The sequence below is a fragment of the Pseudorca crassidens genome, chromosome 1 (genome assembly GCF_039906515.1).
Source record: "Pseudorca crassidens isolate mPseCra1 chromosome 1, mPseCra1.hap1, whole genome shotgun sequence".
In the NCBI taxonomy this organism is placed as follows: domain Eukaryota; kingdom Metazoa; phylum Chordata; class Mammalia; order Artiodactyla; family Delphinidae; genus Pseudorca; species Pseudorca crassidens.
The window spans coordinates 47,568,861-47,640,949 of record NC_090296.1 but is presented as its reverse complement, the minus strand read 5'-3'; positions in this window follow the sequence as shown (position 1 = coordinate 47,640,949).

Genomic DNA, 72,089 nt, shown 5'->3' with positions numbered 1-72,089 from the left:
GATGATGAAAGGGTCCTATACCTGTGCTGTTCAGTGAGATAGCCACATGTGGCTACTGAGCCCTTGAAAGGCAGCTAATATGACTGAGGAACTAAATGTCAATCCTAGTTAACTTAAATGTAAATAGACACATGTATTTAGTGGTTACTGTATTGGACCAACAAGGATTATTCTGTAACTCAGTGAGGACATAGACCAGGTTGGTCTTGATTGTGATATGCCCAGTACTTGGGTTGGTTTCCTACCTTCGTTGTAAACACTCAATAGATATTTGTTGCATGAGAACGTATATCTGATCATGCTGCATCGTCCCTTAATAGTCTTTGGTGCTTCTCCCAGCCAGAGAGCTCTTAAGTCCCGGCAGGCCCTCAACTCCATCTACCTCTGCTCCAGCATATACAATTTTTTAATCCATCCTTTGACTTGCCCTCATTTTCCTGTCCCTCTGTTTTTGTATGTGTAATTTCCTTGGCCTGGAATACTCTTCTTCCCACTCGTCCACCTCGGCAGATCTCTCTGCTTATCTTTCAAGACCGGAAATATGACTTTCTTTGTAAAATTTTTGCCAACTGCCTCAAACTGAGTTAATCACCCTCTTCTTTGGGTTCCCATAGTGGCGTAGTATAAATATCAGAGCAGGGGTGTCTTAGGGCAGATTCTCAGATCTGTGAGCAAATATTTGTAAGGAAATTCCCAAGGGAAACTAGGAAAGTAGTGGGTGGGGGCAGAGGGCAGGGAGGGGAGGAAGCCAAGTAAGTGTGCAATCACAAAGTCACACAGAGGGTGGTTTTTGCCCGATCTGCAGGCAAACTTATTAACTCTATAAATCAAGCCTTACAGTTGTCCTGAATGAAGGCAAAGAAACTAGAGCTTTCAGACTCTCACATCCATCAGTAACTAGTTAAGGACCACCCAGGGGCCGTGTGTGCGCTCCCAGGCACTTTGGTCTCTCCATCTGCGTGTGCCAAGGAGACTCAAAGGATAGCTCTCCAAGATAGAGGGCAGGTTCTGGCTGTGGGAAGTGAAGCCATTAGATATTCAACATTATCCACTACGAGGGGTATTAGAATTGAGTCTATCTGGTTGCAAACCCAGATATATCTTTTCCTAGAGAATTGTGACAATTGTTTTCAGTCTCAGTTTCCTCCTCTGTAAGATTTAGAAAATAATTGTATCTAACTCTTGGGTTTAAGGTGAAGTTTAAATAGGATAATGTGTGGAAAGTATTTAGCATAGTGTGGGGTAACTCATAAAAAAGTAAAAAAATGTTACATTATTATAACACAGCATTCTATCATGATTGCATATCACTCCTCCACAAGCGTTGAGATTTTCTAGGGCAGTAACTGGCCTCATTGGTCTTTAAATCACTTGAACCTAAGCCAATGCCTGATCTTGAGTAGATGTCAGATCAATCAATATTTCTTGAGTAAATGAGTGATACTCACTTTTGAACTAATCTCTCTTATCATCTGTGATGATACATTGAAATTCTCTCTTCATGTGTCTATTTTGCCCATTAGACCATATTGGTAAGGTTTCTTATTCTCTTTTGATTCCCTGAAATATGGTACAAACTGATACATGACAGTTGCTAAATAATTGTTGAACTGACGTTTGTTGGTTAAGTGTCCAGAATCCTCTAAGGGTAAGACCATTATAATCTGAAGGGTTGTTTTCTCTACTTCAGAAGAGTTTGTTTGCAGACAGTGATCTCAGGTCACTTACGGTTCAGTACAGGAAAACAGAAACTCCTCTAGGTTTTCAAGCAGGATATGATTTAATAGAGGGAATTAGGTGCTATAGCAGGCTGAGTTTCTAAAATGATCCCCTAAAGAAGTTCCCTCACTAATCCCAGAAGCTCTGAATGTGCTCATATATCATTCCTGTGATTATATTGTGTTATACGGCATAGTTTATCTTAAGAAAGAGATGACTTGGGTGGCCTGATCTAATCACAAGAGCCCTTAAAAGCAGGGCATGTTCTCAGCTGAGAACAGAAAAGAGAGTCAGAGCAGAAGTGTGAGGGCATTTGACCTGAGGGTCCTATTGCCGGCCACGATGTTCTAAGAAAGACTTGATGTGCAGCTGCTAGTTTGAAGGTAGAGGAGGCCATGTTGGGGGGGGGGGGATGTGGGTGGCTTTTAGGAGCTGGAGAGGCCTCTGGCTGACAGCAAGCAAGGAATTGTGGACCTCAGTCCTAAAACCATAAAGAGGTGAATTCTGCCAACAGAATGAACCTGGGAGGAGATCCTTTCCAGAGCCTCCAGTTAAGATCCCAATCTGTCTGACACCTTGGTTTCAGCCTTGTGAGACCCTGGGCATAGAAGCCAGCTGAGCCTGAACTTCTGACCTATAGAGCTGTGAGGTAATAAATGGGGGTTACCTCAGGCTGCTAAGTTTGCAATAGCTTGCTACTCCGTGATAGGAGACAAAGGCAGTGCTTACCAGATTGTGGAAAAACCTGGAGTCAGGAAAGCAAGGTGGGCTACTCCCAGCTTTCAGGTTATATCCCCACAGGCTGCCACCCGAGATCAGGAGCTGCAGGAAATTACAACTGACTCACAGCCCTGAAGTGGGGGCCTGGCAGTGAAGGAGACCAGCCAGCTGCCTCACTGGCCACATTTACTGACAGTCACGCTCAGTTACCCACACTGCTGCTGACAGAGGAAGAGGGGCCCTTGCTGTCTCCCACCTTACAAATAAACTCACAAATGAATTTTATTGTTAAACGTGTCATATCCAGAACCTTGGTGGAGAGGAAGTCTGGGATATGTGGTTCCCCTGAGATAAAGGGGAACCTATAGGTAGGGGTTGGGGACAACGCTACTGACAATGAATGGTACCCAATATGGCTCTTCAAACTTTTAAAATCCTTTCAAGTCAGCCTTCTTGTAGGAATTATTATTTTTATTTTACAGATCAGAAAACTGGGGTTCAGTTGGGTTAAATATCTTGCCTAAAATCTCATAAATAGGAAGTAGCAAAACCAGGATTAGAACCCAGATCTGTTTCTTCCCAAGCCTACATTTTTCAGCCTCCGCAGCTGCTGCCGGCCTTGGGATGGAATTTATATGATTGCCTGACAGTTGGACCCTCTGGGCCCAACTGAGGGGGCAATAGAAGTGGTGGCAATTCCATTTTCTTAAAGAGCTCCTTTGGTTCCTGGTCTGAGGCTGCTGTTAGTCTCATGTTGGGGGCCTCTCTCCTCCCCTCCCCTCCCCTCATTGCAGCTTCCTCCTTGGCCTGCAGTCTCTGACTTTGGACACAGCCCTGGCAATGTGTGCTCTGACTTCTGGGTTTATTTGGGGGCATTCCCTGCTGTCCTTCTGTCTTATGAACACATAGGATTGGCCCTTCTCTGGGCTCAAGGTCTCTCTGCCTTTCCCCCATGGGGGCTGGTGCTGGGCTAGCAGCAGCGTCAGAAGGAACGTTCCCTGAAGAGAGGGGTCATGGAGCATTTCCCCCAGACAGCTCTATCTTCGCTGCATACCAATCCAATTACAAACAAATTGGCCCACGGGCTCAAGCACGAGAGTGATTTGGCCTTCTCTCTTCTCTTGCAGACAGTTTTAAACCTGCTTTCTTTAAAAACCCAACTCAGTGAGATTTTAGCACCCAAGCCTAAGAGAGGTGGGATGCAATTATCCCCAATACTGGGGTGCAGTGAAGCTCAGGGGAGAAGCTCTGCATAATATTTTTCAGGGAAAATGAAAGAGAAAGAGACAGGTTCTCTGGGATTTCCCATGACTGCAGATTAGAGGCTGGGGAGCTGGTCTTTCCAGATCTGCCTCGACCAGCTCTCTGGGTTCTCTTTTCCCCCTCGCTGGCTCCTTTTCTCTTTTGGACTTTTCCTCAATGGTGAGGAATTCATCCCTGGGTTTCTACAAGAAAGAAGGAATGCTTCAACAGTCTTTAGTATGCCTTAAAGGACATTTTTTTAAAACATATGCTCACAGTTTGATACACCTGAACTCAAATAAAGGCAGGGCATCTACGTCAGAGATAAGTGCCGAGCCCACCTATTTAGAAAGTCGAGGATCAGCCAGGATTTCTTCACTTGGATCCCATGGGAAAAGTTTTTGGAGGGAGACACATGAAAGAATGAGCTCCTTCTGCTTTGTTAAAAGTCTATTTAAAAACACTTTAAGTGGAAGACCCAACTTCACTAGAAAGAAAAGCAGATATAAAGTAAGGTTGTACATGTAGTTGGTTTTTTTGATTAAAAATTCCTCAGTCCAGGTTTTCCTCAGTGGTATTATTCTGGGTTGCATACTGACATTGCTGGAGTAGTCTGCTCCATTTGCTTCCTTCCATCCCCTTGTCTCTTTGGGAAAGATCACTTGTCACTTTCGATCATCACACCACTCACACTTCTCACGTGAGGACCTGCATGGAGTTTCTGGTGCAAATCTAGTTCACTTGGGCTGAGGTACCTGGCTGGCAGGGAGCTGAGACAACTCCCTCATCGCAGGACCAATCAGGAGAGCCTCTTCCACACCACTCTTCTTCTCACAGAGATGTCTCAGATGATTTCCAGGGTGACCCAGAAGATCTTACTGAGATGCTTAAAAAGACAAAATCAAACGATGGATCTAGAGATGGGCATGTTCTCGGCTACGCACTGGGGGATATGCCAGTGACTTGGGTAGGTGCATTCACTGTTCCCATGGAGTCCAGTGGGGGAAACAAACAAGTGCAGGCACTTACCAGTGAGAGCCATGCTATGATGGGGAGAAGGATATCGTGGGAGCACAAAAAAATGGATGTGTAACCCTGATGTAGCAAGAAGATGTCCTAGAAGAGGTGGAGATTGGGGATAAGGATGCTAATGATATTGCAGAGTCTCTGTGATGAGGCCTCAGAAACTGACCTGAGCAGAGAAGACACCTGTGTGTCACTGACGGACATTTGCCGAGGAGTACCACTTGGATTGATTGCAACGCTACCCTGGCCGAGCCGATGGATTTCGCAGCTGCACTTTGATGGCTTTTGACTTCTCCATCACTAAGTCAGTCAACGAGCCAGAGCTCCTCCTTATTTATTTCCTGCCTCTCTTAAACAACAGCTGTGTAACGCAGTGCTCTTAAAGTGGACATGTTGAAAAGTATATAGGAATCCCAAAAGGAATGTGTGGTGAGGGGAGTGGGAGACCAGTTTGACAGTTGTCAAACTGTCAAATTTGGGGGTGAATGAAATATCCACGAAGGATCTCCAAGAAGACAGAATATTCATATTTACTTTCGACCAGGGAGCATTGGAACCTATGTCTCCAGATTTGGAAGTCTAGGATATTAATTCATTGTGACATCTGGTCCTTCTCTTTGATATTTTAAAAATAGGCTAGAAACAGAATTGTGAATCCATGCTCTAAAGCACTACTCTCAGATTCTGGGAAAGAATGCAACTTTGAGTTTATCTTGTTTATCCAACTCGTCTCTGGTCATTTGTGTAACATGATATTCATCCATTGGATGCTCTAAGCCAATTTCTAGCACAAGGTTTCCATTTTGTTATAATCATCCATGAAAGAAAAGAATGTGGAAATATCTGTCTTGCCATTTTCAAGGACTGTGGTGGTACCAGTAGCTGGCTGCTTCTAGTCTTTGCTGCAGCTACTCGAGAATGTGAGATTCTCTAAGAATCCTAGAATTTTGGAACTAGAAAGAAAAATCAGCAACATGTCACAAGGACCATAAAGATGCTCATACCCTTTGTTCCAGTCAATACACTCCAAGGAACTGCGAAGAAATGTCACTCAACAGACCCACAAATATACATTATCAAAGATGTTCACTCTAGTAATTTTTTTTTTTTTTTGGTAAGAGTAAAAAATGAGAGACCACCAAGATGTTCAACATTATGGATCTTGTTTTGAAAGTTGAGACACATTCACTTGAAGGACTATTATGCAGTCCTAAAATAATTATGGCATCTATAATTATGAAAGCAATTATTCACAAATGTTGAATGAATGCCTACCATGTATCTCTACTCTGGTACAATAAAGGAATATGCAGTTTTCAAATCTATGTATGCTATGATGTTAGCTATGTGCAAGATGCATGCCTATGGAATAAAATGTGTAGAAATGTTATTCGTTGGCAGGGTAATGAATAATATATAAGTGTCTTGGAAAATTTTTGTTACATTGTCTTAGATGCCAATTAATATACGTGAAAATTATGATAGGAGTACAGAAGAAGGTGCTGCTAGCTTTGGGGAAGACTTCTGAGAATGTAAGAGTGACCATCCATTCATTCTTGGTTCATATATTTATTGAGCAACTACTATGTGCTAAAAATACAGCAGTGGTTAAGACAGAGTCACAATCTTCACAATTTTTAGTCAGATCTGTGTTTTACTTTACTTAATTTTAATTTAATGAATACTTGAATTTTAAAAGTCACCTTTAAAATAATCTATGCTAATTTCCATCTTTCCTATCTCCTCCTTCCAAAAACACTTGTTGTTAGAGGTACAATTTCAGTTACAGAGACGGTAATTTCCCCGAGCTCACACCGCTTACTTACAGCAAACCTGGTACTTGAATCTGACTCTCAGTTTACCTGCTACTTCACTCCCCTCATTTCTCTCATGGTCCTCTCATCTCTTTTAGAAATAAGTTGTTAGAACAACAATGGAGGATCAGACAAGCCCTATCTAGAACCATGTTTTAACAAATTGGACAGGAAGTGAGAATGGTCTAGACCAGTGCTTCCCAAGATATACAGTACATTGGGATCACCCTAGGGTCTTGTCTAAGTGCAGATTTTGATTCTGGAGTGTCGAGTGGGCCTTGAGAGTCTCCATTTCTCACAAGTTCCCAGGTGAGGCTGATAGTACCTGTTCTTGAGTAGCAAGGTTCTAAAGGATGGAAACTGTCTAAGGGCAGAGGAGATTCAAGTTTAATGTGTAGCCAGTGCTCTTTCTAGTTTTATCCCAGGGAAGTAAAGATGTCAATTATTTACAAAGTCTATTCTTTCTGTTACTAACTGCTGACATGCTTTCTTCCCCTCTCGGCTCACAATATGACCATGAAAGGCAGCAAAATAGTCTAGAACTATACCCCTAAGAGATAATGGAACAGGAGTTCACATCTGGCTCATCTGACACCCAAGCCCCTTCTCTTAACTACTGTGATGTGTAGCACTCACCCTGTGTTCCCCACCCTGGCCCAAGTGGTCAAGGGCCAGATTTTTGGATTCAAGACCAAAACTTGGCTGAAACCCAACTAAGCACTTAATACTGGCGACAAGTTACTGCCTTTATTTGTGTTTCTATTTCTTCAGCTATGTGTGTGGACAATAATAACATCCATCTCATTGGACGGTTGTATAATTAAGTGAGATAATGTATACTAGTCACTTACCTCAGTGTCTGGCGTGGAGCAAGTGCTCAGTAAAAGTGGATATGATTATCATGGTTAGTTGAGTCTCAATCTCATTCTGCATTGTTATTCTAGGGGAATTCACACGAGCCTGGTGCTTGAGGCAGACAGGCTATTAAATCATTATATTTATTTCAAATTTAATATTAATTGAACATACTCTAAATATAAATAATAAATAAAATGCTAAATAAAATATATACATTATGAATACATGCATATTTAGATGACCATATATATTTAAATAAAATTTAATATATCTAATTAATGAAAATATTGATACAATAACTATATATGGACAAAATATAAATCAGAGAAATAAGTATTTAAAGTTTAAATAAAAATAAAGCTATAATATAATGTAAATAAATTTAAATAATATATTAAAATCATTTAAATACATTGTATATCATTTTTATATGTGCTATGTATGTATGTATATATATATATATATGTACACGAATGCAACAATTGTTAATGCACAAATTTTTGAATACTATGAGAATACAGAAGATGGTGTAACTGACTTTAGGGCATGGTGGGAGAGAGAACTTTTGAGCTGAGTCTTGAAGGATTAATTTGAGGTTGGGAAAAAGCGTTTTGGGCTGAGGGTTTGGGGTGAGGAGGGCGGTAGGCAATAGGCTGTAATGAAAATTGGTGCTAGTTTGTGAAGAGCCCCTAAATCATGACCTTTATCTCTGGGAAGGTGGTTTTGAGCAAGCCAGGCATGTGATGAGATGTGTGTTGTAGTAAGTAAGTCTGTAGGGTGGATAACTTGGTAGAAGAGCTTTGGTCTGCTTCCTTCAGAAGTCTATCATCCAACCCTGCGATCGTCTTTCAAAACTACCCTCCCCAGTGAAGAGGAAAGGGGGAAGCAACCACTGTAATTGGGTATTTTCTAGTCTGTGTGTCTCTGGGTACTAAAATTTCCCATTCAGTGGTAAGGTTTGAGGCGTTTTCCCTGAAGAGGAAAAAAGAATTGTTGATGCAAAAAATGTATGAAAGGAGGAAAAAGTGAACACAGAGAAATGCCTTATTCATGTTCCTTTTCTCAATACTAATTTCTTATGCTTAGAGACCCTTCCCTTTAACCTGACCTTGAAAAGAATGAACTTTGAATGTCTCAGGAGTGTTTATGATTGAGGTGAAGACTGAAGGTAGGGTGCTCTGATGATGGAGGGAAATTTTAATTCTCTTCCTTCATCACTGGCTACATCATGCAGTTGGAGAAGGAAAGGAAACATTTCCTTAAAAAGAAAACATTCTAAAATTGGAATCTGATAAAACCCTTCATATCATCTCCAAAGGGAATCACTTTATAGGGTGTTTCTTGGGAATCAGATGCAGAGATCTGCATATCTTTATTGGTCGTGCTCACAGGAATAGCATCTTAAAGTCTTGTTCCGTAACATATCATGCAAAAATAAATGATAATTATACTTGACTGTTCCTTTCATTTAAGGATCGTAATCTTCCAAATGTTAATCAATAACGACTCATAACACCCTGTGAGGAAGGTAAATGTTATTGTGCTATTTTATGGATGAGGAAGATGATTAATAACATTATTAAGCAATTTGCCCATAACAAGGTGAGTTAGTAGATATGGGAATCAAATTTCCACCCTCTGAGACAAACACGGTAATTGCTAAACCAAGATAAAAGCCTTTACTCTTCCTTTTAAAATGATTGTGCAAAATTGAATCATGGCTTTTTGCTTCCAAGTTACCCAAGAATCTAGAGATCATCCAAAATAAAAATATGATGATACATTTTTCAAAAAGGGAGAGTCTCATATTGACCATGTGTGAATTTGTTTCCTCATTGGTTAATAGAACCTCAGGACTGCAGTGATCTTTTTTTTAGGATTATCTATTTTATTTTTATTGAAATTCAGTTGATGTACACTATTATATATTACAGGTGTACAGTATAGTGATTCACAATTTTTAAAGGTTATACTCTCCAAAAACTAAAAACAGAATTACCATATGACCCAGCAATACCACACCTGGGTTATCTATCCCCCCAAAAAACCAAAACACTAATTTGAAAAGACATGCAGTGTTCATAACAGCATTATTTACATCAACAGATGAATGGATAAAGAATGTGATATATATACGCAATTACACAATGGAATACTGCTCAGCCATAACAAAGAATGAAATTTTCCCATTTACAGTAACATGGATGGACTTGGAGGACTGTAGTGTTTTGCTGCTTAACCAATTTGTAGCTGCATCACAATCTTTACAAAGAAGGAATGAAGTTTGTTATTACTTGGAATACCCACTAGTTTCTAAATCTGTCCTATATTTAGATCTATGTCTTGTAGGATGCACCTGACACAGTACTTGGGGCTTTAAATGAGAATAATTTCATACCACTTATTGGGATGTAGAGTTCTAGTGTGTTTTCTCTAATAATACCAGCTATACTTTCTTAAGCACTTATTATGTGACACACACTTTGCTAAAGGCTCAACATAATTCACATTATTCTGTAAACACTGTGAAGAAGGTTCTATCTGCATTTGACAGATGAGAAGTCTGAAGCGTCAATAGGTTAGAAAACGTGCTCAGTCAGGATAGCATAGCTAACAAGTGCTAAAGCCTGGAATCTCCCAAGATTGTCTGATCCTAAAACTCAACTATTCTGAATGTCAGATTGCAAGCCAAAACATCAGATCATTAGAACTCCTTCCTAAAGAATAATAGAAGTTTAATACATGTCTTTTTCTGTGCTTTAGCGTTCATTAAAATGAGATTAAACATTTGACATACTTCTTTACCTGACCAAAATGGCAGTGGAAATTTGTAGGTGGATCCTGCTATAGGCTCAGATACAGAATTCGTAGGAAACAACTATAGCAAAACATTAGTCTTTAGATAAAGTTTCTCCAATCCCTGGAGTTCTCATTTTTCTTCACAGACTGAAGTAAGTAAGTATACACTGCTACTTTCTGTCTCCCTGATCATACCAAGCATCTCCCCCAGGACACATACTTAGTAGTTGTCAAAAATTCATTTTGTTGTTTCAAAGGCTTTTTCTTGTTTAATATTCAATTTTAGTTCCCTTTGCTTTTTTGACTTCTCTATAAAATGTTGGCAACATCTGAAGTTCCATTCTCTTCTGATCATGATGACATTCCAACTCTGTTACTGTTTACCTCGTTGGTTCCATGGGGGACTTTTCTAAAGGTTGTTTGTTTTGCTGAAGGACTGGTAAATGATGTGTTTCAGAAGTGACATTTTGACTTGTAGGGGCCAGGCAATCTGGACATGGAGAGACTTTCTATAAATCCCACATGTTTTTCCGTATTTCAATGCTGTCATCTTAAATGCAGCATCTGTGGCGTAAAACTGCCAAAGAGGGTCATATTTTTATTTTTTACCAATAATTCTAGGCGACCTGCTTTTGCCCAGATCCAACAACTTAGATTATTTACTGACTTTTCTATTAAATTGGGCCCTTTTTTTCTGAACACTAAAGATGTGATGTAGTATAAAATATCTCTTTGGCACTGCCACTTAAAAATGTATACACATGCTACTTCCAGCAAACAGTTTTCTTGAAAAACAAGATGAACATTTAATGGAAGCTTTAATTCTAACTTAAGACACTTACAATATTACACTAGCAAAAAAGAATTCACCAACAGCTGCATGTCTGAGAGACCAAGGGACTGATTAAATCTGTCACATGGACAACATCTAACTCTTTGAATGGTAGGTGTGCACCACAGCTTGGAGTAAGTCTGTTACCAGATGAGCCAACTTCAAAGATAGTGGTGGGCCGCGCAGCCGATAGTAGGAGGTGGGGAAGCATCAAAGCTTCAAAGAAAGTTGAGGTTAGTTTAAGAAAATAAAACTTTAAATTCACTGAACACAAAGATATTCTGAGGTATGTTGATAATGACCTGACATTTATTTCCAGTTTTTGTGCCATTAGTATGCAAAGACAGATTAAATAAATAATGAAAATTAATTGCATTTATATTTTAAACAGAAGAGTACTTCAAATGCAAATAGGAGACATCCTGTCTACAAGGATATTTAGCCAATTCCTTGATGCGTGTGGTTGCGAAGCGTACTGAATGTTGTCCAAGAGGCACAGATGGGATGATTTAGGCACAAACAACTTTTATTTTGTTACTTCTGTGCAAACTCTTGGACATACCTGCCTTTATAAAAATTATATTCTTGATGTGCATATGAAAAGCCTTAAATGTACATCAAGAAATTATATAGAGAGCAGTTTCTTGGCTAATATCTAGGGTTATTAAACTTTAATATATTACAGATCCATGTTCCTTACAGATTTGTTATAATTTAGGAGCTAAATGTTGACAGTTCCTCGTTACGGAACTTTTATTTAAGATTTCTATCAAAATAACATCTCCCACCTGATTTGAAGCAGCAATTTCTGGGATTGTTTCCTTTTTAATGCACACATATTGTGAATGCCCTAGATGATACAGTCAGACTTAAGTACTTTTGATACTAGGAAACTTATGCCTGAGATGTTGTGAAAACCTTTTCCTGAGCCCCCCAACTCCCCACCAAAGTATTTGTTTGCTTCTTCTAGTTGGATACTAGGAGGCTTAGAACCATGTTTGTGGCCCACCCCCAATAATGTATAGGATTTCATGTCAGGCATGTTTCTATACTAGTTTCACTCCTGGTTTGAAATTATTTTCCTACTCCTGTTTTCTTTTTAAATTTTCTTTAAAATTTTGTTAATATTAAATCTTATAATTTCAAATAGTTTTCTTTTAAATTTTACTTAACCTTATCACAGTATATAAGCCACTTAAAAAAGCTTTCTGAAACTGAATAGCGCAGCAATGAATGAAACAAAAAATACAGATGTTTTGACACCTAGAGCTAACTCATGATACAAATGCCAAAGCTTTAACTGCCTTTTTGCATGGATGGTACATGGTTGCCTAGATTTCCAAGGGCAAAGTGGAATTAGAAAGAATATTATTATAAATGATTAACTCATCCAGGTCGTAATGAGGATAATTATTTTTGTGTATCTTTATCCCTCTGGGATATGGAATAATTGCATCAGCGCTTTGCCAAGTAATATTTAAACATTGTTATTGGTTGAAACAAAATGCAAGTCTTTGTCTGGCCTGATCCAATATGTCCAAGTGCAAAGAACGATACAGAAAAGGTAACGCCCAGATTCACATTTACTAAGGGATTCCGAATAATGCCCTAAATGACTATTTGGAGCTCAGTTACATGCAGGTGCTAGGAGGATTTATGCTGTGAATGCCTGAAATACTTTCTCCACGGAGGGGAGATTATTAAGTACTAGTGAGCCTGAGTGTTTGGTGCCAATACTAACCATTAACTTTTGGCTCTGAGCCATGACTGTCTACTCTGCAGTGGATTCTGCCACCAAGGGGAAGGTCATTAAGGGCTGTTCTTTATTCTCGTTAGTATGTTCCAACGTAATTAACAGAAGTTGTTCACCAGATGGTTTCCTTCCTGTCAGCAAGTACCTCCAGCTTAATGGGCTATGCAGGATTCTTTACTTTAAGTGGGTGAGGCGGGAAGCAAATTTAAAATATACCATCTTTGATCCTCCCACTTCTAATTAGATCTAAAGGCTTTAGATAATAATGTAAAGGGGGAAGGGAAATGAAATCATTCTAGAAATCAAAGAGTCACAGAAGGCCAACAGGAGTTTTATACATATCATGGAGTGTTTCTTCCTCTGTGCTAGGACTCTGCCCGGCACCAAGAAAAGTGCAGAGACCATTGTCAGCTTCCTGCTGAAGCATGTTCATAGAGCCTTAGAGCTGAAATGGATTTAAAATATGATAATAAAATTCAATAAATGCTTACTTGGTTCCCACTGGGTCTCAGAAATTGTACTGGGTGCTGGGGATATAAAGCAAGACCTTGCCCTTGTTGCTCCAGAGGTTGGAAAGTAATGGGAGGTCAGACACATAAACTGACGATTTACAAAAGTTTGGTAAATATGGAATTGGAAACTAATGGTTTCTAATCCCAGTGCCATCCCCCCTCTTTGTGTGATAAACCTTGATCTTGTTCAGGTATGCCCTCTCTTGCACATAGCACTGGGTGAAAGTGGGGCTGCTCTAAGCCAGTCTTCAACTGTTCCGTTCCCCTTGCCAGTGTATGGTTTAAGAATTGCACATGGAAGCCACCTCTGGCCAAGAATCATGAAAGGAGGCTTGATTGGGAGCTTCTGGGACAGGCTTTCTTGCTCCTAAGAAAGCACTGGAAGACATGGCCTCCTTTTCTTCCATTGTTGAGGTTGTAATACTAGAAATCATCTAGCCATATGGTATAAAGCATAGTAAACTACATTCTATTAGCTCAAACTAAGTAATTTTTCTCTAAACTTGTTACATTTAGGAAATGGTTTTATTATAAGGAAAATAATTTAAAATATCCCATTCTTATTCATTCCTCAAATGACTATTATAACAACCTTGTAAATCACGTGAGACAGAAACCATCCTCTTTGTAGCAGATGGGGAAACTGAGACTCAGAGAGACTATAATGTGATGTGCCTAGACAAAGCTGTGGGCTTCTGAAGTTAAGTACCCCTACTACCCAACCATACCACAGAGCAGAAAACTCAATCCCACAGGCCAAGGAAACAATGAAATTACAAAACTTTTCTTTTCGTTTTTTGGCCTGAAAAGTACTAACTCTGTTTTCTCTTGAACTGGAATTCTAAACTCTAAATTCACTTGCATTTCCCCTATATTTTTACATGGAGAAATATTTGAATTGAAGTAAGGTGAAAAGGGCTTTCTAATGGGGGTAAAATACCATTAAAAGTCAGTCTAGACTACTAATGATCAGACATGGTTTCAAAAGATTTTGAGACACAACAAAGGCCTTCCAGTTTCACGCACTGCATGCCATCACTCCACCTAGGAGGGATTGCAACAGTGATGCATGGGCTGGAAGGCTGAGCTATAAAAACTCTGTCCAGGGTAGTTACAGGCTTAATAATCATGTGTTGTCACTCAGTTGTGAAGATAATTTCATTCACTTGCTGTAGCTGTTAGAACTTCTTTGTTTACAAGTGACAGTAAGCCCAACTCAATTGGTTGAAGCAAAACAGGGACTATATTGGCTCATGTAATTGAAAAATATTCAATAGTTGTCTCTGACTTCAGGTGCAGCTTGATTTAGGGCTCAACTTCCATCATTAGCCTCCATCTGTAGGTTCTCCTTTCTCTGGGGGAGCTCAATTTTCGCTCTGAGTGGTAGTCCCAAACTGTAGGCTCATTTCACCATAGCACCACCGGAAATGGGGTTTGCTTCTTGTAGAGCTCAAATGAAAGTCCAGGAATTGAACTTCATTGGCCTTGACTATATCATTGTGGTATATTGAGTTATTTCTTGGTCATAATTCTTCACTCTCTTGTAGCTGTTTTATACATCTACCTCCCTACCATGGTCTCATGGTAGGCAAAATATACTCCTCTTCCCTTGGCCATGGGCTTGGCCATGACTTGTTTGCTGTATGTTATGCTGTGTGTCTTTGGCAGGTAACATTCCCTCTCAGTGTCTGCTGCTTCATCTGTAAAATGGGGATGCTTCAATGTAAGAATAGCTGTTGGAGAGCGTCAGAAATAATACATGTAGGGGACTTCCCTGGTGGTGCAGTGGTTGAGAATCTGCCTGCCAATGCAGGGGACATGGGTTCGAGCCCTGGTCCAGGGAGATCCCACATGCCGCAGAGCAACTAAGCCTGTGAGCCACAACTACTGAGCCCATGTGCCACAACTACTGAAGCCCCCTAGAGGCCATGCTCTGTGATAAGAGAGGCCACCGCAATGAGAAGACTGTGCACAGCAACGAAGACCCAACGCAGTCAAAAATAAATAAATTTTTTAAAAAGAAATAATACATGTAAAACCTGGCCCTTTGTAGGTGCTCAATAAATGTTGGCTATCCTAATATTGGTGATGTCATTATTATTAGAATTACAGCTGATCCTTAAACAACACAGGTTTGAATTGCATGAGTCTACTTATGCACAGATATTTTTCAATAAATATATAAGTACTATAAATGTATTTTCTCCACCTTATGATTTTCCTAATAACAGTTCCTTTTCTCTAGCTTATTTTATTGTAAGAATACATATATGATACATAAAATATACAAAATATATGTTAATCGACTCTTTATGGTATTGTAAGACTCCTGGTCAACAGTAGGCTGTTAGTAGTTAAGTTTTTAGGGAGTCAAAAAAATTGTTTTTTCTTTTTAAAAATTTTTTTCTATGCACACCACCCACCCCCAACTTCCCCCAGTGGAACATCTTAGCAAAGTTTTAAATATTTCGTTTGACATCTTTATCTAATATAACCTAGGCTAAATGCTCACTTTTTAAATTAGCTAGTAAGGTGATAATATAGAAATCATAGACCTCACAATATTGTTCGGAAGTTAATTTTTAAAAAGTTATTTTTATCGAGGTATAGTTGTTTCACAATGTTGTGTTAGTTTCTACTGTACAGCGAAGTGAGGTAGAGTTCCCTGTGCTATACAGCAGGTTCTCATTAGTTATCTATTTTATACATATTAGTGTATATATGTCAATCCCAATCTCCCAGTTCATCTGGGAAGTCAAAAATTATATGTGAATTTTCAACTGTGCAGAGGGTCAGCACCCCTAACCCCCATGTTGTTTAAGGGTCAACTGTATATTAGAAAAAATGTGTGGAGTTTACAGGAAAGCCACTCTTAGCTTTCGAAGAACACTTAGCACTGTCCAAAAATAGAATGGGCTTCTTAATGTCATAGTGAGTCCCCTGTCCCTGGGAACTGTTCCAATAGAGGCTGCACTTGGGGAATGGAATATATAGGACTTTCTAGGAGTGCCAGGAGGCTACTTTATATGATTTCTAGGGTACCCTCTAACCCTGAGACCCTAAATTCGATGAACTGTGAGCCAGCTTTATTAACAGAAGTTTATTAACTGAGCAAACACTAAAAGGCATTACAAGTGGGGAGAACAAACATCTGGATGTACTTGGAATAATCTGGGTTTAGACGTATTGTCCTGGTGCAGTTATGAAAGCATCCCCTTTCCTTCTCAACAGTGTCCCAGTTTGGATGATAAAATGCTATAGTCACCCTAATTATACCTAATTCAGTGAACAGAAGCCAAGCATATTCTTGTTATTTTCTAAGTAAGTTATTCCCCGTTAGTGCCAGAATTACTGTTCTTCCTGGGTTCCCCTTCCTGGTGTAATGGTATTATTATCCTCCTATTAACTCAGCCTCATGCCTATGGAAACCACTTGAGCATTTCTGCCATCCTCTCCCTGCACCTTCAATCAGTTGCCATACCCTTTTTTTTTTTTTTTTTTTTTTTTTGCGGTACGCGGGCCTCTCACTGTTGTAGCCTCTCCCGTTGCGGAGCACAGGCTCCGGACGCGCAGGCTCAGCGGTCATGGCTCACGGGCCCAGCCGCTCCGAGGCATGTGGGATCTTCCCAGACCGGGGCACGAACCCGTGTCCCCTGCATCGGCAGGCGGACTCCCAACCACTGCGCCACCAGGGAAGCCCTGCCATACCCTTTTGATCCTATCTCCAAAACGTCTCCCGTATCTGCCCCTTCTTTTAAGTCTCACTGCTTTAATTCAGGTCTTGTTACCTCTTGCCTGGAGCACTGTAAAACCCTCCTAACAGCCCGACCCATTCTATTATCCATTAACCCCGCTGCCACTAGAGTGTGCCTTTTAAAGTGTACCACCAATCTCGCTGATACTTTTTATTAACCTAGATAAATAAAATTAAGTGTCTGTTGTCTGAGTCTTCCTGCATCACAAAAAAAAAAAACAGTTGGAAGGATTTTCATTAAATGTGGAGAATGTGTTTAGGATGGTATGATTTAAAATGTAGAGTTACGTGGACTACACAGATTTCCCCCAGAGGCACTCAGGAGGGTATCTCAATGGTATAGGTCATTAACCGTCAGAACAGCTGGACCCTGCAGCTGAACCAACCCACATGGCTCCTGCATGGAAGAGGCAAAGCTAATAAAATCAGCCATGGACAAAGAAAACAAAGAATGGCTTCCAGTCTGAGCCCAGATTGAATGTTTAAGGACAGGTCTTCTGGATTGCAGATGCTGATTTGGAATAGGTATTGATTTTCCCTGGAGTTCCTTCTCTCGTGGGCAATTTGCGCTAGTATCTTTCTGGGGTTATTTATACAATGTTAGTGAATGATTCCCTTGAGCAACACCAGAGAGATCATCTAGGACAGAAAAAACTGCCCCCTTCTCAGATGGGCATTCGAAGTTCTCTCACATGTCCTCGGAGTCTCCACTAGCACCGTGTTTCCCGGTACACTGTGCAGACCATGCTCCGTCTCTCACCTGTGTCCACATTCCCCCTTCTCCCTTAACCAGGGCTCAGGGGTGCTCTTCAGGTGAAACACTCTCCCATCGCGTCTAATGATGGGAGTGATCCCCATTAGTCAGAGCTCAGCTCAGACTTCACTTCTATAAGGCTTTGCCAGATTCTCCTGGGGTCATTCATTTCCTCCTTGATGACTTTTCACTCTATGCTTTTTTTATGTAGCTGTTTGCCTATATATATGTCTTTTAACCTGTAAGCCCAGAGAGGAGAAATAATGTCGTATTCATCTTGGTATTGTCTTTAGTGCTTGGCACATAAGGGTTTTCAATAAATATTTACGGAATTAAATGATATTTGAGAAGAGTATCTTAATTGGGTTGGACAACTTTCTCCCCATGTGGAATTGAAGTATCTCCTAGAAAGGGGATCATAAATGCAGTAGTATACCATTATTTGATCAGGACAGGAGCGTACCCCTTCTGCTGGAGCAATCTATTTGCTTTGCCGTTAACAAATGATAAGAGGTCTATAATCAACTTTTTGAATTGAGGGTTCAGAAATTTTTGAAAAGCTATGGAATGCTAGAAAATACAAAGTATAAAACTAATCCTAATACTTAATTCCTTGTTATCCTAATACTTAAATTCTTCGTTTATCTTAATACTTAAATTCTTAAATTTGGCCTGTAACGTGTGAAATATGCTAAAATGCATGACTGGTGGAGCAACTTGTTACTTTACTCACCTATTTTGGGCAATAATCTCTGGAGAGTATCAAATCTTCTGCAAAGTTGTTGGCCTCAATCTAAGCAATTTTGAATTACCTTATGGATTCCAGTCTGTGGGATATCAGATTGCTTCCTGTGAATGCCGGTTTAAACTAACAACCACAAGGGCCTATCTTTGAAGCATAAAACACTTGGACATTAAAACTTCTTTTTGGCACCATGCCTGAGGTCAGAAATCTGCATTTTCAGCACACATCACCTGGGATTTCTCAGCACACATGGCCTGAGTTCCACATTCTCTCTCAACTTCCAAGCATGCAGCTCTGTTGGAGAGAGCCCTGTTTTGGAGTCTATAAGGAAAGGAGAGACCAAAAAAATGGGACCTCAACCTGGGTGACCAGTGAGAAAAATATCTTCTTGAAATGAAAGACTGTGGAGACCATGACAGGGTTATTAAGAAGCCATTGGAACTGCTCAAGTTGAAACTAAGAAAGGTACTTGCATTTAGATGGACACAGAGGAGTCGTCTCCATGAAGATAGTGAAGGTCAGACATTGGGAGAATGTTACAGGGAGAGAGTAGAAAGGGTTCTTACTAGATTTTTAAATTCCAACCTAGAATCCCAAGGCACAAAGTCCTAAAGCAAGAAGGGACCCCTAATTTGGAACTAATAGAATGAAAGAGAAGAAATAATTAGGTAAACACTCAGCCCTTAAAGAACTGTGGAAGTATATGATCGAACATGATACTTGGTCAATTTAAAGGGGATGGTCAAGGCACTACCATGTGCCTCTTGAAGGAGTGTGAAATAGGGTGGCAGAGAGTGCAGGACATTGTGGGGCTGGTGGCCGAGGACCCAGAACCTGTAGGAAGTACTCAAAGGGGCCATCAGAGGAGCTGAGTGTGGATGAAATCACATCCACCTGTGATCCTTGCCAGCCGTGCCCACAGTTCTCAATTTTTCCTCCTAAAAACCTGAGACGCAGAAGGGACCTTAGAGGTTATTTCATTCGACACTGTCAGTTACAGAGAAGGAGGCTGCCCACAGAGACGATGAGTGGGGTGCTGTTTCATCCAGCTTACAGAGCTGGGTCTTGAATTTAATCGTGAGATTCCTCACCTGTGTTTCTTCCCTTGGGGAATGTCCCCTCAAATCAGATGGTACCCTAGCGCCAAGCCTCACTTCCTCCCTGTGTGAGCACTCCCCTGAGTGCTTTCAGATTTCACACAAAGAAAAAGAGGGCCAAGGGTTCACACAGGAGCCGCAAAAGAAGGTGTGTGCCAGGTGCTTTGTCACTGTTTTTCCCTCAAAACAACCCCAAGAGGCAGCAATCATTGCTCCATTCTACACAAAGCTCAGAGAAGTTAAGGATCTTGTCAAAAGCAACAAAGCTAGAAAATCTGGGAGGTGACAAGTGAATTCGGTCAGTTCGACTTCAGAATCAATGCTCCACACCCTCATGGTGAAGCCACCCACGATTCCAGCCCCAGAGCCAGTTCCTGCTTCTTGAAATCACCAAAAGTCTGCTCTTTCCTGTCCTTCTGCTGACTCCCAGTTCCAGACCCTCAGCTCTGTAGGGCTCAGTATAATACTCACGCCGCTGCTTAGCACATAGTTTCGGTCACACTGGATCCATTGTATTGTGAGGAGTCTCCCTTTGGGAGCTCAGCTCTGGACACCTGTTGTCTCTTTTGGGTTGGTCTTGGGAAACCATCAAATCAGGGACACCTGGACACAGGGAAGCTTAGGGAGTAGGTGTGTGTACTCTGGAGACTGGAAAGCTCAAAGTCAGTGAAAATCACTGTGTAGGATTGGAAAGTGACCCCAGGGAAGACAGTGCCTTCCTCTCCCTTCCCCCTAAAGACAAAATACCTGGAGGAAGCCTTAACATGCAACAAGAGGGATATAGTCAGGGCTAAAATTTAGAAAGCGCGTAACAGGTCGACTACCCCCAACATAACCCTGACCCTGGAAGTGCCTGGGCCAACCTCACACAGAAGATTGTATAAATGAGCATGGATCCCTTCATAAATCTGGATATTTAGTGGCTCGAACCATGGCTGTTGGATGGTACCAGGAGAAAGCTGCTGAGGAGAGCATGGGGTTGGCAATGAAGAGTCTGCATCCTGGGCTGCTGGGGTAGTGAATAGCAGGTCCTGCCTGGGTGGAATGAAGACTGGAAAGGAGGTTCTGGAATGCAGAAGCAGGTTCCTTTTGCATGTGAGCTTAGTTCTTTCTGTGTCCTTTTGCATTAGAATGTTTTCAGCTGTAAGCAATAGGAACGCCAACTGAAACTAGCTTATACAATAAGGTTGTTCTTCAGCTCACATATGTGAGGAAAATCGGAAGGAGGGGTGGGCTTCAGCTTCAGTAGATCAAGAAGTTCAATGATGTCATCAAAGACTCAGCATCTTTTCATCTTCCACATTGCCGTCCACAGTGTCAGTTTAATCCTAAGGCAGTTCCTCTTGGGGCTGTGGGATGGCTGCCAGTAGCAATCATCAGGGGAGCGTCTGCTTCCCCGTTGCTCTCTCTTAAGAGTGAGAAAGCACTTCCTCGGTGGCCTCCAGAAAATCTCTCTTTGGTCACATGCCCATTCCTAAACCAGTCACTGTCATGGGGGATAGGATAACTCTCTAGACCAGCCAGATCTACACTTTGAGCTGCTGGAAATTCCACAAACTGCTTGATACCATCCATGAGGGGAGGGATGGGATGGATGTTTCCTCTCAAGCACAGTGTCCACCATACCCTCCTGACACCTAGACAGTAGATTGCACATAGCAATATCAACAAGTCTTTGCTGATGGAATAGGATTGATTGTGAAGTGAATTTCCTGTGGACAGAAGTGGGTCCAGAAAGTCACCAAAGAAGAGCTAAGGCTGAGAAAGACCATTGGGCTGGGAGCTGGAGACACCGCATTCTCTTCTTGACCATTTTTGACACTAACTTTTTGTGCAAGCTTTGGGTATTCCATATGCGAAATAGATTTAATCCCCTCTTTCTCATAGTTCCAAAGGGTTGTTTTAAGATTTAAAAAGATGTATGTCAAAGTACTTCAGCTTCCTAGGAAGAAAGAAAATGTGCTATCTATTGTTATTTCATAATATTTTGTCACGAGACGGGAATTTTCCAAGTACATGAAAATCATCTCTTGTTAAGATAAAAATCTCCTGCTTATGACAGGTGACCAGAGTACTACTTTTAAAACTGAGCCAAAATATAATGGAACTCTAAGCAGTATGGGAGAACCACCCATGTCTCTGAGTCGATACTTGGCCTGTCTTTCCTGGGCTTGGACTTCTCATTTGATTTAATGAGGGCTCGCCTAGAATCTCATTCTTTAGCTTCTCTGTCTGCTCTTGGGGGATTTGAGCTCGCTGGAGCAGTGGTATTAGAAAACATAACCCTTTTATTAAGTTCATCAAACGGCCGACTCTCAGTCCTGGGCGCCAGATTGTGCTGGTCTGTTATCATGACTCTGTTCCAGTACTTCCCATAGCAGCTGCTTTCAAACACATTCTTGGGCTCATACTTAAAGTATGATGTTAATCCGTTTGTTCATTCAACTATCTGTTGCTGTGTAATCTTGATCACTATCAAACCCCAACATATTTAGTAGGCCTAGATCCAAGAATAGCACTGAGCTATGTTGTTCAGAAGGAATTACTCAGATATGTTGCCTCTGGGTGTGATCCTCAGTGGCCTCAGGGAGCTCTCTCTGTACTTCATTCTTTCATGACTACATAGACCACCTGCAACTCTTATTTTTTGAAAGCCCTTCTTTACACTCATGATGATCATGTTAGTATAGATCACCATGTTGGGCTTCCAAGCCTCCAGCTGCCCCATGAGTCCATAGGAGAGGTTAATTTATAAGCCCTATAGGTCCTTCACAGGAGAGGTTAATTTATAAGCCCTATAGGTCCTTCACCTAAGCCTGACAGTAAGAAAGCCAGTGCTTGGGCCAGTATCCACTTGCTACCCACCTATCCTTCACCATGGGTCCTCAGCTCCTATATTCAGCAACAAGTCTAAAATTTCTAGATCATGTCTTTCCTCCTGTTCTATTATGATCCTGGCTATATATCCCATAACCTGTAAACTACCAGGTTAACTACCACCAGTACACTCTATACAAACTAAAAGGGGGGAAAGAGAGGAAGAGAAAAATTATTTTCAAAATAGAAATTATATATATATGGAAAAAATACAGGTCCACATATCTGTAGTTGGTTAAAAACTATAGTTAGTGTTTATGATTTGCCTATTTCATATTCTCTTTGCTTTCAGGCAGTTTTCTCTTAAGTGGATGAAATTATATCTTCATACCTGAAAGTTCTGAGACCTTGATGGTCTTGCTTATTCAGAGTTACTATAATCTTCCATTAAATTTTCTAATCTTTGGAAACTGATGCTATTTCTTCTCTAAATGTTAGAAGAATTCACTAGGGATGACATCTGGGCCTGGAGTTTTCTTTCTGGAAAGTTTTACATTACACATTCGTTTATTGAATACATATAGAGCCATTCAGATTTTTTTTGTTGTTGTTGTTATTCTTGAGTTTATTTTGGTAACTTTTTTCTTGGAAATTGTGTGCTTATTCAGAATACTAACATTGTTGTATTTTTTAATGTTGTAGGATGTAGAGGATGGGCCTATATGAGGATCACAAATTGCATTTAGTTGTTATGATACCACAAGTTTTGATATGCTGTATTTTCACTATCATTTAGTTCAAAATATTTTCTAATTTCCACTAAGAATTCTCTCATCCATAGATTATTTGTAAGTGTATTGCTTAATTTCCAAACATTTACTTATTTCTAGTTATTCAGTTGTTACTGATTTCTAACTTAATTCCAATATGGCCAGAGAATATATTCTGTTGATTTCAATCTTTCAAAATGTATTAAGACTTGTTTCATGGTCCAGAATGGACCAAAATGAACATTTTAGTAAATGTCCTGTGTGCTTTTGAAAAGAATTTGTATCTGCATCTGTTGGATGTAGTGTTCTATATATATCAACAAGGTCAAATTTCTTTCAGACCGTCTATATCTTTACTAATTTTTCCTCTCTATTCTTTCAGTTACTGAGAGCGGTATCGCACTATGATTCTGGATTCTGTGTCTATCTTTTTTTTTTTTTTTTTTTTGCAGTACACGGGCCTCTCACTGTTGTGGCCTCTCCCGTTGCGGAGCACAGGCTCCGGACGCGCAGGCTCAGCGGCCATGGCTCACGGGCCCAGCCGCTCCGCAGCATGTGGGATCTTCCCGGACGGGGGCACGAACCCATGTCCCCTGCATCGGCAGGCGGACTCTCAACCACCGCGCCACCAGGGAAGCCCCTGTGTCTATCTTTTTAATCTTATGAAATTTTGCTTTATATGTCTTGAGGCTATGCTCTTAGGTACAAACAAATTTAGAATTGTTGTAACTTCCTTGTGGATGAATCCTTTTCTATATATGAGTTTTCCCTCTTTGTCCCTTTTATCTTTAGTCACGTTTCTTGGCCAATTCTACTTTGTAAATATTATAGCAACAGCAGCTTTCTTTTGGATAATGTCAACATTATATCTGTATTTTCTCATTCTTTCACTATCGATGTTTAACTTTCCTTATGCTTAAGATGGCTTTTTTTTAAGTAATGTGTACTTGGGTTTTGTTGTTTTAATTCAGTTTTAAAATCTTTGGTTTTTTTTTTTTTTTTTTTTTTTTTTTTTTTTTCCGCGGGCCTCTCACTGTTGTGGCCTCTCCCGTTGCGGAGCACAGGCTCCGGACGCGCAGGCTCAGCGGCCATGGCTCACGGGCCTAGCCGCTCCGCGGCATGTGGGATCTTCCCGGACCGGGGCACAAACCTGTGTCCCCTGCATCGGCAGGCAGACTCTCAACCACTGCGCCACCAGGGAAGCCGCAGTTTTAAAATCTTTGTATTTTAATTGGATTATTGAGTTATTTTAAATTTAATATAATTACTCACATATTTGGGTTTATAACTATTTTACTATTTTTTTTGTATTTGTTCTATCTACTCTACAATCTTTTTTCTGCCTGCTTGCAGTTTTTTTTTTTTTTTTGATTAATGAAGCATTTTTTACTATTTTATTTTTCTCTCTTTTAGTTTATTGTTTATGGTTTGAAAGAGTCAATATTCAATTAGATTTGACAACATAATTACTCCATTCCTTGATCTTTGTTTTTTCTTACATTTCCATGCTTTTTTTCTGATATTAACTTTCTTTTGCTTAAAAATTCATTTAATTATTTTTTTGACTGCAAGTCTGCTGGTGATGAATTCTCACAGCTTCTGTTTTCTGGAACTGCCTTTATTTCACCTTCAATTTTTTTAAAATTTTAATTTTAATTAATTAATTTTATTTTTTAAGACTTTATTTTTTTTTTAGAGTAGTTTTAGGTTCTCAGCATAATTGAGGAAAGGATACAGAGATTTCCCATATACCCCTGTCCCCACACATGCATAGCCTCCCTCGTTATCAACATTCCCGCCATTTGTTACAATTGATAAACCTACACTGACACATCATAATCACCCAAAGTCCACAGCTTACATTATGATTCATTCTCGGTGTACATTCTATAGGTTTGGACAATGTATAATGACATGTATCCATCCTATGTTATCATCCAGAGTATTTTCACTGTCCTAAAGATCCTCTGTGCTCTGCTTATTCATTCCTTCCCCTCCCTCCCAACCTCTGGCAACCATTGATCTTTCAGTAAAAAGATCTCCATAAATTTGCCTTTTCCAGAATGTCATCTAGTTGGATTCCACTACATATTGCCTTTTCAGATTGGCTTCTTTCACTTAGCAATCTGCATTTAAGGTTCCTCCATATCTTTTCATGGCTTGATAGCTCCTTTCTTTTTAGTGCTAAATAATCCACATGTGAGTTCACCACAATTTATTTGTCCATTTGCCCAATGAAGGTCATCTTGGTTGCTTCCAAGTTTTGGCAATTATGAATAAAGTTTCTATAAGCAGCCGTGTGCAGTGTTTGTGTGTATGGACGTAAGTTTTCTACTTCTTTGGGCAAATACCAAGGAGCAGGATTGCTGGATTGTATGGTAAGACTATGTTTGGTTTTATAAGAAACTGCCAAACTGTCTTCCAAAATGGCTGCACCATTTCATATTCCCACCAGCAATGAATGAGAGCTGCTGTCACTCCACAACACTGCCAGCATTTGGTGGTGTCAATGTTCTGGATTTTGGCCCTTCTAATAGGTTTGTAGTAGTATCTCATTGTTATTTTAATTTACATTTACCCAATGACAGGTAATGTGGAGCATCTTTTCATATGTCTATTTGCCATCTGTATTTCTCCTTTGGAGAGGTGTCTCTTAAGGTCTTTGGCTCATTTACTTTCAATTTCAGGGGACATTTTCATTATGTGTAGGATTCTTGGATGGTGGTTCTTACTTCAACACTTTAAAAGATGTCATTCTTTGGTCTTCTGGTTTCTCTCCTTTTTGTTACTTTAGGTTCTTTGAAAGTACTACAGCCCCCCTTGACTGCTTTGAAGATTTTCTTGTATTTGTATTTAGCTGTTTTTTAGCAATTTTGCTATGATTTACCTGGGTGTGGTTTTCTTTGTATTTATCCTACTTGAATTTTCAGGCATTCTTGAATCTGTAGCTGTTGTCCGTTTTAGAAAATTCTCTACTTCTATCTAATTAAATATTTCTTCTGCTACATTTTCTCTTTCTTCTCCCATGACTCCAATTGTACAAGTGTTAGATCATTTTACCCTATCCCATATTGCCCATTCTTTCTCCTACTCTGTTTTAATATGGATAATTTTTACTGATCTATCTACCAAATAACTGCTTTTCCTTTATTTAATCTGCTTTTATACCCATCTATTGTATTCTTAATTTCACTTGTTATATCTGTTAATTCCATTTGATTCTTCTTTTTAAATAGATACAGTTTTCCAGTAAAAGTTTGTATTTTGCCTTTAATCTTATAGACTATGGTTTATTTAGTGTCTATGTCTCCCAACTTTAATACCTGGATCTGCTGTGCATCTATTTCTATTTATTTCCTGCTTGATTCTGTTTCTTGATAATTTTTATCGAATGTTGGATAGTGTGTCAAGTATGTTGTAGAAGATCTGTATGATGTTATCGTTCTTTAAAGAGGCTTTTCTTTAGCTTTTTGGCAGGCAGTTACAATAGGAGCAAATCACTTAATCCAATCAGGGACTGATCTTATTCAAGGCTGCCTTTCAGTCACTGTAAGGTTTGATTTGTTTCTAGTGTTTCCTTATTTCTAGGGTGTAGTTCTTTGGGAGATCCCAAAGCTTTTGGTGTTTATCACAGAGCTCTGTCTTGTGGGTCCTGAACTCCAACTTCAATCTCCTCAGTTTTATGAAACTACTGATAGTTCTGGTTAATGTCTCAGCCTCTTAGCCTCCACTTACTGCTTATAATCTCCATCTCTAGGCTTGTGCTACTTATGAATGCCTCCAGGAAAAAAGCAGAAGAATGCCTGGCTCACTTTAATGTGTTTTCCTTTCCTCTAATGTGCTGTAGTAGTTTGATCTCCAATATCTGACTTCCCATCCCTGTGAGACAATTGAAGGTCTGCTCAGTTCTCTGACTCTTCACAGCTACTTTTTACTCAGTTTCTTAACCTCTCCAGCCCATTGCTTATCCTTCAGCAAATGCATTCAGAGAAAAAGAGCACAGAATTTCTTGACTCACCTCAATAGGCTTCCCTTCCCCCACATCTTAGCTGCTTTGGTAGCTCTCTGATGCCTTAAAACCACTTTAAAAATGTTCAAGCTTTTCTAATGGCCAGTGGAGGGGATTAATCTTCTATAAGATAGGCTCCCTAACTAGACATGGAATTCTCTCATTAACTTTCCTGGGCATGACAATACTAAGAGATGATCCAGATGCTTTCCTTCTACACTCCCTTGCCACTGTTATGTGGTGACAGTCTTCACTAGGCAGGCTCAACTACCTCCGCTAAGACTCAGACTCTACCTTTTCTTTAGAATGTTTTTCCCTCTAAAAAATGGAGCACGAATAACCAGGTGGTGACCTTGGTTTCTAACCCAATGAAACAACTGTTTTGTGTCCTTGTGGAATAATTCCTTCCTTTGGTACCAAATCTCTAACACAGCAGAGTCCATTGTTGTGGGGATGGTAGAGAAAAAATTTGTAAATGAATTATTACATATAATAATGATAGATGATACCCACCTTTCATACTTTGGTTCCCAGACCAATGTATTCTGGCTATGGGAGAATCATCATCCTTACTGGCTATAGATTCAGAGAATAAACCACATCATAAAAAACACCACTCCAGCCCAGCAAGGTTGTGTATTGTGTCCCAGCTGATGCTGTAACTGACTCTAAAATAGACCATCCAACTGTTCTGTAAAGTCAGCTCTTCTTTGTGTGAGGTTTATAGAACATTGTCTTAAATCATTTGCTCTCAAGTGGGGTGATTTGCCCTGTAGGGAACATTTGGTAATGTCTGGAGACATTTTTTATTGTCAGGACTTGTGGGGTGGGGGAGCATTACTGACTGGCATCTAGTGAGTAGAGAACAGAGAAGATACCAAGCATTCTACTATGCACGGGACAGCCTTCTGCAACAAAGAATTATCTTGCCCAAAATGTCAACGATGCTGCTGTTAAGACACTCTGCTTTAAAACGTTCACTGTAAAATGAGGTCCTTGGTCAGAAGCAGTGTTGTGCAGGTTAAAGTGACTGAGGATAGAGTATTCAGTGAATCTTGGAATGGTGGTCCTCTCAGAGGGGACCAGAAAAAGCAAATAAAAATTTAATAATTACTCAAGTGAGGACAGATTTGTATTTCCCCCAAATGGAAAAGATTCGATGTAATTAACTTGCCCTGAGAAGATATTTGGACCATCCCAGATGATGGAATTCTGTAAAAGTCTCAGAATTGATTTTTTTTTTTTTTTTGCTGCTGCTGCAAGTAAGTTGGGCATCCAGCTGGAGTGCAGTTACCCATGGCGAGAAGTCTGTACTGTTGAACCTAAGTGTTCCTTGTATTCCTATCACCATGGGCATTATATATATGATCCCACTAAGCAAATATTAGGGTGACTAAAAGGAAGGGCTAAAATAAATCCACTGGATGGGTCACTTTGTCCAACTGGTTATTAAAAAGATTCTTTTACAGTGGGAACTTTTACTGATTATTCATATGGAACACAAATATTGACAAACTCTGGGACCATTCTAAAAGATTCATCCCTCAACTTTCTTGTCATTAATCCCCAAATTAATTCCTTCTACTGCCTGCCATCTGACTAGGCTCCATAAATGAGCTTAGAGCCCAACATTAGGCTATGTCTCTTACCAAGCAAAGAGAACAAGGTACATAGCTAAAAAACTTCCTTCTTTGGGATGATTTTTTTTCTCCATTGTCTTTTGGGGCCATTTCCATGTGGAAATAAAACACTTAACAGTTCATTTCAAACACAAAGTGAATACGAATCCTTGCTTACTGGTACAAAGCCACTTTTAATCTTCATGTCCCCTGATTCCTCCAGCATCCTCTACCCTAACGTCAGCTGCTTTAAGGAAATAGATGCTTAGGGATAGGGCCGAAGTTCCCCTGTCCCCAAGGGACATCAAAGGCTATACAAATCTATCTGAGTATGCTGGAAAACTTAGGGAAGGGGAGATCCTCAAACTTGGATGCAGACACTCCAAATCTCTATTCTACCCTGTCCTATAGGGTCAGGGGCACCCAAATTCAGCTAATGGGAGGCTGGATCTATTGGAGCCTAGATTCACAGAGTTATCCCTAAATGCCTTGGCCTGATCAACTGACAGTTTGGTTAAGTCGTAACCTGATGCTGTCCTCTGGGTTGCTGTAGCTGTTCAACCTGTTTCAGCTTTACAGAACTGAAAATAGATGTGGTTAGTCTGCTCAGAGGGAAAAATTCAAGGCCATATTCATACCTTTGGCCAATATCCTCCTTGATGAACTTTTTAATGTTTTTACTGACTCTTGGGTTGTTGCCAATGATCTAGCTGTTTGGTCTACCATTTGGAAAACTACAGAATGGCATATTAAAGACTCCCTTCTTTGGTATTGCAAACTGTGGGGGAAAAAATCACAACTTCTGATCAGACTGTGTCACTTATGTAGATGCCCGTGGTAAGGACCTGTTCTCTGAGGAGGCAGCTGATTGAGCCTGTACTACCCATATTCCCACCATTGGAAATCCACCATCACACTGGATGTAGCAACTCATCTATTGCCCTAGGCTAAGAAAAACTAAAGTACTCTAGATTGTCAGAATTATGACACACATCTATCTAGTTGTCCCATGCCTACTCCTGGCAGATTGACTACATTGAACCTTTGACCTATTCTTGGGTGTTATTGGTGGTGCCTTACCCCTCTTGACAAGTTTTCAGGGTACAGTATTGCTGTCTGATGTGATCAGCCAATTCCCAACATACCATTGTGGCTCTCAAAACCAATCTGTGTCACATTCGCAGCCTGACAATGGTGTACCTTTTGTTGAAGAAGCCACTCATCAATGTGTTTCTGGTCAAGATATTTAATGGGCCTTCCCATCCACCCTACTCTCTGCAGGTATCTGATACTGACAACGTTGAAACAGCCTCTTAAAAAATCTACTTTGAAAAGATTTCTGATTCTGTCTCCCTCACCTTCTCCTTGCCCACATACTTTAGTAAGACAATTTAATCATTGAATGCAGCCTTTAGCAGAAAGAAATCATTTTCTCCCAGTTGCTTCCTAAGAAGTAATTGGGACAAAGGGTGGGGGAGATTATATCAACCTCTCTGGAAGGAATTTTGGAGTTTTCACACTGACCTGTGCTGGAATGATACCTCTTTCTGTCTCTCGGGGACAACTCTAAGCCTGGCTAGTTGGTATATTCTCCTGGTGGTGGCCAATCAAAAGGTAGTCTGGAGAATTTAAGCTTAATTCTGATTCGGCCACCTGGATTCCCTTATTGGACTAATTTGATCTTATATCATAATGACCACTTCGTTGAGTACAGTGTTTGCTGAATAACCCTAAGGTGGTCTATGTAGGGGTCTATAAGCTTAATAAAAATGTTCTTGTTTATCTGAATCTCACGCTTCTAGTTGGAGAGTCTGGGTGCAAGTAGGTGATAATGGAAAAACGTTGTAATCATAGCTACTGAAAAGAGACACAATTTTGTGGTAGTGAAGGGAGAGCAACGATCATGGCACCTAGAAAAGAAACACCTGCTAGGTATAGGAGAAGGATGCACCTTAATGATTCTGTCAGAATCACTGGGACTCCTCATCACAAAGGAAGTCAACCTGTACCCTAAAATGATATAGGTCCCATTTGCAAGGGACACCACACTGAACACAAAACTTTCTTTCTGGAAGCACCATATGTGTCCTGGTAGTATTCCTGTGTAAAAGTTAGGCGTTGCTTTGCCTCCTTCTCCAAAACAAAATGACTCTGAGGTATTTTGAGAGACCTTCAAGCATTTAAGGAAATACCATCAGGCAGACCTAAGATAAGTGTAAAAATCTGCAAGATGAGGCTACCCTTGTTCATCCAGGGGAGCTTCCCATAGGGGTAACTTATTTATGCACATGTTGTGGGCAGGTATCCCTATGAAAAGAATCATCCAATTATAAAAGGTGACACAAAATTTGTTCCTGGCTTTAGCTGAAATGATCAGTGACACAGTTGGCTACGGAAGGCATTCAGAGCAGCACCCACTCCCTGGCCAGGGCTGTTTTGGATGATAGAATTGTCCTAGATTTCCTGTTTGTGGGCTACCGAGACAAAGTCTATACAGTGGCTAATACATCCTGCTGTACCTGGATCAATTCCTCAAGCCTAGCAGAAAGATCAATACAGAAACATAAGGAGAAAGCCACCTGGCTTTCTTCGGTGAACGCTGATGGTTGATGGGATTTCTTCAGCAGGTTGGGTCTGGGATCCTGAAGAGCAGGGTTGAGATCAATACTGTGGGTTGGCCTCATCCTGCTGCTTGGAGTCCTGTTGATAGTAGCCGCAAATTGAATGCTGTATGAGGCAACTTGAATGGATTTGGTTCCAGCCCCTGCCATTCAGATTAATCAGAGTGGCCAATAGAGTGGCATATTAATGGAGAAATTTACCAGAAGCTAAGACAGTGTAGAAACTGCAGGTGGGTATCGTTGGGTGATAATACTCCATGGGTCGCTTGCACTTCTGCGTGTCTTGTGAGCAAGGCACTGACTGCCTTTGCTCCATATCGTCTCATCTGTTTGTGCAGCAAACAGCCTTGGAAGCTAGCGATAGTGTCTCCCGATCAAAGGGCAGGCATGCTTACTGCTCATTATTAAAGATTTGGGTTCTCTCATGTCAGCATTCCTCTCTTATAATGCAACCCACTGCATGTGCACATATCCACCTGCGCTCATCTGCATCACCCCTGAGGAACCTGGAGGCAGGGGGAACTGCTGCAAATATACTCATGCTGCTTGATGTACCGTGAATAAAAAAAGTCCCTTGTCTTTAACTCGGAAGTCTCATGTCTTCTGCCATCATCCATGAAATTTTAGCAAGCTAACTTGGAAGTAGGCTAAAATCTCAGACTATACAGAGTTCTTGATACCTACTGAAATCAGGAACCCATTTTTATTGCAATATCTCCCACCAGCCTTTTCGGCCTATAAGCCACAATGACACTTTTCAAAGATGCTGGTGCTCTCTCTACCAATATATTTCTCAATGTCTTGGTGAAAGTGTTATCTCCTAAGCTATCTCAGAGGACATATTTAAAAGAGGGTGAGAAAATAGCTCATAGTAAGTCCCATCCCTAAGTCTTTCTTTTTACATTTATTTATTTAATTTATTTACTTTTGGCTGCATTGGGTCTTCGTTACTGCTCACAGCCTTTCTCTAGTTGAGGAGAGTGGGGGCTACTCTATGTTGTGGTGCACGGGCTTCTCATTGCGGTGGCTTCTCTTGTTGCGGAGCACAGGGTCTAGGCGTATGGGCTTCAGTAGTTGTGGCATGCGGGCTCAGAAGTTGTGGCTCATGGGCTCTAGAGCGCAGGCTCAGTAGTTGTGGCACACAGGCTTAGTTAATCCACGGCATGTGGGATCTTCCTGGACCAGGGCTCGAACCCATGTCCCCTACATTGGCAGGCGGATTCTTAACCACTGTGCCACCAGGGAAGCCCTGTCCCTAAGTCTTTAGACTCCTTTCTCTACATTATTGTGAGGTATTAGTGGCATTTTAGCCTCTTGTATCATGGGTCATAGCTGAGTCCAGGTTTCAGTCCTCCAACCATGCAGACAATTACACCACACCAAGTTGTTCTAACCAGCCCATTGCATCTCTGATCAGAATCTCCATATCTATACATTCAGCCCATTTGAAACTTACATTTTACCATCCTTGGTCCAACACCTCAAAAGTGATTCCCTCACACATTTCTACATTTTTGTCTATATGCATGAGCAATATCTTTCAGATCTCTCTCTGGATTTGAGTTGTAATTGCCCTTCTGCCTCCAATCTCAGAACCCTACCAGGTCCCAGAGGAAAAGCAGCTCCCTTCTCCCTTCTGTGTATGTGTTGGGTTTTAGCTTACTTGGCTCTGATTAGTCACAAAGTAAAAAGCCTGTTTACTTTCTGTTTTCTGGAAGTTTGTCAAAGTTTTTGATGACTTCTCCCTATTTTCAGTATTGTTATGGAGTTAAACTCTTGTAATTCTTCTAGTTATCTCAGTAGACTGACAAGGGAGGTAGACTGTGTCCTCAGTCTGCCATTTTGAATTGGGAGTCCCTCATTCAGTTCCCAACCCAATACTCCACTAGAAATATTCTGGTAAAATGTACCTTCGCCCTATGGATTGCCAAATCTAACTGGCCGATTCTTGGCTTATTTTACTCGATCTTTCTGGAATTTAACATTGTTGATCATTTTCCTTCTTGGAAAACTCTCAACCTTTTCCTTCAAATACTTAACACTTTCTTGATCCTTTGACTTCTTTTCCTCAGACTGTTTTATAAGATTCTTTTTCTAAACTCCTAAAATGCTGGTGTTACCAAGTTTCAAGTGGGAATTGGGTGCCTCATCAACAAGCCTGTATACTAGAAGGTGAATCAATACTTAAAACTCATAAAAGAAAATAATTTCTAGTTAGAATCCTATGCCCAACCAAATTACTGGTGCAAAATAAGGTTGTATTCAAGCATGCAAAGACAGCCACAGGCATTAATGTAATCTGTATGCTTATGGCTTCCAAATCTATGTAATTAGCCCAGACCTTGATACTTAGTTCCTGACTTGTTCAATTACCTATTAAATTGTTCCATCTGGATATCTCAAAAACTCCCTAAACTTAGTATGTTCAAAAGTGAACTAAATAACCTGCCTGATAAAAGCGATTCCCTGTATTATACTCTTCATCTCAGCAAATTATACCATTGTGCACCCATCCGACTTTCACTCATCACCAAATTCTTCCTCTCTCCTATCACCAACACTAGTAAGTAATCAAGTCTTCTCAGTGCTACATACTAAGTATTTCTCACAGCTATTCTCTCCTTTTGTTCACTGTTGCTCCCTTAATTCACATTCACATCATTTCCTGTCTATCCTCCCTACTTCCAGTCTTGACCTACTTAAGTCCATCCCCTACACTATGGCAAGAACGGTCTCTCTACAGGGTAAATATGGTCATATCTCTCACTTTATTCAAAGACTCAATAGTTTTCCAGTTCTTGATTCCATGATCTCTCTCCTGACCCTCTTTGTCTTCCTATTCCCCACGTCACTTTCTTCGCTCCGACTATACTAAATCATACCGTATGTGTCGCTCTCTAATGCTGTTTCATGCCCCCATCTCTTTCCTCCCATTGTTCCCATTGCCAAAAAAGCTCTGTTCTGCTGTTGATGACAGCCTAATCATCCTCCGAAACTTAATGGAAGCATCAGCTTTTCTAAGAAAACTTTTCTGAATCCCCATGCAATCATGCCATTCTGTAGAGATATCCATTTACATTTTGCATGTCCCTAGTGTGCCCTGGAAATACTTACTAATGTGCTTCCTCTCTACTGGACTGGGAATTCCTTAAAATCATGGACCATGTCTTGCTTATACTTATATAATGAGCACAGTATTTAGTATAGTCAATATTTATAAATGAATGGATAAATAGATAAGTGAATGAATAAAACCTTTTTCATTATCCTCTACTCTGGATAATCTTTCTCCAAACCCAACTATTATCCTTAATCTATTACCTAATTTTCTCCATCCTTTCATAGATCAACACCCTGGGCTAGGGGCAGAAAGATAATTCCCAGATAAGTTTGGAAGGAATCTGAAAACATCAGGACACATGCTAGGTTTTTTTTTGTAAGCCCACAAATCACTCAGAGAAATCCAAACCATGGGATTGGAAAAGTAAAATAGAAAGCTCTCAGGGAGATGCCCTGGAGGTAGGTCTGGGTAGCCTTCCAGACCCCACACACTATATAGTGGTACAGAGAAAGCTGCTGAGAATTCTCAGGCCCATAAGGAAGGCAGGGATATAGAAGGACAAGCAAACTAGTGGATTAGAAAGGGTCTGGATCATGATAGGAGGCAAGAGGACCATGACAGGCCAGAGGTAATAGAGAAATCTATGGATTCCAGCCAGACACTCCAAAGGCCAGGCAGAAGCCATACCACAATGGGCAAGGCAAGGAGAGAGGCCGATGCTTGGATGCCAGGTGAGATGAGAAACCCAGACCAGGGACCACTCAGGGCTAGACATTCCTTCTCAGTGCCAGGACAATGTGAAAGTCAATCAGAAAATCAGATTACCTGCAAGGTAAAAGACAGAAGAAAAGAAAGGGGTAGAAGCCCTGGGTGATTGACCTATAAACCAGATTTGGCAATTAGTTAGTGGCTGCGATAATATTCCTCAGATTTGGCTGCAAATCATTACGTCAGACTACATATACCTGAAAAGAACAGGATAAGCTGTCTGTCTCAGGAAGACAGAGGAGACGAAAAGTTGCCGGTCATAGAAAAGAAAAGTTCTCTTTCTCCACATATGAGCCCTAATGTGTATATTTGGGTGTCCCTGCTTCTACCGTCAGCTATCCATGGAAATCACATACCCCAAACATTCTAGGGAAGCCCTAACGTCAAATAGTCTTGTTTTTTATGATTGCATCAGTTCTGCAGTGCCATGCGCTCCATGTTTTGGTTTAGAAAGTACTACATCCTGAGTTCCATTATTGACTTGTCCCCCACTGCCCCATCCAGACACCAGGGAAAAGAGTAGGTGGTAAGTTACATTTTGCTTTAAAGACTCTAGTTTCATTCTCAGAAATTTTGTATGGAACATGTTGTACCGATTTATATACTTCAATGTTGGAGAGCTGAGACACATTTAAATTTGCACATGGGCCCTTTGGGAGTGACAGCTTGTACTGTTTCTCCATTTGTTTCATCATTTCATTAGTAATTATGCATAACAAATGTGATCCTCAAGTGAAAAAATGATGATACGGGTAGAAACATATTATTAACCCTTGAGGGAAGCTTTTAGAAAAGTCAAGGTTAGTTACAGTCTTCAGACAAATTAGCTTCTGGAAGTTTACATATAAATAAAAAGAAAGACGGAATCTCAAGGACCTCTTGGGTGGTTGGAAGGGGGAGGGGAGGAAAGCTGTAATTAACTTTCCTTTGTCATCAACCATTTCTCAGATAAATGATCATAAATTACTAGAATGTGTCTTAACTCTCAGCACTGCAAAGCCACAAAAAGCTCTATCTCTTGACTTGTTTTAGAAATTTGGTGTAAGTAATTGGAAAAGTAGGAGATGCTTAGGTTCAAATCTCTGGCTTTCTTAAACTTATTAATAAAATCTCTAAATTAATCAGAGTAGAAGATGCCTAAACTGAACCACATTCTGGCTTAACTGTCTTCTGTGACATTTTTGCTGCAAGGAGAAAATAAATTTTCCAACATCATATTTAATTTCATTAGCTACTGTTACTTTTTGGAAATCTACTTATAACACATGAAGATAAACATTCTCCCTGTGATAAGGCTGTGTTTATAAACTGGGTTTAGGATGAAAGAAAACCCTAAACTGATGTGTTTTCATTGTGGGGTTAATGGTGCTTTACTAATCCCCTTTCTGTGGGCCAGCGAGGCGCCGGCATTTTGGGAGGATTTTGGGTGACTCTCATATATTTGCCTTTTTAAGCACTGTCATAGGAGGAAGCCCTTACCCCTGCTGAGGAATGCCAAGACATGACGTTCCTCCTCTTCTTGGAAGGGAACTTCTGTGCAGCAAAAATAAAAATATACAGACTTTTTAAAGCTTACTAGCGAAGGTTGAATGTAAGATTATTTGTCCCTTTAATAACCCTTTGTGCAGGGGTCCCCTCTCATCTTTTTTTGTCTCCCTACCTGGAAATGGGACTCCTCTACACTGAGGGCAGGAGGAAAGTAAATCTACCTCTATGTTGTGAAGTGTGAGCTTCCACCCTTCTTCCCAGGAAAGAGCTGAAGACTTAATGAAAATGTATTGTTAAATATTTCATAGCTACAGAAAGGTGTAAGGAATTATGTAATGAACACACATGTACACACTACCCAGCAAAAGAAATGACTCATTATAAACATAGTTGAAGCCCCTTTGTACACCCCATTGTATTTTCCTATACCTCATCCTTCCTCTCCTTTCCAGGTCCAAGTCTTTAGATTTTCTCATACATTGATGTGTCCCTAAACTAAACACAGTGTTCTTTTCACATTTTAGACTACATAAATAAAATCTTGATATATATATATATATATATATATATATATATATATATGTATATACATATTCTTTTGCAACTTGCCTATTTTATTTTTGAGTTTTATGCATGTGGATAAAGTTTTCATATATATATATATATATATATATATATATATATATATTTTTGTGGTACGTAAGCCTCTCACTGCTGTGGCCTCTCCCGTTGCGGAGCACAGGCTCCGGACACGCAGGCTCAGCGGCCATGGCTTACGGGCCTAGCCGCTCCACAGCATGTGGGATCTTCCCGGACTGGGGCACGAACCCGTGTCCCCTGTATCGGCAGGCGGACTCTCAACCACTGCGCCACCAGGGAAGCCCTTCATATATTTTTAAAATTTATTTTTATTGAGATATAGTTGAGATATAACATTGTATACATTTAAGGTGTACAACATGTTGGTTGGTTTGATACATTTATATGTATCAAAATATATAATTACCGCTGTAGTATTAGCTGACACCTCTATCACATCACAAAATTATCATTTATTTTTTTGTAATGGATAAAGTTTTATCATGCGCATTGTTCTACTTCATCATTTCCACCCTACGTCATGGCTATACCACAATTTATCCCTTCATGGAAGTCCTTCTTTCCTCCTGAACAGATATAGGAATACTGGGAGCATTAATGAGACCCTCAGATGGCAGAATCCACAGCAAATGAAACATCCCCACCTAAAAGAAATTCTCACGAAGAGAAAATGTGAAGAAAACGCGTAACGGATGATGCTTTAATAGTTCCACTTTCTGCTTTAACTCTATTGCACTTTCTTTTTTATGTGTGCTGGGGTAAATTTCTACAGCTGGGTGAGTTAACTCTTTCTATACATCACACTGACTATTTTAAATGCTGAAATAAGAAACTGAGATCTGTTGTCACCTGCTAATGTTGTTCATGGACCCAAATCTTCCAGCAAGTGAAGGCATTCCTGAGTGTTGTCTCAGGATGGTCTTAGCCTCAGAGGAGACATACTCAGGTAAGGAGAGCTTGGCAAGGTCAGAAGAATCCTGCCTTGTGAAGTGACAGTTCCAGAAAGTTCCAAAAAGGCTGCTGATGACAAGAAGTCGGGTATCTTTTCTCTTTGCATCTTAAACATTAAGGCAGCATGCAAGAGGCTCACACGTGCCTGTAATGGTGAGGCTGCCTCCTGATTTTCAGGAATGAATTAACAAGTACATTGGGCAAGGTCATGGGTTCTGACTCCCAGGCCTGGTTTCTATTTCTTAGGCCTTCTATCTTTTGCTCCTTCTACACTGTTAGTCTGTAGTCTGTTCTTATCTCTTCTGTTGCAGACTCAGTAAGCCCCGTGATTTTGATCTCCTGAAAAGTGTTTATTAAATCCTGCTGAGTCTTCCTTTGAAATGCCACTTATCCATACCCCTTCCCTTCCATCACCTCCCCCGCCCCCAGCCATCACTTCACACCTGGATAGCTAGCATGGGCTCAGAGCTGGACGAGGTGAGGCCTCCTCTTCTTCCTAACTCGTCCTATAAGCCAAGGCTATTCATCTTCCTCAGACACTCTTGCTCCACAGTTCACTGGTCCCAAACTTTCAAAGACTTCCCATTTTCTAGGACATCAAACCTAAGCTTCTTTTCTGGGTTTTCCAGAAAAGACCCATAATTTTGTATCCTGGTGATCCTTACTTCCTGCTACCTAACTTCAGCTCTAGTGTGGCTAATCTCTCTCACTTCCATTAATATGTCATTCTCATGTCTCTCTTCTTCTCCTGGAATACTTTTATTTATCTCTTCAAGCTACTCATCCATTCATAACATATATATTGAGGTCCTCCTATGTGCTAAATCCTAGAGTTCTAAGATCAAGATGTTTCAATGGAACTTTCTACTACCTCATCTCTATTAACATCTTTCTTTTATTAGTCTTAACCACTTTACTATATATCTATACCTAGTACAGTGCATAAAGGTAAAAGCAAGTGAAGGACGTGGACCTATCTCTTCAAGTAGCAACCATTTAATCAGTAAGAGGAATGAAGAGAATTTTGAACCCTAGAGAAGTATTTAAGTAAGGGAAGATGTGAGAATTAAATGAAATGAAATGTGATTAATGGAGCAGTGATTTAGCAGTAAATTATGTGTAACTTTATTTTGTTCACTCTTGTTTCAAATGGGTTTCCTTATCTTCTTGTTGGAAGATAAGCTATTTGAGGGCAAAGGCTAAGCCTTCTTTGAATTGCCCCAGTTCTTAAACAGTGTGAGATACACACTGGAGCTTCTGCCAGCTTTCTATTGCTTCTGACTTCCACAAAAAGAAATTATCTCTTGCCTGTATTCCCAGGGACAATACTGATGAAAGGAGCAGGTCAGGGTGCAGCCACCTTCCCAGCCTTACCCTCAGTTTATTTCCTTGAGAAACAGAAGCTTTGGAGAAGCAAGAGCAAGCAGTGATGCAATGAAAGTAGGTAAAGTCTGAGCATCAACCTTCCTTCTTAGTGGTTCTGCCTCCACGGGTCAGCAAAGAGTATTGTATTATTTCCCTGGAAATGTTTGTCCTCACGTTCACATCTCTTGATGTGCTCCCTTTCCTAGATGTGCTTCCACTGTTTTAGTCATTCCTCCTGACGTATCATGACATTTTTACCATTCTCTTAAACCACAAATCCTAGTGAGACTGGAAGATTGTAAGTCAGGGAATTGAGGAGGCATTCCTCAAACCACTGTAGAGGAACCTAAAATGGTTTTGATTGGGTTTTAGGTTGAAGCTGAATTTTAGTCCAAGGCACCCTGCAACCAATTCAAACCACTGTCGATGGCAGTGGCACGCAGCTTATATTTTTGCTTTCTCAATAACTTCACTCTCTATGGTGAAAGTTCATTTTGAACAAGATCATAGTTCGGATTGGTCGTAGATTTAATCAGAGTTGTGCTTTATTATGAGTCAGCATTTTAGTGTATTTGTCTTTCCCTCTCCTACAGAACTGTATGCTCTGACTTTTAAAATTTAGAACACTGGGTCTGAACAATGAATCATGACCTTTCAGAAAAGATGATGAAGCTGTCTTTTACTTGAAGGGAAGCAAGCTATAAATGTTAAAGAAGCTAATGATTTATAATACAAATTTTTAATTGAGAACTAATAATAAATAAGAAGTTCAGTGATGCTGCAATAGTGTGGCACAAGCAACCCAAGTAATTCTATCATAATGTAATGTAAGAATTAACTTGTGCTTCCAAATAAATTTTTTTTTAAAAGTAAAAGACTCTTCATGGATGTTTCTAATAACTTAAAGAGAGGTAGTTCTATACTTTTTTACTTTGGAAAAAAATGAAATCTCAATATCCATTTACAAACTGGAATGTGGTGGGGAAGGGGAGACCATGCTAATTGATGAAGACATAGATTTTCTATAAAATATCTTGGCTTAAAAGAGATGCAGATTATATCTTCCTTTTCTCTCCACATGCTCCCTTTCCCCCCAGTATGTTATTTGAATTTATGTTTGGCCTAGGAGGGCATATTGTTGTAATTTCCATTTTATGGGTAAGGAAATTAGGACCCAGTGGTATAAAATGAGCTCAAATTCAAGACATCAGCTGGGGAAACAGAAGTAGCAATTATTGTTCCAGTGCCAGACCTGTGCTTATTCTAGAAGACTAGGATGTATGCTGAGAAATAGGAGGATGACATCATTAATCTTTTGTGTCCCCCCCAAATTTATACGTTGAAACCCTAATTCCCAGCAGTGACTGTACTAGGAGGTGGGGCCTTCGGGAGGTCATTATGTCATAAGGGTAGAGTCCTCATGAATGGGATTAGTGCCTTTATAAAAGAGATAGGGTCCCCACTCAACCATGTTGGCACCCTGATCTTGGACTTCCAGCCTCCAGAACTGTGAGCAATAGATTTCTGCTGTTTATAAACTTCCCAGTCTGTGGTATTTTATTATAGCAGCCCAAACAGACTAAGACAGATGCATTTCTATGATGTGGGCCTGTTCCTTCTCAGGACCACCGTGCTTGCAGCTTTAGTGCATTAGAATAGGGTGACAGCCATGGAAAAGCTCTGCTTTGATCTTTCTTCAAGAACAAACCTGTCTCTGTGAGTGCAGTTAGGTGATATCCACCAGCAGCAGTGCCTTCAAGATCTGCTGCAGCATTTGAACTGAGGCCACCCTCCACTTGGGAAACCCTGGCCAATAACAGAGTATGGCAGAATTAATAGGACCTGGCCATTTCTGCCCAGCGCAGTGTTCTTCTCTGAACAGTCTTTGCATTGGAGCTCCCCACTGAGACGCTCTCAGAGCTCCAGCACAACCTGAGCCTCTTCCTACACCGTACTCCTTCCCTACCACCTTCACTCCCAGGGGTCAGAAGAGTCTGAAGGCCCTCCTTGCTTAATCCTGCTGTCACTCCGCTTATAATTCATGGTTTTACCACCCCCCTCACAATCTCTTGGATTCTTAGCTCTATCTTGGTGTCTCCTCCCTGAAGAACCTGAACTGACACAAACAGCCTGTCTATAACATCATTAGTTGGCAGAGGCCTGTTTATATTAACTACTATAATGTCACTTTAATATCGCTAGAGGGGTAGAACTAAGATCCTGTGATGCCCATCTGACCAAACTTGTAGATATCACCAATCTCCTTTGTTTTATCCTTTTCATCAGTCCCTGTATAGGTATAATTGCGATCTAAGATAGCGAAGCAAAACATTTTTCAATTTCATGGCCCAGCAAAATATATAGGTAAAATATTGAGGAACTGATACAGTGTTTCCAGTTTTTAACATTTTACCAGGTAAAGGAATTAAAAAGTATCTGTATACAACTGTCAAAGATAATGTATTTTGGGGCTTCCCTGGTGGCGCAGTGGTTGAGAGTCCGTCTGCCGATGCAGGGGACTCGGGTTCGTGCCCTGGTCCGGGAAGATCCTACATGCCGCGGAGCGGCTGGGCCCGTGAGCCATGGCTGCTGAGCCTGCGCGTCCGGAGCCTGTGCTCCGCAACGGGAGAGGCCACAGCAGTGAGAGGTCCACGTACCGCAAAAAAAAAAAAAAAAAAAAAAAAGATGATATATTTTAACAACAAAAAAGAGGAAGAACACAATATGAGAATCAAAGATAGTTGAAAAAACTACACTAACCTATGATAAATAAATTGTCATGCAAAAATAACAACAAAAACAAGCTAGGACATCAGCTTCTTCCCTTACAGGATCAACTGCCATAGGAATTGCCCTCACAGTATAAATGATTAGAAATCAGACACAGTACATGAAATAAAAGATTTCAGACACTGGACAGCAGGTAGCACAGGATGATGATTCCTGAGAGAAGAGGAATAAATGAGGTAAGTTGTATGATATCCTTGCTTATTTCTTGGGGCAGTGCCCAGGCTAAAGAGCAAGGAGAATAAACTGACATAGAGCCTAGGAGTGTCATCAAATTGAGGGGAGCTGCAGAGTAGTCCTGTTGAGTCTATATGGCTGAGTACTTACCTCCACATCCATGGGTGAAACTACCTAAGGCTTGGGAGTCAGTATAAAGTAATAGGCCAAAGAATTCTCAGAGCTCATCAAGGAGTGAACACAGTATATGATTCTACCAGGTAGAGTGGAGGGACCTCCTCAAAAAATGCAGACATGGATACAGTTGTCACAAGTGTCATGCATTAATTGTGGGGCAAAATTATTTCTAGAATGAAGGCTAGCCTAGACCTGTCATAGAAAAGCATGAAAACAAGCCTTAAAGGAATCAAACTGACTCATGAGTAATTTAACTGTACACCAGAACAAATCCAACACTCTTTAAAGAAATAAAATAAAATTCAGCACTCAATAACATGAAATTCAAAATGATCAGCATCCAATCAAAGGTGTGGAAAAACTAGGGAAATATGATTCATAGTCAAAAGAAAAGTCCATCAGTATAAACAAACCCCCAAATAATAGAGACTATGGAATTATTAATGAAAGACCATAAACCAACTATAAAAAGTTTTATAAATGTTTTTGAGGATATAAAGGAAAACATGAAATGATAAGGAGAGATATAAAGAATAATTTTTAAAGATGTAAATACAGCCTCTAGAGAAAATAATTTACATTATCCACAATAAAAAAATATATTCAGTGGGAGTTGTATCACAATATACACCAAAGAATTAAAGATCAGTAAACCTAAAGACAAAGGATAGAAATTATTCAAAATGAAGAGAGAAAAATTAATGTCCTATCCTGTGACCTGTAGTGCAGTATAAAATGGTCTAACATATGTAACTGGACCTCTAGAAGGAGAATAAAGATGAGGGAGTAGGGGACAGAAAAAAATTTTGAAGGAATAATGGCCATTTAAAAATTTGGTTAAAAACTTTAAGCCCACAGAAACAGCTGCACAGCACAGGGAGATCAGCTCGGGGCTTTGTGTCCACCTAGAGGGGTGGGATAGGGAGGGTGGGAGGGAGACGCAAGAGGGAGGAGATATGGGGATATATGTATATGTATAGCTGATTCACTTTGTTATAAAGCAGAAACTAACACACCATTGTAAAGCAATTATAGCCCAATAAAGATATTAAAAAAAAAAAAAGAAAAGAGAACTGGGATGATTATCAGCTGTTACCAAAGAGAAATCTTAGAGTTTAAGATTTCAGAAGTGTGGCATTTCTTGTTGGGTGGCTACATGGTCTAGGGTGTGGTCATGGGAGAGGATGGATAGAGAGGAGTAGAGGAGAAGGCCATGGAGTTGAGAAGGTAAAGGATTTGAAAGGCAGAGGTAGTGGATGTGTTGTTCAAATAGATACTGAAGTCACTTGGGATAGTGACAGGATTTGGAATGGAGAGGAAAATGGTACACCAGGATATGGAGTATTTAGTGAGAGAAGGGGTGGCTAGGAATGAGTGGGTAACTATGATGTGAAAGTAGGGACAGTCAAATCTGGGCATCATTTTTGATTCATCTCTCTTCTTCACTATCCAACTCAACAAATTACCAGGTCTTGTAAATTCCATTTCATAAAAATTTAACCTAATTCAAAAACAAAACAAAACAAAACTTTAAGCCCACAGATAGGAATCTCAGTGAACCCCAAGCAGAAATACATAAAGAAAATCACATAAAGACATATTATAATCAAATTTCTAAAAAAATCATGATAAAGAAAAAACCTTAAAAGTAGCTAGAGAGGGGGGGACCTTCAAGATGGAGGAGGAGTAAGACGTGGAGATCACCTTCCTCCCCACAAATACATCAAAGATATATCTATATATGGCTACGGATACATCTATATATGGATACCTAACACCTACTGAACGCTGGCAGAAAACCGAAGACTTCCCAAAGGGCAAGAAAATCCCCACGTACCTGGGTAGGGCAAAACAAAAAAAGAAAAAAAAAAGAAAAAAGAAAAAAGAATAGGGATGGAACCTGCACCTCTGGGAGGGAGCTGTGAAGGACGAAAGGTTTCCATACACTAGAAGCCCCTTCACTGGCAGGGACGGGGGTGGCCGGGGGACGGGGGTAAGCTTCGGAGCCACGGAGGAGAGCACAGCAACAGCGGTGCGGAGGGCAAAGCCGAGAGATTCCCGTGCAGAGAATCGGTGCCGACCGGAAAAAGTCTGGACCAGCCGAAGAGGCAAGAGACCATTGTTTTGGGGTGTGCGAGGAGAGGGGATACCTTCCCTGTCTGTCCACAGAAGGCAGAGCATCGCCTAAACGAGCTCCAGAGATGGGCGCGAGTCGCGGCTATCAGCTCGGACCCCAGAGATGGGTATGAAACACTAAAGCTGCTGCTGCAGCCACCAAGAATCTGTGTGCGAGCACAGATGACTATCCACACCCCGCTGGGAGCCTGTGCAGCCCGCCACTGCCAGAGACCCGTGATCCAGAGACAACCTTCCCAGGAGAACACACAGCATGCCTGAGGCTGTTGCAATGTCATACTGGCCTCTGCAGCCGCAGGCTCACCCCGCATTCCAATTATAACTACTATACCCCTCCCTCCCCCCGCCACCTACCTGAGTGAGCCAGAGCCCCCTACTCAGCCACTGCTTTAACTGCGTCCTGTCTGAGCGAAGAACAGACGCCTGAGGGCGGTCTACACGCAGAGGTGGAGCCGTATCCAAAGCTGAACCCCAGGAGCTGTGCGAACAAAGAAGAGAAAGAGAAAATTCTCTGTGCAGCCTCAGGAGCAGCAGATTAAATCCCCACAATCAACCTGGGGTAACCTGCATCTGCGGAATACCTGAATAGACAACGAATCAACACAAAATTGAAGCCGTGGAATTTGGGGGCAAATGTAGACTTGGGGTTTGCTGTCTGTGACAGACTTTTTTCTGATTTTTATGTTTATCTTAGTATAGTTTTTAACACTTGTTATAACTGGTGGATTTGTTTATTGGTTTGGTTGCACTCATCTTTTTTTTAATTACTTTTTCGTTTTAATAATTTTTTAAAATTTTAATTTATAATTTTTTTTTCTTTCTTTTTTTCTCCCTTTTCTTCTAAGCCATGAGGCTGACAGGGTCTTGGTGCTCCAGCCTGGTGTCAGGGCTGAGCCTCTGAGGTGGGAGAGCCGAGTTCAGGACATTGGACCACCAGAGACCTCTTGGCCCCACGTAATATCAATCGGCAAGAGTTCTCCCAGAGATCTCTGTCTCAACGCTAAGACCAGCTCCATCCAAAGGCCAGCAAGCTCTAGTGCTGAACACCCCATGCCAAACAACTAGAAAGACAGGAACACAACCCCACCCATTAGCAGAGAGTCTGCCTAAAGTCATACTAAGTTCACAGACACCGCAAAACACACCACCAGACACAGCTCTGCCCACCAGAAAGACAAGATCCAACCCCACCCACCAGAACATAGGCACCAGTCCCCTCCACCAGGAAGCTTACACAAGCCACTGAACCAACCTTACCCACTGGGAGCAGACACCAAAAACAATGGTAACTACGAACCTGCTGCCTGCAGAAAGGGGACACCAAACACAGTAAGTTAAGCAAAATGAGAAGACACAGAAATATGCAGCAGATGAAGGAGCAACGTAAAAACTTACCAGACCAAACAGATGAAGAGGAAATGACAGTCTACCTGGAAAAGAATTTAGAGTAATGATAGTAAAGATGATTCAAAATCTTGGAAATAGAATGGAGAAACTATAAGAAACGTTTAACAAAGACCTAGAAGAACTAAAGAGCAAACAAGCAATGACGAACAACACAATAAATGAAGTTAAAAATTCTCTAGAAGGAATCAATAGCAGAATAACTGAGGCAGAAGAACGGATAAGTGACCTGGAAGATAAAATAGTGGAAATAACTACTGCCAGAATAAAGAAAAAAGAATGAAAAGAATTGTGGGCAGTCTCAGAGGCCTCTGGGACAACATTAAATGCACCAACATTGGAATTACAGGGGTCCCAGAAGAAGAAGAGCAAAAGAAAGGGTCTGAGAAAATATTTGAAGAGATTATAGTCAAAAACTTCCCTAACATGGGAAAGGAAATAGTCAATCAAATCCAGGAAGTGGAGAGAGTCCCATACAGGATAAATCCAAGGAGAAAAATGCCAAGATAGTTTTAATCAAACTATCAAAAATTAAATACAAAGAAAAAATATTAAAAGCAGCAAGGGAAAAACAACAAATAATATAAAAGGGAATCCCCATAAGGTTAACAGCTGATCTTTCAGCAGAAACTCTGCAAGCCAGAAGGGAGTGGCAGGACATATGTAAAATGATGAAAGGGAAAAACTAACAACCAAGATTACTCTACCCAGCAAGGATCTCATTCAGATTCGACGGAGAAGTTAAAACGTTAAGGTTTTAATTTCTAAGAGAATTCAGCACCACCAAACCAGCTTTACAACAAACGCTAAAAGAACTTCTCTAGGCAGGAAACACAAGAGAAGGAAAAGACCTAATACAAACCCAAAACAACTAAGAAAATGGTAATAGGAACATACATACCGATAACTACCTTAAATGTAAAGAGATTAAATGCTCCCACCAAAAGACATAGACTGGCTGAATGGATACAAAAACAAGACCCATATATATATGCTGTCTACAAGAGAGCCACTTCAGACCTAGGGACACATACAGACTGAAAGTGAAGGTATAGAAAAAGATATTCTATGCAAATGGAAATCAAAAGAAAGCTGGAGTAGCAATTCTCATCTCAAACAAAATAGACTTTAAAATAAAGACTATTACAAGAGACAAAGAAGGACACTACATAATGATCAAGAGATCGATCCAAGAAGAAGATATAACAATTGTAAATATTTATGCACCCAAACTAGGAGCACCTCAATACATAAGGCAAATGCTAACAGCCATAAAAGGCGAAATTGACAGTAACACAATCATAGTAGGGGACTTTAACACCCCACTTTCACAAATGGACAGATCATCCAAAATGAAAATAAATAAGGAAACACAAGCGTTAAATGATACATTACACAAGATGGACTTCTTTGATATTTATAGGACATTCCATCTTAAAACAACAGAATACACTTTCTTCTCAAGTGCTTATGGAACATTCTCCAGGATAGATCATATCTTGGGTCAAAAATCAAGTCTTTGTAAATTTAAGAAAACTGAAATCATATCAAGTATGTTTTCTGACCACAACACTATGAGACTAGATATCAATTACAGGAAAAATCTTTTAAAAATACAAACACATGGAGGCTAAACAATACACTACTAAATAACCAAGAGATCACTGGAGAAATCAAAGAGGAAATCAAAAAATTTCTAGAAACAAATGACAATTGAAAACACGACGACCTATGGGATACAGCAAAAGCAGTTCTAAGAGGGAAGTTTATAGCAATACAAGCCTACCTCAAGAAACAAGAAACATCTCAAATAAACAACTTAACCTTACACCTAAAGCAATCAGAGAAAGAAAAAAAAATCAAAGTTAGCAGAAGGAAAGAAATCATAAACATCAGATCAGAGGTAAATGAAAACGAAATGAAGGAAACAATAGTAAAAATCAATAAAACTAAAAGCTGGTTCTTTGAGAAGATAGACAAAATTGATAAACCATTAGCCAGACTCACCAAGAAAGAAAGGGAGAAGACTCAAATCAATAGAATTAGAAATGAAAAAAGAGAAGTAATAACTGACCTGCAGAAATACAAAGGATCATGAGAGATTACTAAAAGCAACTATATGCCAATAAAATGGACAACCTGGAAGAAATGGAAAAATTCTTAGAAAAGTACAACCTTCCCAGACTGAACCAGGAAGAAACAGAAAATATAAACAGACCAATCGCAAGCATTGAAATTGAAACTGTGATTAAAAATCTTCCAACAAACAAAAGCCCAGGACCAGATGGCTTCACAGGAAAATTCTATCAAACATTTAGAGAAGAGCTAACACCTTTCCTTCTCAAACTCTTCCAAAATATAGCAGAGAGAGAAACACTCCCAAACTCATTCTACGAGGCCACCATCACCCTGATACCAAAACCAGACAAAGATGTCACAAAGAAAGAAAACTACAGGCCAATGTCACTGATGAACAGATGCAAAAATCCTCAATATAAAATACTAGCAAACAGAATCCAACAGCACATGAAAAGTCCACACACCATGATCAAGTGGGGATTATCCAGGAATGCAAGGATTCTTCAATATACGCAAATCAATCAATGTGATAAACCACATTAACAAATTGAAGGAGAAAAACCATATGATCATCTCAATAGATGCAGAAAAAGCGTTTGACAAAATTCAACACCCATTTATGATAAAAACCCTCCAGAAAGTAGGCATGGAGGGAACTTACCTCAACATAATAAAGGCCATATATGGCAAACCCGCAGCCAACATCGTTCTCAATGGTGAAAAACAAACCATTTCCTCTAAGATCAGGAACAAGAAAAGGGTGTTCACTCTCACCACTATTATTCAACATAGTTTTGGAAGTTTTAGCCACAGCAATCAGAGAAGGAAAAGAAATAAAAGGAATCCCAACTGGGAAAGAAGTAAAGCTGTCACTGTTTGCAGATGACATGATACTATACATAGAGAATCCCAAAGATGCTACCAGAAAACTACTAGAGCTAATCAATGAATTTGGTAAAGTAGCAGGATACAAAGTTAATGCACAGAAATCTCTTGCACTCCTATACAGTAATGATGAAAAGTCTGAAATAGAAATTAAGGAAACACTCCCATTTATCATTGCAACAAAAAGAAAAAAATACCTAGGAATAAACCTACCCAAGGAGACAAAGGACCTGTATGCAGAAAACTATAACATACTGATGAAAGAAATTAAAGATGATACAAAGAGATGGAGAGATATACCATGTTCTTGGATTGGAAGAGTCAACATTGTGAAAATGACTATACTACCCAAAGCAATCTACAGATTCAATGCAATCCCTATCAAACTACCACTGGCATTTTTCACAGAACTAGAACAAAAAATTTCACAATTTGTATGGAAACACAAAAGACCCCAAATAGCGAAAGCAATCCTGAGAGAGAAAAACAGAGCTGGAGGAATCGAACTCCCTGACTTCGGACTATATTACAAAGCTACAGTAATCAAGACAGTATGATACTGGCACAAAAACAGAACTATAGATCAACAGAACAGAATAGAAAGCCCAGAGATAAACCCACGCACATATGGTCACCTTATCTTTGATAAAGGAGGCAAGAATATACAATTGAGAAAAGACAGTCTTTTCAATAAGTGGTGCTAGGAAAATTGGACAGCTACATGTAAAAGAAAGAAATTAGAACACTTTCTAATGCCATACACCAAAATAAACTCAAAATGGTTAAAGTCCTAAAGGTAAGGCCAGACACTATAAAACTCTTAGAGGAAAACATAGGAAGAACACTCTAGGACATAAATCACAGCAGGATCCTTTCTGACCCACCTCCTAGAGAAATGGAAATAAAAACAAAAATAAAACAGATGGGACCTAATGAAACTTAAAAGCTTTTGCACAGCAAAGGAAACCATAAAGAAGATGAAAAGACAACCCTCATAATGGGAGAAAATATTTGCAAATGAAGCAACTGACAAAGGATTAATCTCCAAAATATACAAGCAGCTCATGCAGCTCAATATCAAAAAAGCCAAACCACCCAATCCAAAAATGGGCAGAAGACCTAAAGAGACGTTTTTCCAAAGAAGATATACAGACTGCCAACAAACACATGAAAGGATGCTCAACATCACTAATCATTAGAGAAATGCAAATCAAAACTACAATGAGGTATCACCTCACACCTGTCAGAATGGCCATCATCAAAAAGTCTACAAAAAATAAATGCTGGAGAGGGTGTAGAGAAAAGGGAACCCTCTTGTACTGTTGGAGGGAATGTAAATTGATACAGCCAATATGGAGAACAGTATGGAGTTTCCTTAAGAAAGTAAAATAGAACTACCATACGACCCAGAAATCCCAGTACTGGGCATATAACCTGAAAAAACCATAATTCAAAAAGAGTCATGTTCCACAGTGTTCACTGCAGCACTATTTACAATAGCCAGGTCATGGAAGCAACCTAAGTGTCCACTGACAGATGAATGGATAAAGAAGATGTGGCACATATACACAATGGAATATTACTCAGCCATAAAATGAAATGAAATTGAGTTATTTGTAGTGAGGTGGATGGACCTAGAATCTGTCATACAGAGTGAAGTAAGTCAGAAAGAGAAAAAAAAAAATACTGTATGCTGACACATATATGGAATCTAAAAAAAAAAAAAAAGGTTCTGATGAACATAGGGGCAGGACAGGAATTAAGACACAGACGTAGCAAATGGACTTGAGGACGTGTGGAGGGGGAAGGGTAAGCTGGGACAAAGTGATAGAGTAGCACTGACATATATACACTACCAAATGTAAACTAGCTAGCTAGTGGAAAGCAGCTGCATCACACGGGGAGATTAGCTCTGTGCTTTGTGACCACCTAGAGGAGGGAATAGGGAGGGTGGTAGGGAGACACAAGAGGGGGGGGGTTTGGGGATATATGTATGCGTATAGCTGATTCACTTTGTTATACAGAAGAAACTAACACAACATTTTAAAGCAACTATACGCCAATAAATATGTTAAAAAAAATAAAAGTAGCTAGAGAAAAAAAGACATATGTATCAATGGGGAAAAAGAATGTTAATGGACTTCTCATCCTAAACAATGAAGGCTCAAAGACAATGGAATAATATCTGTAAAGTGTTAAAAAAAATTGTCTACCAAGACTTCTGTACACAGCAAAAGAGTCTTTCAAAAATTTAGGAGAAATACTTTTTCAGCCTAACAAAAGTGGAATTAACCATTTGAAGAACTGCATTTTTAAAAATATTAAAAGAAATTCTCCAAACAGAAGTAAAATGATAACAAATAGAAATTTGGATTTAGACAATAAAGAAGGAAAGAAATGGAAATATGTGGATAAATTTTAAAAAGGTGTTTCACCTCATTTTTATTTCTTTCCTCATTTTTAAATTCTTTGAAAGCTAACAAAGTTTGAAGCAAAATAATAACAAGGTATCATGGGGACCATAACATTAAATTTAAAATATATGATAAGACTAGGACCACGTTTGGGAGGTATGAAGTGAAAGGATAATTTTGTAAAATTGTACTAAAAGCAGTATGCTATTAATTTTTTAGACTGTGATAGTTAAAGATATATATTGTGAAACTTACAGTAGGGGTTGGCAAACGACAGCCTGTGAATGAAATCTGGCCTGCCACCTGTGTTTGTAGTTAAAGTTTTATTGGAACATAGCCATATCCATTCTTCTACATGATGTCCATGAATGCTTTTCAACTACAGTGGCAAATTTGAGTGATTGCAACAGAAACTTAAAATATTTAATATCCAATGCTTTACAGAAAAAGTTTGCCATCCCCTGGTCTTGAGCAACCAATAGTAATAACAATAATATATATAATATTAATAATATAATAAATAACAATAATATTATATATATCATATTATATTAGTTATTATCACTATATTATTATTACCATATGATAATGATAATAATAAAGCAAAATAAAGATGCTTTTTTTTCTCCCTATTTGTTAAGCAAAGTTAACAAATAGTGGAGAGAAAATGATTTTATAATAAATAGTTAATACAGAAGAGGGGAGGAGAAGAGTACAAAAAAGAAAAATACCAGATAGAATAAGTGGAAAATCTATAGCGAGATAGTAATATTAAACCCAAGCTTGTTGATAAGTACACTAAACTTAAATTTTAAAAAATATTCCAATCAAAAGGCAGAGTGTCAGATTAGATATACAAGCAAGGTATAACTGTATGCTTTCCATAAGAATCCCACTTTAACTATAAAGACATAGATAGGTTCAAAGTAAAAAGTTGCAAAATGTGTAACATAAAACACTAATTGAAAGGAAGCTGGGATAACTGTATTAGTAGCAGACAAAGCAAACTTCAGAACAAAGAGTTATTATCAAGGACAAAGAAGTATTACTGAGGATAAAGTAGCTTTCTCTCGCTACCAGCTCTCCACAATGTGAGGATACAGTGGAAGGTGGCCGACCATCTGCAAACCAGGAAGAGAGTCCTCACCAGACACTGGATTTGCTGATGTTGGACTCCCCAGCCTCCAGAACTGTGAGAAATAAATGTTTATTGCTTAAGCTATCCGGCCTATGGTATTTTTGTTATAGCAGCCCCAACTGGCTAATACACCAACTTAACCTAATTTTCATTTATACAACACCATACTCCCAACAACAGCATACTATAATTTCATCAAGTGTACATGAAACATTCACAGATAGACAATATTCTGGGCTACAAAACAGGTTTTTAAAAACGTAAAAGGATTTAAATGTTTGCAGAGTATTTTCTCTGACAACAGTGACATCAAACTAGAAATCAATTTTGAAAAATATTTCTGGAAAATCCATAAATAGAAATCAAATGGCACTTATCTAAATAACTCATGGCTCAAGGAGTACATCACAAGGGAAATTAATAATTTGATATGAATTAAAAAGAATACACAACACATCAAGTTGTGAGACTGAACTAAAGTAGTATACTTAAAGAAAAACGTATAGCATTAAATGATTATATTGTTACAGAGAAAAAGTTATCAAATCAATGACCAAAATTTCTACTTGAAGAAATTATAAAAAGGAGAGCATCCGTAATTAAGTAGAAGGAAGTAAAAATAAAGACAACTACCAAAAACAATGAAACATCATAAGGAAAATGAAACTACCAAAGCAACAGAGAAAAATCAATAAACCCAAATGCTGGTTAGTTGACAAAATCCATAATATTGATGGAAAACTCTGAACAGGCTGATTAGGAAAAAAAGGAGACACAAATTATCACTATCAGGAATAAAAAAGGGAATATAACTACAGAGCCTACAGATGTTAGAAGAAATGTAAGGCAATATAACGAAGAACTGTATGCCAACATATTCATCAATTTGAGGCAATGGATGACATATTTTGAAAGACGCAAAGTACCAAAGCTTACTCGAAATAGAACAGATGAGCTAAATAGTCCTTCATCTATATTTAAAAATTGAAATTAGAGTTAAAATATCCCCCCCAAAAGAAAACCCTAGGCCCAGATAACTTCACTGATAAATTATATCAGGCTTTTAAGGAAGAAATAATACCAATCCTACATAAACCCTTCCAGGAAACAAAAGAGGAGGGAATGTTTTCCAACTCATTTTAGGAGGCTATCATTAACTTGTTACCACAACAATGAAAAGATATTGCTAGAAAAGAAAATTACAGATCTGTATCCTTTATGAATATAGATGCAAAAATCTTTAGCAAACCATTAATAATTTGAATCCACAAATATAAAAAGGATAATATATCTTGACCAATGAAAGGTACACAGACTGAAAAAGAAGAGGTAAAACCTTCTCATTTTTTGGCAGGGGTGGGGGTTAATTTTTTACTGTAAACTAATGTTAGACTTAGAGAAAAATAGTAAAAACAGTACAGAGAGTTCATGTACACTCTTCACCCAACTTCCCCTGATGTTAACACCTTACAAGGCCATAAAACAATTAATTAGCAACACCATGAAATTAACATGGGTACAATACTGTTAACTGAGCCACAGACCTTATATGATTTTCCCAGCTTTTCCACAAATGTCCTTTCTCTGTTCTACAGTCCTATCTAGGATCACACATTGCATTTATTTATTTTTTAAAATTTTTATTGGAGTATAGTTGCTTTACAATGTTGTGTTAGTTTCTACTGTACAGCAAAGTGAATCAGCTATACGCATACACATATTCCCTCTTTTTTGGATTTCCTTCCCATTTAAGTCACTGCAGAGCACTGAGTAGAGCTCCCTGTGCTATACAGTAGATTCTCATTAGTTATCTATTTTATATATAGTATCAATAGTGTTTATATGTCAATCCCCAACGCCCAATTCATCCCACCCCCGCCTTCCCCCTTGGTATCCATACATTTGTTTTCTACGTCTGTGTCTCTGTTTCTGCTTTGCAAATAAGATCATCTATACCATTTTTTTAGATTCCACATATATGCATTAATATACGATATTTGTTTTTCTCAAGAAGAGGTAAAACTTTCTTGATTAGTATATGACAATGAACTTTTATGTATAAAATCCCAAGATGTCTTCAAAATAAACTACTAGTACTAGTAAGTGAAATTGGCAAGGTTACAGAATAAAAGGTCAATATAGAAAAATGAATTGTACTTATATGCTAACAATTTGCATAACACTTGAAATTTAAAAAGCAATACCATTTACAATAGCATGAAAAACATTAGATGTGGATAAATGTAATAAAAGGTGTGTAAAACATGTATCTTGAAAATTACAAAACATAACTGTAAGAAATGAAAGGAGACAAATCAATGGAGAGACAGGTAAGCAAACTCTGTACAGTGAAGATGTGAATTGTTCCCAAAATTTTCCATAGGGTGAATGAATTCCCAAACAAAAATCCCAGCAAGTTTTTTGTAGACATTGAGAAGCAAAGGGGCCAAAGTGGGGGGCACTTTTGGTGTGATGGAAATATTCTATATCTTGACTGCAGTGGTAGTTACACGACTGCTTACATTTGCCAAAATTCTGAACTAAGTTAAAATTGGTGAATTTTAGTATATGCATATTATCCCTTGAGAGAGCTGATTTTTTTAAAGGACAATATTTAAAAATTCAAATTCAGAAAATTATAGCCTAAAATTTTGTTTTATGTGACATTCGTGTAGCGGAGTTTTCTAAGCTCTGTTTGTCAATGTGCCTTGAGCTGCAGCTTGATGTCTATCTTGGTGCAGCACTTTGGGTTTTATTGCAATCTTGTTCTAGCTCCTTTTTTTTCTTATCAAAAGTCAAATTACGTATAAAAATTGGAAGCCAACTCAGTACAATTCTGCTCAATTTAGAATAGTCATGTTTTGTTCTAAGAAGTAGAACTGCAGGGCCTACAAACTTTTTTTCCTTGTGAGCCTGGAAACTCTATGACAGGGGTGTAGGCCAGGATGCAGCCAGTGAGTGCTTCAGGGAGAGGGCAGAAGCTAGCTTCTCCCTGGGCAACTCTCACACCTGGAATCCTGGGATATTACTGCCCAACGAGGAGCCATCTGGATGGCTCACACCAGTGTAAACTTCATCATTAAGGGCAGGATTAACATTTGGGAGTCACTGATCTATGGCACTTGGGTTACCATTCTGAGCATACAGGAGTGTTAAGTATAAAGGGTCTGGGAACAGGCCATCCTGGATTTGAATCCTGGTTCTGCTAATTCTTACCTGTGTGCCATTGGGAAAGTCGTTTAACCTCTCTCAGCCTCGGTCTGCACAGTTCTAAAATGGAGATATATAAACACATCTCACAGCACTGATATGAAGATTAAGTGAAATAATATATGCAGAGTGCCTAGTACAGTGCCTGGCACATAGTATTGCTAAATAAATAGGAGCGATTTCTATGTTCTCCCTTGGGTTTTCTGCATTCATGGATTGCAACCTGTTCAGTCCTCAGAATCTCAGAGAACCCTGGAAAAAAAAGGTGTTTGAGCTCCTGAAAGAGAAAGGCAGAAGCCCAGGGACAGCAGCCAAGGAGGGAACAAGAGAAGGGCAACTTGAAATTGTCTGCCAGGAGGTGGAACTCAGCAGTTTGGGGAAATGGGAAGCAAGTATGGCTGAACCACTCCAGTACAGAGTTCCTGACTCATGATACTCATTATTTTTCTTTGGTGTGTTTCTTCTGCTTGTCAATTTTCAATGTGTTTTCTTACATTTAAAAGATATTCTAATAAGACAGTTTAAAAAAAATTTTAAGGCAGATGTAATTAAAGTCCCTAATCAGCTGACTTTTTGTTAATGAAGAGGGAGATTATTCCAGGTGGGTTTGACTTAATCAGTTGGAAGGTCTTTAAAGAGGGTTTAGGATGTCACTAAGTGAAAGAAGACAATCTAAAAAGCCTACATACCATATTATGTAGAAAGATCAGTGGTTGCCATGGACTTGGGAGAAGAGAAGGAAGATAGGTGGAGCACAGGAGATTTTTAAGACAGCAAAACTATTCTGTATTACACTCTAAGGGTGGATACATGTCATTATACATTTGTCAAAACATACACAATGTATAAAACAAAGGGTGAAGCCTAATGTTAACTATGGACTTTGGTTGACAATGATGTGTCATTGTTGGTTCATTGATTGTAACAACTGTACCACAATGTGTAGGATGTTGATGGTAAGGGAGGCTGCATGTGTGTGGGGAAGGGGGTACGTGGGGAAGGGAGTATGTGGGGACTCTCTGTACTTTCTTCTCAGCTTCCCTATGAACCTAAAACTGTCCTAAAAAATAAAGTCCATTAATTTTTTAAAAAATATGAAACAAACCACCCGTGATCCCACCACTTATTAAAAATATTCTCATTTTTGTAAGTGGCTCTTATGCACATACACACACATTTCCATATAGCTGTGATTATTGAGGGAAAATCACTTGAGCTTCTGCATTTTAATTTAACACAGGATGGTATATCCATTGCTTACCAGAACCCAATGGTTGTTAATTGCCAGATGTATTAGATACCAAAACTTAATGGAGACGCAAAGGGTAGGAAGCTAACATTTATGGAGAACTTACAAGGTACAGGCCCTGTGCCAGGTGCTTTACACATTTCATTTTATTTAATTCTCATAACAACCTTATGAGGTAGGTGTTATTATCTTCATTTTATAGAGAAGCAAACTGTAATTTTAAAATAACTAAATTATCAGATTAACCAAAGATCATCCTTGGACAAGCTTAGATGTTATTGGTGATACACCCAACCCAGATTTTCTTATGACATGAAGAATAAGTCAGAATAATTTTTACCAAAGTGTGTTTTATACAATCCCATTTTTGTAGGAAATTTAAAAGTAGATATAGATAGATAGATAGATAGATAGATAGATAGGTAGATAGATAGATAGAGACAGTCATATATATAGTTGTGGATGCATATGTCTCTTTCTTTCTCCATAATATTTGAGAAGTTCTAGGTGAATATTTTTGAAGCTTTTTTCCTATAGGAAATCTCAGGGCTTTTATATAGTAATGTACACTGAATTTTTGTCCTTTCTCATTTTTTGGAGCAAGAATATTACAGCACTACTTCCATCAAACACACTTTGGGAAATCCTGACCTATAAAATTATTCATAATTTTTTCAGTGGACCCACAGGTTAATTTTAAGAATTCCCAGAATATGTTCTATGACAGTGTCCATAAAAAATTTCAAATTTCACCTTATTATTTATTTTATCAAATGGATAATATACCTTGGGGTTAAGCCATAAAGTGATGTAGAGGCATAGAATTGTAGACCTGGAAAAGATCACAAGAACTCCAATCAGCCATCTCCCAGGCTTCAGAGAGGACCACACCTAAGCCTTCATGGACAGATGGGTATCTAGCTTGCTGTAAAAGACCTCCAGGGAAGAAAATTCCATAACCTCCCTGTAATGTACGCCAGATGCCCAGTTTTTGTGAGAAAATGATGAGCTCCTAGAAGCTCTTCTAGTTTATCCTGCAAATAGTTAGTGCTTCATCATCATGCTGGCATGTTACATGCAGGTGTTTAGATTAAGCAAAGGGTACAGGTAAAGAAAGTAAGATGAAGATACCTATATCTGTCTATACCTACATCTATATTTATGTGAGGTATCTTATATATAAGATATAGATCTATCTATAGAGAGAATGCAGGAATTTAAAGTGTCATCTCAGAATCCTCTTTGACTTCTTCTTCTACCTATTTTCACAGTTTCAATTAGTCATCTCATCCTGTAACTTTCTCCTTTGAAGTGTCTCCTGATTCAATCCCCTCCTCTTCTTCCCTTGCCACCCATAGTTGAAGCTCTCATTCTTGCTAGCTTGGATTTCTCCAGTAGCTCTTGACTAATTGCCCTATCTCTAGACTCTCTTCTTTCTAACTTGCCCCAGTGCTAAAACATTCATCCTCTAAGTGCAGCTCTGTCGTGTTACTGCCACGTCCAACATTTTTGATGACTTCCTATTGCCTGCGTATAAATGTGAACTCCATAGACTGGCCTATTTAGCTCCTTGTGGTTTGACCCTAAGTTCCCTTCCCAGTCTCATCTCCAGTTATTCTTCTCCATACATTCAACACATTGCTCATAGTGAACATTCTTTCCTGACCCTATGGATTTTTATGCCTTCCTTTTTTTTTTTTTAAATTCCTTCTGCCCCCAATTCCATTTCCTCCTCTCTTTGTTATGTTCTTATTCATCTTCAAGTCCTAGCTCATTTGTGGAATCTGCCTAGGTCTCCCTAGGCCAAACTAATTATTTTCTCACCTTTTTTTGCTTTCCAAAACTTTTGCGCATAACTCACTCACATCACTTAGAAAGTTATGACATGAAATACGGCAGATATTCAACCAGTGGGTGATGTGACTTTGGTAAGCGCCATGGAGAGGGGCGACAGGCAGAGGCCAAGGGGAGTGAGCACATGGGAGACCAGGATTGACTGCCTGCAGCAAAGGAACATGGTGATCATGAGGTTGGTGATAGAAAGACACTTCCCCCGGGGAATGAGCAGGCTCTGTCTATAATCCAGGAAGGATGGACAGGCACCGGGCTGAGGGCAGGCAGAAGCTCCTCGACGTCCTCTGGAACAAAGGACACATGACACAGGGGAGACAGCAGCCACAGAAGCGAAGAACCTCCAGAGGAAGAACTTCCTACTTCTCTGCCATCCCCAGAACTAGTGACGAACTATATCAAGGCCAGGAACTTTGGCGGAAGGGAAAGGGTAGTTGCTACCATCACATCACAAGCACAGCTTTAACACTGTTTTATGTTGTGGTGGTTTGTATCTCTCTATGGGAAGAATACCTGTCTAGCATTTCAGTTGTTCTCAGGAGTTCTGGTGGGAGAGGAGGTGGTAGACTAACATGGCAACACTCTCTGAAATTCACTACCTGCAGACATTTCAAATACACTGCAGTGATGAGTGTGTTTAAGGGTGTTGTTGAATCAGTGAATGAATACATGAACTAGAAATGGAGGGCTTTCTTAGGAAAGCCATCCATCTAAGAAGGTCTCAACAGTTCACAATCAATTTAACCACAGTGACATAGAACTGATTCTTTAAAACGCTTACCATAACTTATACATGTAAGCAACTATTTTTTTTCTCCGAGTAGTTACCTTAGGTAACTGCACATTTAGGAAAATCATATTGCCATTTCTGTTTCGTTATGATTTATTGAATGCCTACCATGTGCTGGACCCTGCTATGAATGCTTTATAATCTCTAATCTTAGAGCATTCATAGGAGGTAAGCATTGCTATCTTAATTTTATAGATGAGAAAACTGAGTAACTTCTTCCCAAAGGGCAACAGCTTGGTCAGCTGGTAGCAGAGGTAGCTGTTGGCCAAAATTCAGTCTGAGACTAATTAAGACTATTAAGAACTAATAAGGTTCTTCTTATTCTGCCATGTTGACTCCAAACATTTATTTGGAAATGCTTTTAGAACCTAAGGTATATTCACTTAATATACTCAATAGTAATGAATCTTTTTACTTTCAGGATGAATTTGAGTTTAAAAAACAGTCAAGAGTCAAAAGACTTTTGGAACCAAGTGTGGTGAACATGGTAGAAGATTGGGGTCCATTAATATGATTTGGGACCAAAAATGAAGTTTGACTCTGGAGGAAACACATTGAATGATGTGTGATTTTTTAACTGAGTTAAAAGATAATTTAAAATATCATCGGTTTTGGAATTTCTAAACCACCACAGATCCTGAAAGAGTAGGATTAGGTATAGAAAGTGTGAACATTTTACTTTTATATCAAACCTATAATCCCACACTTGACAAACCTTAGAAGTTTGTAAGGGCTGTTAGAGGCCACTGAATTTTTCTTTCAAATTCCGTATCAGTGAGTGGCAGAGCAAACCTGTGAACCCCAGACACTCAGATTGCAAGTCCTTTCCAGTGTGTCCTGGGCCCCAAACACTTTGGGAAATGTTTTTAGAGTCCAAAGTCCTGGCTAGTGAGCCTTCATCCTGTGCTTAAAACCTCCAGGGATGACGAGGAGACCTCATCTCTGACCCTTGATCAGATTGTAACCAACAGGACATCATTTTTGGCATATTGAGCAGAAATTCTCCTCCGTGTATTACGTACTTCAAGATTTTGAGAAATGATTGCAATTTCATGAGCTAAAAAGGAAGAAGTTAATTTAGACATATTCTAAAGAGATGTCCCTCAAATGAAATTAAAGTTCCAAAGAAGATATACCTGATTGCCCCTTACCAGACTTTTTTTTTTTCCCATCACTCAACCCAACTTTCAGAGAAGACTCAAAGGAAAAGCACTGAAATACTTTTCTGACTTTTCCATATTTAGCACAACACCACACAAAATTGCTAAATACCATATAACCACACTTACCATCCTGGGGCCTATAAATTCAGAATTCAGACACTTGATTACAAACCACAGAATCACTCTGTTTAAGAAATAGTATGTGGTATTGTAAGGGAACTGCCCCTATTTAGATGTTCTTCTGGTTATTAACTTAGTAACATGGGCTTTTTCCTTGCCTCTGCTTTCTCAATCCTTCTACCATGGCTGTCATCTCCAATTTCTGGTACAATTTTGTGAGTATTTGGGATGTATGCCTGCAAGAGTTGGGGGAGCATTTTCTGCCTTAATTATAGTCTTAAAGGAAAATAAGCACATACGTTTTCGGTTTCAGTAAAATTCCATAGCAAAACAGGAGTCAATCACCAATTTTAGGAGAGTGAAGGTATGACAGAAAATTCGCTCTTCCCGTCTAGGGGGGCCCAGGCACCTCTGTACACTATTTTCATGCTAATTTAGCTGTGAGGCTCCCATTCCCTCTCAGGATTCACAAGCCATCCCCTTCTGTTCCACACTTTTACACCAACGTCTGATCAGACCCACTAGTCATGCTGAAGTATAAATGATGGGCGTCACAACAAATGTTTTTACATTTTTATAGTGATCAAAACTGTAAGCTAACCCAGTGGAGAGCACTCACCCTGCACAGGGAGATAGATGCCTCAGAAAAATCTATGAGTCATTTCGCCAAACTTGGCTTTCCCCCACCCTTTATTGAGGCCACTACTGTTAAACAGATTAAAAATTATAAAAGTTTTAAATGCTTAAGTGTCCTTCGTGACAGAATTTTAGCTTTTAAATATAAATCCCTCATTTCATCCCTCTATGCGAGTAAATGCTTCTTATAACTCAGAAGCCATGTCACCACACTAAGAATTCTTTCATAATTTTAAAAGCTCATATTGAGACTTTACTACGTTCTGGAGACATGCTGAGTGCTTTGCTTTGCAGCAAATCTTAGGAAGTAGATACCATTCTCCCCATTTCACAAAGATGATTACGAATGAGAATAGTTATGTATCTTAAGCAGAATCAAAGAATTGTTATGTGAAAGACAAGATTGCAGCCTATCCCCTTAACCACTATGCTGGAAAATCCTTCTAGACTGCATAAGACGAGAACTTTTATATCAACCTTGGTTTTTGGATGCAAGCAGCAGATACTGATTCTGGCTTATTTTAGAAAAAAAAAAAGATAATGGGGAGCTCATAGAAGCTCTGGGGGTACTGGAAATCCAGGCTCAGAGGCACCGCAGTCAGGAACAATACCAAATTTACACTGCAAAATGGGTCCAGGAAGGATGGCCCTGGAAGTGCTGTTGCTGAGTCCTAAACACGCACTTAAGCTGTGGACATGAATGACCTCAGACACTGAACACAGCTGCTGGACCTGCTGCTCTGCTGCACCCAGAACTTGATCTCATGGCAATGTCCTCCACTGCCAGCGGAGCTTTGTCTCAGTGCTTCCTTACTTGCATCTTTAGTCCCCTAGTCAAAGACCAAAGTAGATGTATTTGATGGGTAGAGGCTAGGTCACATGCCCACACACTAGCTGCAAGGGGGATTGGGAAAGTGAGCTGGGGGCATTTTTGACTTCAGTGATGACAGATGTCTGTGTCTCCCATCAAAAACCCATAAGATGGATAACTGCCCCTTGGGAATGAGGTTTAGATGCTTGGCAGTCAGAAGGAATAACAGATGCCTGCTACACCTGAGAAATAGCGTGGCAAGCTTCTCTAGCACCGCACAACTTACTCCTTCATCCTTATGAGCATAAGATGCTCCTGTCTCCCTACACTGCGATTCTAAGACCATTAGCACTTATAGCAGTGCTTTGTGGTTCATCAGTGTTCTGTGGACGATGAATGGTGTCTGCAGAGATCCTGAGTCATGCATGGCTACTATTTAAAAAAGAAGACAAAAGAAAATTTTAAGTACTTTTGAAAGATTGGTTCTAGTGAATCAATGCTCCGTGGATTGAGGCTAAAGAACATCGTGTCCAGGGTAACTGCATTTTGGATGAAAAAATAAAAGGAGAGCTTCTGTAAACTTGTACTTACCCTTCCGGTGTGTTCGTGGTAAATGCCAACAGTACGGATGTCAGCTTCCAGCTTGGCCCAGTTTGTTGACTGGATCCATTTTATTTTCACCAGAACTCAACTCCCAGAGGTCCCCCACTACAAAAGAGGAAGAAGAGAAATATCTCTGTTAGAGGAAGAGTAATACATCTCGGCTGTCGTGGACATCTGTTGTGTTTCTCTGCTCAGCATTCATTCTTTCTTCTTTCATTAACAGGATCACAGTATTCCTTTGGGAAAGACCCTACCCTCCTGGTTCTAGGGATGCTCATGTGATCCACGGACACCTGTATGCAGTAATTGATTCAGAGAAATGCATATGATACAGAACATCCCAATCAGAACATTCCAGGTCTTTCCTGGAACTACTGGGAAAGAGAAATTCTCTACTGGAATGACTGAATCAGTAGGCGGTACATGAATCTTTTGACAGACATCTTGCCACTTACAAAGGGAGAGCCTCTCTGAGAACAAAGTCAACAGAGAAACTCAAGCAGATACTTAAAAGAAGATTGAATACTTAGAACATCATTTTAACACCTAGATCGAACCAGGCTCGAAGCCAATAACCTTGGGCTTTTCAAGTACCTGAACCTGTAAATGTCTTCTTTCCCTGAAGCCAGGGTGAGTTGATCACCTGTCACATGCAACCAAAGAATCTCAACCAATTCACTGACTTTATTTTTAATTTCTGGAGTTCTGGGCTGCTTTGATTCAAGAAGCCCAATAATAAATCGTCTTGAATGCTGTAGAAGAGGCTCATAGTTTGGGTAGAGAACTTGGTCTAAATGTTTTCTTCCAACATTGAGAGTCTAGGATTCTGTGAATAAAGACAAATGAGAAGCATTTGTTGAAATATATTAGATGCTATCTCAAGAAAGATAATAATGGGATTGCCATTTAGCACAACAGAAAACATTACCCAAATTAGGTTAGTAACTATTTTAAGTTCCATTTAACTTCTTGTGGTGATGCATTTCGTAAGTACTTTGTAATTTCTAAGCTTGTGAGGCTTAAATAATTATGTAATTACTTTGCAACAACCACAGAACACCACTTGAATTTTGCAGCTACTTTAAGCCATGTTAAGTTTTTCATTATAAATTATATTATGTTTAGTACATAATTTATAGTTTGTATGAAAAGAATAACCATATTGTGCAACTATTCTGTAGTAGCATAGCAATTATCCCCATATTGTGGTAACTTCCAGTGGAATGGATCTTTCTTTTGTAATTACAAAAATGATAACATCACATCTGACGATTTCCTGGTGATAACATTTCTTAATATATATTCAACTATAATTTAGTTGCTTCTTCTTGGCCATTCTAGCTAAGCAAGAAAATAAATGGGGTAAAATGCTTTCCTGCCCCTTTAATATTCGATGATATTTAGCAAGTATATACTACAGGAACTGAAGCTTGAAAATAGATTATGTGTAAAGAGATCAAAGTATATTATTTGCCTCCGTTTATACTCTGGTAACAAATAGGCCTTGATTAGCTACAACAGTTCAAGATCAAGGAATCATGCAGGAAAGTTATATTTTATTGTAACGTAAACCCAGTTGACAAACTACCCTGAAAGATGTGGTGTGAGAGATAGGCTTCCGTATGGCCTGGAAGGAAAGTGAAGGGCACAGGATGTGGAATTAGAAACCTGAGCTGAAGTCTAACTTTGCTACTTCCTAGCTAGGTGAGCTTACCAACTGTATAATCTCTCTGAGCTCATTTCTTTTTTCTGTAGATTTGGCCAACTCTAATAAGGTCTGTTGCAAAACCAAATGATATAGTGCATTTGGAAGGATGTGTCAAATACTAACCAAATGTGAGGTAGTCTCAAAGAATAAAGCCTTCTGTTCTCATCCAACTAATTTAGTTTGAAATAAAATACTCTTCTTTTATATAAACTTTTAAAATAGACCATGCCTACTCTGTGCAAGATACTGTACAAATGCAAAGAATTCATTCTGGCATCTCTTTCTTTTTTGTACAATCTGGACTTTTTCCAATAATTTCTATATATCCATTTTCCCCTAAAAAATGAGTGCTTTGAAATTTTACTTTATTAGTGAGAAGCAAATTTTTGTAGACAATCAGAAGAAAACAATGTAAACCAGAAGATATTTCTTCACTAAAGGGTTCGGCTATGGGATAGAATGTAACTCCAGTCAGTTTCTAGAAAACAAGTATTTGAATATTATCTGGAGGATATTAGTGTAATTTTTTAGGGGTTGTTAAAGTACTAGGAAATTCTTTTAAAATTGTAGCCAGATATTATATAATCTTAAATAGGTAGTTTCAGTTTGGTGATCATCTTCAAATTACTAGATAGTAACTCTACTATTTGTTAAGTTTAATTGGTTTAATATAAAGTATAATATTCACATAATTTTTTCTTGGATTTAAAAGAGTCTAGTTTGTTATTCTAAAATAGAAAGGGAGATTTTTAAAGGATATAAAAGACTTCTACAGAGCTTTGAACTTTGTGTTATGTAAATATCTGTATTGATACCATGAATACATAAAATTGTAGCAGTGGGTTTTTGTTGATTCTTTAGAAGTAAATAAGGAATAAAAAATCGGATCATCTTACCTTGAGGATTAAAGAAAAGAGCAACATCTTTCCAAGTTGAGTCTTTTTTAAAAAATTTTTTATCAGCCTTGGGTATTGGAGTCCTTACTACACAAGAGGCCAGAGGTTCTAGTAACTTTGAATGTGGCTGGCTAGGAAGGTCTTTTTGTTTGTACTAAGCATTAAAGAGGTAAGCACTGTGGCATTGAAAAGGTTATGCACTGTGTGATAGCCCTAGCTTCCTGACAGTTCAATCAACTTTTTTAAAAAATTTTTCTTGTTGATTACATTTCTGTATAATTTTTCCAAGGCTGCTGTAACAAGGACTAGGTAGCTTAAACAATGGAAAGTTATTGTCTCTTGGTTCTGGAAGCTAAAAGTCCAGTATCAAGGTGTTGGCAAGGTACACCTCCCATCTCCTTATAATAGCCCCTTCTAATTCAAAAGCTAAGGTCACTCAAGTCTAAGTACCCATGACAAGAAACGGAGCATCATCTTATTGTTTGAGCTCATATGTAGGTTTTCCAACTACTTTTAATTCTTACGGATGCAACTGTTATTATTTAATGGTTAATGTTACTGTTAGTAATTAATAGATTTCTGAAAATTCTCTCTATGCATATATGACAGAGATTTTCCCTTCACCAAAACGATAGAAGTACACGAATGCAAAAAAAAAACAAAACCACACCACATCTCAAAGCCGGTTGCTGCTTCTCAAAAGTTGGAATTATTGCTACATTACTAGGTACAAAAACTCAAGTATGCATAAAATAAAATTACATTATTTTCTATTTTGAACCCAAATTCTGCCAGGGTGACAGAATCCCAATTTCAACCAGTACAGGGTTTTACCTGATTTTTCCCAAGTTACAGCCAAGTAAGAATGCTTAAGTGTTACAAAGGGTCCACACAATTCTCAGTTTCATCTGTCCATGCAGATTTACTCCATCTGGTCTTCTGCCATTTGTCCATGGCAGATGTGTTCTCTTAGGACATATCTCTCTGTGCATTTGATGCTGCTCCTGGGAAGATGGTAAACATTCTGATGCTTCTGTGTCATGGTGGAACATGGAAACTCTACATGGACATTAGGGTGCTGGCCATTTCTTCTCTGGGTTCTGGGTTCTGGCTGTCCATCTCTGGTCTCCCCCAGGAAATGAGCTCAAGCTCCTCTCCTTTTGGATTCCATGAACCTTTGCACAGTTTTACCACCTTTTCAGGTCTTGGTAGCAAGATACACTCTCTGTACCACAATGTCTATACTTTCATTGCTTCTTTTCCATTTTTCTCCCTTGCAAGCTCAGACACCTGTGTAGGTATACAAGGGTGTGTGTGTGTGTGTGTGTGTGTGTGTGTGTGTGTGTGTGTGTAAGCTTCACTCTTTATTTTTTTCTCCCAAATCATCTATGTAGTGACTCATTTCAGTTCCTCTAAAGGTTTTAGTGATTGAAAGATAAAAGCCAGAAAAAGACTCCTTTGTCTGTCATGTCCATTTCTGAGGCAATAAGCATACATTCCCCCTGTTTTATGTAGAGGAAAGGCAAAGGGCAAAGTAAAATGCTGACAAAAGACTAATATTTAAATATATTATGTCATCATAATATCTTGCTTTTCTTATTTTCCCTCTCTATCTGATTTCTTCTCAGCTCTACAATGCACTAATTACGTAGCCTTAGGAAAGTTAATCAACTTCTTTTTACCTCAGTTTCTGCATCTGAAAAATGGATATAGTAACAGTGAGCTATTGTAAGAATTAAGTGCAAGAAATTGTGAAAAATGCTTAGGATACTGTCTGGCACTTAGTACTCACTATTAACTATTAGTATAATTACTATCATTCACACAACAATTAAGTTAAAACGGAAGAAGGAAGCTGGATATTTCTGCCTGTGGTAAAACATAATCTGAGGTCTCTCGGCTTCATCTTGATCGATGCACGAAGTGAAAGTGAGAAGGGTGACTTGCCTAAGAAAATCTTATTGAGAAGCGGGCTCTAGAATCCAACATTCCTGATTCCCTGGGAATGCTGTGTGTGTATATATATATATATATATATATATATATATATGAGTGGGTCCCTATGACAGAAAGGGCAGTAAAATGCTACCCACACATTTTTCCCACATGACTAATGGCAGAAGCTAATTTGCTTTGCTCACAAAAGCTATTGCCGTTTTGGTATCAAGCAGACTATTCAGTCAGCGACAGTAGTGAGTGGCTGGTTTCCTACCATCTTAGGAGGTCAGATAGTCTTCAAGTGTTCTGTCCAGAAGAGGGAAGTATGTCTGATAATACTTTCCTGTGTGCCCTTGAGCATGGCACGTACCCTCTCTGGTTCCCAACTTCCTGTATTGTGCACCACAGTAGTTGGACTAAGTAGTGTTTTGAGTGTTATACTGCTTTAGGACCAAAGCAGACTCCCAGAACTGGCATCTCTGCATTGTCACCAAGTTCCCTAAATGATTCTTAAGCACCTGGAGGTTTGGAAGTGACTGGCCCCGAGTGTTCCTAAGGTTTCTCCCAGCTCTAACCTGCTTTGATTCTAAATTACATTTCCATACCTCACACCCTGCCTGCAGCTTAGTCCAAACAGTGCTGCCCTCATATCCCCAAAATGGTTGATACAACAGGAAATGCATATTGATTTCTGTAATGTTGTATTCAGAATAAATACAATAAAAAAATACTCTGAATGACTTTAACTGCCCCCCGTGGTCATCTAATTCAAATTTTCCATGAGAATATGGAAATATCTCTGGTTAGGATAAATCACTGCATTGCTTCTCTAATCTTTGAGGTTCACCAGAACATTTCTATGACATAATCCTTGGGGGACCCAGGCATATAGACTGTGTTACAGGTGACACACTCTTCTAATGAGGTCCTTATGATATTTCTGGTGATGTATCCTTTAGGATGTGTCCTCTTAGACATGTGTGGCTTCCCCACATCCCCTGTGAAGCTACAGGGGCAGTGAGACGCTGGAGCTTCAGACATTCCAGAAGGTAGGACACCCTCGGTCAATTAAAGCTTTAGGTTTAGTCAGTTTCGGCTTGGAAATATGGCTGATATTTTCTGACACAAGGTTTCCTCTCATGAGGACAAAGGACAAGTTAATTTTTCTCTTTGTTCACACGTTGAGCTGGGTTCCAGAGACAGGGCCCCATGCGCTGGAGCACACACGCACCTCAGGAAAATCGCCCTGGGACCCTTCATTTCAATGCCAAGTGGCAGACACCTTGGGTCCAGTCTGCTCTGGAAACACAGAAGCATAATGATTATGTGACCTTCTTGGAAAGCAGATAGTTGACTTGAGATAACTGATTTCGACCTTAACTTCATTCCTTTGAAAAAAATAAAAATAAAGCATTTGCTGCAAATGAAGTCCTGCCGCTTGTGGGATAGGAAGTGGCTGGTGCTCTATAGTGCAGATGCATGTCTTATGGATGCTTTCCCAGATTAGGCATAAACCGGTTTGGCTTTTGAGTCTGTCTGTACCGAAACTATTTTTTAGGATTCATCCTTAATCATATTTCCCATTAAAATAGTGCACGAACACTTGTTAACTTGCTATTGTGTCACTCATGTCTTGACACATATTTTTCCTGTGATCTGAAAGTGGAAATAATTTCTTTGTTGACAGTCTCTTTATTCAAGAATCATTTCTGTAAAGATTCATTCAGCTGGCTACAGAGTTGTTATCCAGGTGCTGACTTTATAAAACATTGTTCTTGTATTAAGAATAAGCTTTGATCAAATTGCTACAGAATCAATTAAATGCCTAAAGTAAGTGATACTACACTTACCTCCATTCAGTTAAATGTATATATTCTTCCAGAGCTATGACATCTTGAGCTATTGAAAAATTATCTGTGATCTGTAAACTTAAAGAATCATTCTCTCTAATTAGAAAAGAATTTTCCCTCTGGCCTTTCCTTCTCTGTGTGTATTTACAGTGGTATTATCTGGTCAGAATGAGGGGACATATTGAATGCAGAGCAGAAAGATTTCTCAAAGCAAGTCCCACTCAGAGCTGTTCCTGACAAATATCAGGTGTTTTCCTCCTATATGCTGATATAAATTAAGAATTGTAATTATTTCTTTTTGGTTTTCAAAGACTTTTTAAAAAGCCTAGCCAAAAATATGGATGAAAAGTGCCAGACACAAGTGCCATCCTTGTCAAGGGCTCTGTGAGTTTTTTGCCAAGGAGCCTAGGTGAGCTTTTCATTTGATTAATTACCTTAAATTGGCTGTTCATCTCCCAAAGCCAATAATTACTCCAAAATACCCAATTTGCCTTTTTCACTCTGAAATTTATGACCATATAATTAACAAGCCTCTTAATTCTATGTTGTGCATTGACTTATTCAGCAATGAAACATGATACTGTGTTAGGATTAGATCATTGGGTTCTTTCCAATAACTGAAATATTAGATTTCTAAAAAATTTGCTGTAGCATGTCCAAGCCAACTCACCATTAGACGGCTCAATAGGCAAGTTACCCATCTGTGCAATAGGTCACTATCAAATCTTCGTATCTTTTTCAACATCAGCAATTCCCCATTTCTTTTCTATTCATCAACCAGTTCTAGGCGGGGTATCATGGACCTGGGCTTTTAAAAAATAATAATTATGGAAAAAATTCACCATGGAAACTGAGTTTTAGCAGCTTGGTATTCATTTTCCCTTTTAAAAGTGGGCTCAGAAATGTCCACCTTATTTTATGTGCCTATGTGTGGATTGAGCTGATTACTATTTCAGGCTCTAGACTTCAACATAATTAGCATGGAAGCTTCCACATCACAGGAACACCTTAAAAGTACCATTTGAGGAAGACAATAGTAAACTATTATGGGGCCAATTAAATGCTTTGAAATACTTAGACATGAGAGTTAGAGGTAGATAAGCAAATAGTATCTTCTAAATCTTTTTTTATTATTTGCTTGCACTATAATTCTGCAATTTAAGTTGTTAACTTCTTTGTAATCGCCAGTGCTCTTTTAGAGTTTGTTTTTTTTTGCGGTAGGCGGGCCTCTTACTATTGTGGCCTCTCCCATTGCAGAGCACAGGCTCTGGACGCACAGGCTCAGCGGGCATGGCTCACGGGCCCAGCCGCTCCACGGCATGTGGGATCTTCCCCGACCGGGGCACGAACCCGTGTCCCCTGCATCGGCAGGCGGACTCTCAACCACTGTGCCACCAGGGAAGCCCCTGCCAGTGCTCTTTAAAACATCTTAGGAATGTTTATATAGAGAAAGATTCTCTTACCACTCAGCTTATATTATACTGGAAAAGAAAACTACACACCAAAGTATACAAGAATTCATAAAAGGGAAATTGAACCTACTTTATATGTACATTTTATATGCTTATATGTACATCTAATTTTAGGATGCATTTCTGAAAGTTTCATGGACACTTTGAAGCTCTTCAAGAGAATTCAGAATAAGAATGTAGGCAAAAAGAAAACGATTTATATCTTTTCTGCATAAAAATGGAACTCCTCTATGCCAAAAAGCATGTGAACCAAAATAAACAGCAAATGAGAAACTTGGAAAAAATACTTGAATGCTGTGTCAAACAAGTATAATATCCTACATATATAAAGAGCTCTTAGAAATGAAATAGAGACAGACTAATACTCCCAATGAAAAAAATAAATGAATGAGAAGACAATTCACAAATGCCAATAGACATACAAAGTATTTGTTATATAAACATAGAAGAAAACTCTGGAAGCCTGAACTCTCATAGGAAGGTGAGTTCTTCTGTCTTATTGAATCATATTGAGGGGCTAAGAAAAGGTGACTTGGAGTATGAGAGAACTGGAAATCTATAGAGAAAAGAAGTGAGTCTTTTCCTTTTGGGTTACTGTAAGTCTCTTATCCACAACTGCCCCATGGTTTTAATTTTGTTTTTGTTGTTTTAAAAATATAGATATTGTTTCAGCACCATTAGTTGAAAATATCATTCTTTTTTGAATTTCCCTTGAGTCTGCCAAAACTTAACTGATGATCCCTATGAATCTATTTCTATATTCTCTATTATGTTCCATTGATCTCTGTGTATATCCATTTGCCAATATCATACTGTTATGCTTAATGCAATTTTCAGTAAGCCTTGAAAGCAGGTAGTATGAGCCCTCCAACTTCGTTCGTTTTCAAAATTGTTTTGACTA